This window comes from Cyanistes caeruleus, chromosome 20, assembly GCF_971803275.1.
Source record: "Cyanistes caeruleus chromosome 20, bCyaCae1.hap1.1, whole genome shotgun sequence".
Taxonomy (NCBI): domain Eukaryota; kingdom Metazoa; phylum Chordata; class Aves; order Passeriformes; family Paridae; genus Cyanistes; species Cyanistes caeruleus.
Genome location: NC_141720.1, coordinates 10,860,552 through 10,921,499, shown reverse-complemented (window position 1 = coordinate 10,921,499; position 60,948 = coordinate 10,860,552). Strand labels below are relative to the sequence as shown.

Sequence of the window (60,948 nt, the reverse complement as noted above, 5' to 3'; positions counted from 1 at the left end):
ACCTTTTATCTATCATATAATTTGCCACACACTCTCCCTTCTTCTGCTGATAGTATTTGTATTTCTAAGCTGTCACATGAGGTTTCTACCTGCAGTTACGTTTTAGATCTGTTCTGTTAGATCTGGAGCAGAACCTTTTACAAAGGGTTTGAGTTTCGTGTTGGTGTTGCTACTTCCACTGATAGTCATCTAAAACGTGTGTCCTGCTTGTGAAATTGTTTTGGGGGCAGCTTAAAAATAAGGCGTCCAAAAAGCCTTCTCTTTCCCCACTGTTTCATAGCCTTCAGAATCTTTTTGGTAATTATGGAAGAAACACCTTGCTTAGCTACTATTAGTGAACTGAACACGCGTTTGATTCTATTTGCCGTGATATCTGAAACAATTATAAGGGGGTCTAACAATCTAAACCTAAAGTCTAGTCACAAACACTTTCTCCCACATATTTACTTCTTGCTCTATTTAGACAATAAATGCTTTTTTCAGAAGAATGAAGCCACCATGGATTTCCGTCTTCATCTCAAAAATCTTGTTTATTATGGACCTAACTCACTGTTTAGCTTTGACTGGGCTGGCCACTTATGGCCAGTTTTCAGATCTTTCTGGCCTTCCACAGACTTAACAATTTATAAGGTTAAAGGTTTTTGCTACTTCATCTCTTAAGGTTAAAAAAATTGCTTTTCTACTTTTGGCTTCAATATCAACTGGCTGACAATATAAAGCTAAGATTATTAAGGCAAACATTTTAATGGTGAAATTTAATTTCCTAACTTAATTTTTACTTTCATGTTGTCTTCTGCACTACCTGTAGCGAGTGAAGGCACAGAAAGATCCTAACATAAAGAAAACAATGGCAGCAAGGATTGGCTGGAGATTTGGGAGAAGTGATGCCCACACAAACTATTTCAGCAGCCAGTTGGTGGGAGGCACACGGGGCTTCCCCTGATGTTGATGGCCTGGCTACTGCTCTAGTCCACTTTTGTGGAGCATCAGTGGCGGCCTCCTGTGCTTCTCCTCTAGCTGAGGTGTCTGAATTTCTGGGGCCTAAGAGACCTTGACTCGAGTGTGATGGGTCTGCCCGTGTTCAGCTCTCCTGACGGCTGTTTCTGTCCTCAGCAACACTTGCACAGGTCTGCGCTGCTTTGCTGCTGCTGGTGCTTCTTTCTACTCCTTCACTAGGATTCAATCTCCTGGCTGGATGTTGTGAACAGCAAAGTCTAAAGGCAGGGTCTGTGCTAGCTGAGCTTCTTGTCAAAGAGATTTCACAAGAGATAGTATCCGGGCTACAAACAGTTTCCAATATATATCACTTATCTCTACCTGCCCACAAGGCTGAGAATTACAAGGATAAGGAATTCTAAACATCAATTCAAAGGGGGATAATTGAGTATCCTCCCTGGGTCTGGCCCTTATTTTTGCTAAAGCCAGTGGCAAGAGCTGGACTGACGGCATCTTAGTTTTTATTACTAGCTTCAGAAGGTGTTTCTTTATTTCTCCATTTATCCTTTCAATCTGGCCTGAACTCTGGGGGTGCCAGGGGGTATGGAGGTTCCATTGGACCCTTAAAGCTGTCATAACTCCTTTGAGAATGTTTTCTGTAAAATAAGTTCCCCTGTCTGAGTCTATTGCTTCCATAATCCCATATCTTGGAATTATTAGTTCCAAAAATACTTTAATATCTGACTCTGCAGTTGCTGAAAGGGATGGAAATGCTTCTGGCCACCCTGTCAACTGATATACTATTGTTAGTGTTCAGGAACACACCTAATCATGGATTGATTATATGAAGGTGCTTTATTAAGAGCTCTGGGGGTCAGGAGTACACATATCCAAATCTGACTCAACTTGGTTTTGAGCTGAACATGTTTTTATACTCTATTGTTATATAACTTACATATTAATTATTAAACTTACATTGTTCTATTGTATGTACTGTTTTTACTCAAGCATGGATTTCTCATGATCCCCTCTCAACCCCCTAACATTGTTTCTCATGTTCTCTAACAATAATTCTATCTAATCACATCTAACAATTGTATCATTTATCATATACTGGTTACACAGGTGCAGTTTCACATGATCTTTAGCAAGCACAAGGCCTAACATTTCCCAGGGCCTACTTTTCCCAGGGTTTGCCAAGCCTAACTTTCTTTCTATATCCCTGAATTGCTATGATTTTAAAATCTTTTACTATCACTATCAGCAGAGAAATTTAAATCTTGCCACTTGAGGCATTTCACTAAAATCTACCTGGCATCTCTGCAAGGGACATACAGCCCAAGGCCTCCCTCCCCTGGCAAGTTTCTTTGTAACTCTGTTATTGGTTCTAGCACAAATCAAACAACCCTCAATAGCTCGCTTTGCCAGAGTAAAAAAAGACCCAGAGCAGCATATATTTTTAGGAAGGTTCTTCCCAGTCCCTGGGAGCCTCAATGACTTCTTTCATCAAGTTGTTTTAGCAACTGTAAGGACAGAGCTTTACGTATCCACTGTTTACCATCTCTTGTAAACCATTTTCCCCACTTTTAAATTCTGCATCCTCTTGCTCCATTAAGCAAAATTCATACTGTAATAACCTAGCACTGGTCATCCACTCAGAGGCTCTCTCAGTTAACAAAGCTTTAATCTGATGTGAAACTTCCAACAATCAGTTACCTTCCCCTTGTCAGCTTTCGGGCCTCAGCCACCATCAGAGCTGTGGCTGCACAGTTCTGCAGACAATGGGGCCAGCCTCTGGCCACTGGCTCTAACATTTTAGAAAAACAGGCAGCAGGCCTCCGTGTTCCCCCATGCTCTTGCACCAAAATTCCTTTAGCATGACCCTGTTGAACATCCACATAGAGTTTAAATTCCTTTTCTGAGACTGGAAGAGCTAAGACTAGGGCATTAACCATTTTCTCTTTTAATTTTTTAAAGCTTTGCTTTCCTTCTGGTGTCTATACCATGACATTAGGATTGTCTTGGCTTAAAACATCATATAAAGGTCTGGCCACAACAGAAAAATCTTCAATCCATAGTCTGCAGTACCTTACCAATCCTAAAAAGTGCCATAACTCTTTTTTGTCTGGGGTAATGGTACTTATAAAATCCCCTGTATTCTTTCTGAATAAATTAATTTTATAAATTAATAATAATTTTATAAATTAATAATATAAATGTATTATTTCTGAATCAATACACCATAACTCTCCTGTTAGAATGTGAGCTCAAGATTTGACCTTTTTCTTTTTCTACGAACTGGCCTTCTTTTCAGACACTCTAAGTTGTTTTTTAGCAAGAAAATTAAGTAGCTTTACAGTAGCCTCTTCAACCACCTTCTCCTGTTCCCCTGACAAAGCAAATCATCCACATCCTGCAACAACCTAACTCCTGAGGCTGGAGTAAATAGGGCTCCCAATATTTTCTGCAAAGCTTGCCCAAACAAAACCAGGGACTCTGTATATCCCTGTGGGAGGACTGTCCATGCCAATTGTTGTTGTACCATTTTCCCTCCTTTTGCTCCAGTCATCTTCCCTTCAAACATGATCCAGTTCAGTAGCAAGCAATGCCACTGCCTAAAGCCAATCACATTTTTTTTTCTAGTAACCAATTACTCCCTGTCCCAGTTTTTCACATCAAGTCCGTCTTAGGTGTAGGGAGGTGACGAACAAATTAACAAAGGAAAGATAATCAAATACTTTCCCCTAAAGTTTTCCTGTAGCCTCCAAAGAGAAAGCTGCATGAGAAATACCTAGGCCTGCACAGGGACAACACCAGCCCCACAAGGCAGCAGCAGCTGCAGAATCAGCCTCAGGATTAGAACCTGCCAGTTCCAGCTCTCCACAACAGACCACAGACTGCTGGGGGGTTCCCCACAAGGTAGGAGCTGCAGAATTGGCTTCAGGACTGAAACCACAAAGTTCTGGCTTCTTACAACAAAACACACAAAAAGCAGAGGGGCGTGGTCAGACACAAACTTTGAAGAATTTAAGATTTTAAAGAAGCTGAGGCCTTATTGAAAAAGAAGCCTTGCTAAATCTAATTAAAATAAATAGATGGGCTTTGCTAAAATTAAAGGTAGAGAGAGAGGCTCTGCTTAAATTAGAGCTTAATCATTGGCTAATAACTAATTTTTTGTAAGCTTTATGCTTGTTCACCTGGGCTTCTAATGAGAAACAGTATCTGGTAAAGAACTTCAAGAGCAGAAGACAGTTGCACATCAGAAACTCATTGAAGATACGAATCTAGGAGCCCAGCCAAGGGTCCATTCGTCACTTTGCATTGAAAAGGTTGAAAGGTCAGAAGAAGGAAGAGCCATATCCCTTCTTCCCTTCTGTGACCCCTCCCCATAAAAAGACCAGTGACCCATTTCAAAGATCAAATTATGCATGCTTAATTGCTTTTTTCCTAAGTGGCATAGGAAGCAAAAAGTGGGTGGTAACTGGGTTATGAATATGTATTTGTATTCAGTACTTCTGTAAATAAAAAGCCTGTATTCACCTGTAATTGGGGTCATGTGTATTAAGGGGTGACCCGACACATCGACCCAGCACTGCTAATAAACATACACTTTTTAACCTTAAACCAGTTAAAGAGTCTTTGTCTGTCTCAGTTGGATATTGATACTAGATCATATCCATATGTTAGAAAATCAATCTTAAAATGCATCCAAAAATTGCATGTGGAAAAAGGAAAAGAACTTGTGGGTTTGAGAAGATGAGGATGGATTTTGTTAATGGCACATTGGAAACAGCACCAACAGAAGGAACAAGTGTTTTTGGAATGCTCCCACATGAAGATCCAGAAGAAGGTTTTAGTCTTGAGCTCAGGTTTGTTTCTGCAAGTGAAATAACAACAACAACAATAATAATGATGAATATATAACACAATAATATATATAAGGATCCATAATTAAAAATTAATAATGTGAAATAATGCTGACAATACCAATTTCTTAGCTTTGGCTGCTCACTCTAACACTAAAAATACTACAAAAAAGGACTGGCCAAGACCCAAATGTCAGTGGTAAACTTTGTGAATTGTATACATGGAATAAAGGAGGAAGTGATGAAATTTCCTGTTTTTATAGGGGTTGGTGATGCTGTGATGTGAAATGCTTTGTTCCTGTGAAAAACACAGTGATTAAGACTGCTTGGTTTTTCATGTACCAGACTATCCACAAGCTGCAGGATTGGTTGAACATGTGAAGGGGCTGTTAAAAAAGAAGTTGAAAAAATGAGGAGAGATAGGAACTTGTCCTGGTGGAGAACCCATCTCCCAGATGTGCTCCATGCCCTTAACAATGGGCCCACTGGGAAATGGAAACCCCTGGGTGTGCATGGCTGCACCCAATTTGCAAACACAGCCGTGGGCAGTGAGACTTGGACTGCCTGGGAAATTGTTCTGGCTCTGATGGCCCCTGCCAGGGCCACCCCAGAGGCTGCAGGGCTGGACCTTCATGCACTGGAATTCATTAGGAGAAATCAGAAGCAAATGAGAGTTAACAATACTGAAACAGGAATTCACATTCCTCCTGGACACTTTGGTTTGGTAACTGCTCACTGGAGCTTGGCCTTGCAAATTGATCATGCCATGGGAGGAGGAATTGATGCAGATTATCAAGGAGAAATTAAAATAATTCTGTAAAAATAATGAACAAGATTGGATTATTCAACCCCATGACAGGGTAGCACAAATACTGGTATTGCAGTTTTAAAAACAACTGTAAAAAATGGACATCCACCTCCAGTCAGCACTGACTGTAGAGATAAAAGGTTTGGATGCACCAGTCCTAATAATTGGGCCAGAATGTGTGTCCAGAGGTCCAAATGGCCCTCCTGAGCCAGCTGAAGGAACAGCTCTGGGCAAAGACAACACCATTTGCAAGCCTTGTTAGCCACAGACAGCGCTGTAAAGCTGAACAGCAAAGGACCTTGGGGGCATTATTCTGGAATTAAAAAGTTGTCATCTCCATGGACAACAGAATTATTGTTCCTAATGTGAATGAGAGTGAGGAAAAAGAATGAGTAACCTTGTCACTAAAGCACTACTGATGTCTGTAAGTTGTATCTTGAGAGTCAGCCAGAATCTTTGTTTGCCAGAAACACCTCTGGAGTTTTATCAAGGCATTAGTCATCAAAACTATTTTGAAAATTTAAAGATCCAAGTAGCCAAAATACTCAATGTAACTAATTGCTGGGTATGTGTCAACCAATGTTGGGAGGAATGGGGTTCCCTTGGAGGGCCCACCCTGTGGGGTGGCCAGAACTCTGTCAATGGGCTCTGACTCGTAACGGAGCCGGTGCAGGGACACTTAGAGAAAACTGTGCTGTGGAACACAGGAATGCAATTATCACTTTTACAGGATTCACTGAGATCTCCCTTCAGGACAAACCAAACCCTGTTCTAGTTGGAGGACACAATGTGTAAGGATTTCTGTGCTTTACCATCACAAGCTTACTCATTCCTTTTCCTCACTCTCATTCACGTTAGGAACAATAATTCTGTTGTCCATGGAGATGACACCTTTTTAATTCCAGAATAATGCCCCCAAGGTCCTTTGCTATTCAGCTTTACAGCACTGTCTGTGGCTAACAAGGCTTGCTGGGGTCCTTTTCCCTTTGGCTGGAGAGGAGCCAGGTCCCAGTCCCTGAGGGGCACCCAGGCTCCTGGCTGGAATTGGTGTGGAAGTCCCTCAGTGTCACATCAGCCTTCACATGGAGCCCCGTGGATCAGAGCATTTTCCCAAGGGGCTGTTGAGGCAAACAGGGAGATTTGGTCTGGCAGCATCTGTAAAACAATATCCCATCCCATGGACTCGTTCTGGCAGAGAACACTTGGCTGCAGGGACATATCCCCATTGTTCCTGCCCAGGTCTCAGGATTCAAACAGTGTTGTCTTTGCCCAGAGCTGTTCCTTCAGCTGGCTCAGGAGGGCCATTTGGACCTCTGGACACACATTCTGGCCCAATTATTAGGACTGGTGCATCCAAACCTTTTATCTCTACAGTCAGTGCTGACTGGAGGTGGATGACCTTTCTCCACAATCATTTTTATACTGTAATATCAATATTTGTGCTACCCTGTCATGGGGTTGAATAATCCAATCTTGTTCATTATTTTTAACAGAATTATTTTAATTTCTCCTTGATAATCTGCATTAATTCCTCCTCCCATGGCATGAACAATTTGCAAGGCCAAGCTCCCGTGAGCAGTTACCAAACCAAAGTGTCCAGGAGGAATGTGAATTCCTGTTTCAGTATTGTTAACTCTCATTTGCTTCTGATTTCTCCTAATGAATTCCAGTGCATGAAGGTCCAGCCCTGCAGCCTCTGGGGTGGCCCTGGCAGGGGCCATCAGAGCCAGAACAATTTCCCAGGCAGTCCAAGTCTCACTGCCCACGGCTGTGTTTGCAAATTGGGTGCAGCCATGCACACCCAGGGGTTTCCATTTCCCAGTGGGCCCATTGTTAAGGGCATGGAGCACATCTGGGAGATGGGTTCTCCACCAGGACAAGTTCCTATCTCTCCTCATTTTTTCAACTTCTTTTTTAACAGCCCCTTCACATGTTCAACCAATCCTGCAGCTTGTGGATAGTCTGGTACATGAAAAACCCAGCAGTCTTAATCAGTGTGTTTTTCACAGGAACAAAGCATTTCACATCACAGCATCAGCAAACCCTATAAGAACATCCAATTTCATCCCTTCCGCCTTTATTCCTTCTATACAATTTGCAAAGCATATTGTACTGACATTTGGGTCTTGGCCAGCCTTTTTTTGTAGGATATTTAGTGTTACAGTGAGCAGCCAAAGCTAACAAGTTAGTATGTTCAGCATTATTTCACACTATCGATTTTTAAATATATATATATATATAAATACATATTTTTGTGTTATATTATAGCATTATGTTAATTACTGTATTATATTTATTATTATTATTATTATTATTATTATTATTATTATTACTATTACTATTACTACTATTATTACTATTATTACTATTATTATTATTATTATTTCACTTGCAGAAACAAACCTGAGCTCAAGACTAAAACTTTCTTCTGGACCTTCATGTGGGAGCATTCCAAAAACACTTGTTCCTTCTTCCAATGTGCCATTAACAAAACCCATCCTCATCTTCTCAAACCCACAAGCCCTTTTCCATATGCAATTTTTGGATGCATTTTAAGACATCCGGCGCTTCAGCCGCTTTTAACCCACTGCCCCACTGTTCACACGGTGCTCTGACCTCAGCCCACTCCAGAGCCAGCAAACTCTAGGGAAGGGCTTCCCATCTGAGAATTACAGACGGGACTGATTCCTTACATTCACATTTAAAAAGTGACATTTTGTTGTGCTCTGGTCAGGCTTCACCAATTTTGTTCTACCAGTGGGCAGCAGGGTCAGCCCCAGAAACACAAACACCACCTGAAGGAATCAGTGTCATTTACTGCAGCTCCAAGCAGCAAAGGATCACAAAAGGAGCAGCTCAGCAATGCACCCAATCATCACTGCCAAAGATTGCCTGCAGTGATTAACAAAGATCCAGCACCTGTTCCCCTCAGACTTTGCCATCCCCACATCCACACATCAGCTGGAGAAGCTGTCACAGCCAAGGACTGGAGAGCCACTCCAGACACTGGGAATTCCTGCAGGGGCCTCCAGCCACAGCTGAGCCTCCAAACCTGCTGTGAGAGGGCCCAGCCCTGACAGTGCTGAATAAACAAACTGACAGCACTTCTGGCGTGGGAACATCTGGTTTCATCCTCCTCTTGGGTCCCTGCCAAAGCCTGGCCAGGCCTCAAGGAGGAACCAAGGCAGTTGACTCTGACCATACACCCCAAACAAGGCCAGATGTTGGATTTCATGGCCTTGTCTGACTTCTAAACATAGAAACCTCAATCAACGCTTCACTAATGAGTGGATACATCTATCCCACTGCTAATGACCATGCATAGTTCAGTAATGAGCAGATACACAGATAACCTTTGGCTGGAAGGTTCATCCACAGGTCACCTTTGGCTCAGGGCCTGTTGTTCAGGCCTCACTCAGGGCCTGCTGTTCAGACCTTGGCACTTCAGGGATGAGCTTTAGTGCTGGGCTTGACACTGCTGGGTGACTGGCTGGACTGGATGAGCTCAGAGGTCTTTCCCAGCAGAAAGGATTCTAAAATTCCAGGACTCCATATGCTGCATTCACCTAGGTCCATTACTTAGCAGCATTACTTAGGTCCAAAAGCCCCCTCTTGCTCAGCTCTTGTGGCCTGAGGCTTCAGATCCTTCAGCTCCTGCTGCTCAGCTGCTCACACTGAAGGAGACCACTCGGAGAGAAGAATACACTTCATCCAATTCCTTCTGGAACACGGAGAGGGGACGTGTCAAACAGGAGCATTGTTTGGTGTGGCCCCTTCTCTGCCCTCCACACCTTTCAGCACTTTGAACCACACAAGAGCTTTCTCCAAGAGTGCAATGAAGCAGCTGCTCCTGCTCCCAGCTCTGGCTCTTCCCAGTCTCTGACCTTGCCTGGTTTTGGCCCTCTTGCTGTGCCCTCTGTTCCCCCAGGGCTCGGTGGCTGCTGCCCAGGACTGTGGCACTGGCACAGATCAAGAGGTCGAGCCCCTCCTTTCTGTGCCCTTGGAGCTGCCTGGTCACAGCAGCCTTTTCCATCTGCAAGCTCCACATGGAGAGGGAGTCCCCAGCTCTATTCTTGGCACAACCTGCAGGAGCCCAGGGCTGCCATCTCAAGTCCCTGCTGGCACTGAGGGCTCCCAGGTGCCTCAGGCTGCTGTGACACCGCTGCACAGGGAGGGAAGAGTGCCAGGGGCTGTGCTGAAAGTCGGTTCCATCTGCTGCTGCTGCTGGGGTGGGGGGGGCATTTGTCCAGCCCTGCCCCAGACTGAGGGATCAGATCCAGGCACTGCTGCTGCTCCCTCGGGACCAGCCCCAGTTTGGTTGTTGCTGGCAGTGCCAGCAGAAGCCGTGGCTGGAGCAGCAGGTGCTGACAGTGGCCCAAGGCCTGGGGCTGGAGGGGTCCCTGGGCTGGGGCTGGGAGGGAGCTGCCCCTTGTTCTCCCTCTGCCTCACACAGAGTTGGGCCGGGTACAAGTTGGGCAGCAGAGCCAACAGGGAGCCTGCGAGTCTCTTCCAGCCGTGCCTGCTCAGAGTTTGGCCTTGGAGCTTCAGGTGGACAAAGGCAGCTGCTCTGGTCCCTCTGCGTGTCCCCGTGTTCAGCACTGCTGCTCCATCAGTCTGTGCCCAGCAACGGGGAAAAGCCTCAGTCCTGCAGGGCGGGGAGCTGCCGGGCTCTGCCTGAGCAGCTCAGCCAGCGCGAAGGGAGCTGCTCCACACGGAAACCCGGAGCAAAGGGCATGCCTTTTTTACAGCATGTTTTCTGCTTTAAGGGGAGAAAAGAGAAAATAGAAAAAAAAAAACCTGCTGTAAAATGTGAAAGATAAAAACAGAACCTAAGTGTGCAGTGAAAAATCTTCTATAACTTTGAATTAAGTGGTAATTGGTTTTTGAAACATAGAACTCAGTTATTTACTTTGTAAATGTGCTGATGGTACGATGCAGCTTACTGGCCTCAGTAACCTTTTTTAAAAAGATTTTGGGGTTTGATTCCATTATTGTTATTTTAAATTGTGGTGGAATTGGTGTGAAGCGAGAAGAAATTGCTTTGCACCCTGCCAGCTCCAAGCAGCACTGGGAATCTAAACTCTGTCAAACCCCAAATCCTTTAGAAGATGCCCTTCCTTCTCACCCTGTGAATGAGCTGCACATTCCCTTTCAAACATTCAGGGCTTTCTTAAAGATGCAAAGTCCCACTTACAGCTTTTGGCTCTGGCTTGGAAGTGCAGAAGGGCAATTCTTCTTCATCCATAAGCTCCAGACTGCACCGCCTCAGGATCACAGCAGTGGCACTTCTAGAGGAGGAAGAAAGTGCAATTGCACAATTCCAGCCAAAAAGAAAGGAAGAGTGCGACACAGAAAACATCCTGTGCAGATCCAGGCATTCAGCTGGGACTGTGGAGAGACTGGGTTCTTGCCAATTGGATGCGTGCCCCTAACTGCAATCGCTTGGCCTGCAGGAGAGTCTCACTCACCTGTAAAAGCAGAAAGCTCAGGCGGTGTGCTGGGAACGGGCTCGTCTGGTGGAAAGCTGTCAGAGCAATGGGAGGGCAGAGCAAGCCCAGCCATGCTTGGGGCTGAGCCCAGCAGAGCCCTGGCAGAGCCCAGAGCAGCCTCAGCATCTGCAAAGCCCGGCTGCAAGGAGAGAAACCAGAAACCGCCCGTCAGCTCAAGGCTCCTGTCCCCTTGTCCCAGCCACCCACGGTGCCCAGGCCATGCTGGCCGTGCTCAGAGCTGGGCCCAAAGCTGCCCATCACTGCTGCCTTTGGGAGCAGAGCAGGAGGGCAGGACATGTGCCCAGCCTGCAGCCAGCCACGGCAGATCCAGCCCCTCAGCAGCTGCCCAGAGACAAAAAGCAGACTGGCAGCCGACTGAAGAATTGGTTGCATCCACCCCAGCCAAGGGGTGAATCTTTGGTGCCGGCCAGGCTGTGCCATGCCCAGATCTGGGAGCATCCCCCTGGCTGTGGACTCACCTGCAAATTGGGTGTGGAGTGTGTCTTTGAAGAAGGTGCCAGAATCAAAGTTGATCATCTTCAGCTGGCCACATGGAGGAATACATTGTCATCCTTGAGGTTGTCCGTGGTGTCTCCCGCAGCAGCCCCACCTGGTACAGCTTCTCCAGGGGCTCTTTCTCCTTCCCTAGGGGCCAGACCAGGCTGTCAGTGCTCTGCCCAGGGACCCAGCCATCAGTCAAGCAGACAAGCAAAACCAGGGAGGATGTGGCCACCAGTGCTTGCCACACCAGGTCGCCAGCTCAGCTCCAGCGCAAGAGCTGTGTGTTCCCTTCTGATGACCCCTGCTGGGAGCTACAGGCAGGACAAAAACAGTCTGCTTTGCTTTACCACTGATTGCCAAGAGATGGGTGGAGTTGTTACCTGCCAGGCCCCTGGATCCAACTGTGCACATGGATCTCTCCCATCTTCTAGGGCAGATGAACACCCTGAATCCAAGGGTCTTGGAAGAGATCTTCTAAGGATGGCCTGTCCAAGGGTTGCATGGACAAACATCTCTTAATTACATCTTGGCACTCTGAAGAGAGAAACCAGGAATCACCGGTCACTTGGAGAAGTTGACCCCTGTTCCTGTGCCCAGGCCATGCAGGGTGTGCCCAGAGCTGGGCCTAAATTTCCCCATGGATTCCCTGTCTGCAGGAGAGCAGGACATGTGCCACCTCCTCAGCAGTTGCCAGAGCAGGATGCTCATGACCCCACTGCTGTCTCCCAACACTGGTGTTCCCCCCATGCCCAGAGATGAGGATTCACCTTGGGAGAGCCGTCGTGGGAAGATGATCCTCCCCCAGACAATCTGCTGGCCCTTCCTGAATGGGTGCTTCCCTGTCACCAGCTGGTACAGCAGGAGCCCCAGGGACCAGATGGTTGCTGCCTGGCCGTGGTAACGTCGCTGGAAGAACCACTCTGGTGGGCTGTAGGACAGGGTTCCTGTGGAACACAGACAGAGCTCATGAGGGGGATGCTGCTGCTCCCAGAGCCTCGCCCCAGCATCCCTGGGCATGTGGGGGCTGCCCCAGAGGCACACGGGGTGACCTGCTGCCCTCTCGCCAGCACCTGGGACTTGTGTACAACCTCGGGCTTGCAAATGAAGCCACTGCTTCTGGAAGAGGGCAGCAGAAGCACTGGGGAGGCCCAACCATGACCCACAAAAGGAAAATCCAGCCGGTGGTAGAGAAAACCCACTCTCCTCCCTGCCTGCATGGCCTCCAAAAAACTGTTAATAAGCCAAGGCAAATGTGGGGAGCAGAGGAGTTCAAGCCCTTCCTCGCTGGCACACCAAACAGGGTCAGACACTCCCATCTCTGCTACCCTCATGAGGGATTTTGTCAGGCTGCCTGCCCCAGCCCCAGCCCAGGGCATAGTGGCTGCTGAAGGCTGTCAGCAGGGCTGGGAGCTGGCCCCCCTCACATCCCTTCCCAAATCAACTTGGCTCAAGTATTAATCCCATCTTGGCAGCAACAGGGGGAAGCCCCGGTCCCACACCCAGGCTGGGCCAAGAGATGCCCAGGAACATCCCCTGCAAGGGCTCACCTGCAAATCGGGTGTAGGCTGTGTCCTGGAGGAAGGTGCCACAGCCAAAGTCAATGAGTTTCAACTGCCCTGTGGCGAGGTCCAGCAGGATGTTTTCGGGCTTGATATCCCTGTGCAGGACCCCGCAGCTGGTGCAGTGCCGCACGGCCTCCAGCACCTGGCAGAACAGCCCCCGCGCCTCCTCCTCCGGCAGGAACCTCCGCTCTGCCAGCAAACGCGAGAGGTCCTGGCACTGCTGCGGACGCTCCAGCACCAACAGGAAGCTGTTGGGCAGCTCAGTCCACTCCAGGAGCTGAATCACTGCAGCACACCCAGAGGACACCCTGTCCATTAGCACGATTTCCAGGGGCGCACGTGTACCGTCGGGCTGCGGGAGGAGCACGGTGCCGTCAGTGGGGCTGAGCCCGTGCCAGGACTCGGGGTACCCTCAGCCAGCCCGGGATGCTCTGTGCCCTCCGCTGGCCCCACGCCCGCTCTCCCTCCAGGTGTCCTGGTGGCTCCCACCCTGCCGGGCCCCGGCTCATCCCCGCCCGGCACGCCCCGGCTTCTGCCGCTGGTCCCGCTCACTCACCAGCTCGCCCCAGCGCCGGACGCGATCCCGCGGCACGCATTTGATGGCCACCTGCGAGCAAGGGGCAGCAGAAGGTTGAGCTCGATGCCCACCCCGCAGCGCCCCCGCCTTCTCCTCCGCACCATCCAACTCCTTCTCCTCCTTCTCCCCCTCCTGCTCCGCCCGCCGCCGGCCCCGCTGCTCACCGGGGCACCGTCCGAGAGCCTCGTGGCTGCGAAGACGCTGCCGAATCCGCCACGGCCGAGCAACGAACCCACTTGGTACCGCTCCTTCGGGCCCTTGTGCGCATTCCCTGGGGGCGAGACGCGGCCGTCAGCGCTCGGCCCGGGGCCAGGAACGGCCCCCGAGCGCTCCCCGACCTCCCCGGGCCGAGCATCCGCAGGCGTCCGCTCCTTGGAACGCGGCAGCGGCGGCTCGGGGCCAGCGGCCGCGCTGCCGAGCGGCGGAGCTCGGGCCGGGGAAGCCGCAGCGGAGGCGGCGGCAACGGCTGCACCGCCTGTGTCCTCCGCGGGCCCCGGGAGGAGCCGGGGCAAGGGCCGGGACCAGGGCCAGGGCCGGGGCAGGGCTCGGAGCAGGCGGAGCCAAAGGGCGGCGATACCGCCCCAGCCCCAGGCACTGAGGCCCGCCCAGAAGCGCCAGCGCCAGCTCGGCCAGAGCCGGGCGGAGGCGAGAGCGAGGCGGGACGCCCGGGGCCGGCGCCGGGGCCGGGGCCGGGGCCAGGGGCGGGCCGGGGGCATGTCCCGGGCGGGCAAGGGGAGAGGGAAACTGGGAGAGGAGGGGGACACAGAGAAAGGGAGATCGGGAATGGGTGAGGGACCGCGGGAGAGAGGGTGGAACAGCGGGAGAAGGAGAGGAGAATATAAAGAGGGGCAATAATTCCGCTTCTTTCGCTCTGCTTTCTCTTTGCGCTGCTGCTGCCGCTGCTGCTGCTGCTGCTGCCGCTGCTGCTGCTGCCGCTGCAACTGAAGCACCGGGGCCGTTTGTCCCCGGGGCCGTTTGTCCGTTGCCCGCTCGGCCCCGCGCCGAGCCCCGCGCTCCCCGGGCAGCCCCTGAGCCTGGCCAAACACGGGAACTTTGCCGTGTTGAGCCAAGAGCCAGAGTCTTGATTCCTGCACAGGGGCACAGCAATGCCCTTGGCTGCTGCTGTGCCTTGTCCCTGCTGAGTGTCAGACACTGTCTGAGCACATTCCCTGAATGCAGAATTTGTACCTGACCCAAGCACTGCACTTGTGTCTCCAGCATTGCTTTCCAAGAAAAACAGGGGAAGGAAAACTGGGTATCACTCATGGTATTTTACAATGTCTAAAACTTGCCAAGTCTCAGATCTTAGAGGTGAGATCCATTTGGAATGAATGGGATGGAGAAACAGTGCAAGATGGAAAAGGGAAACATAAAAATAAATAGAGAAAAATAGAGAAAAACATACTGGTCGTTTCTTTTGGTTTTATTTTCATTTCTTAAAAAAGCTGTTTCAATTTTCCCAAAATCTTCTCCACAGTCCTGTCTGTTCTTTCCAAAAACGTGTCCTGGAGAACGAGGTGCAGCTCCTGTCTCAAGATGTGCCCCCAGCTGCAGCTTCTCTTGGCTTCCCACACTGTGCGTGCAGCACAACTCTTGCAGCAAAGCAGGACAAATTATCTGAAGAACTTGACAACTTGTTCTTGCTTTTCCTTGTGGACAGGGGAGTTGTGCCATTGCTAAGGTTTTCATTGTTACTCTTCTACCCGAAGAAAACATGACGAGCTGCCAGGAATTGTTAGGGAATACAAGCCTGGCTGAATGTGGAGAAAGAATCTCCAGAGCCTGCAGCCAGCAGTGGAGAGCTCATCATTCCAATAGCACCATGGACACCTTGAAAGTGATCTGGAACATGAAAATGGGCTGACAGAGGGAGTTTGTTTGTGTGTTCAGTGTAGATGATTCTACATCTCTTGCACTGGTACAAATCAAGAGCACAATCAGTGGATGACAAGCAGCAGAACATGATAAGCTGGACCTCTCAGTAGATGAGAGAAAGAATGTGAAAAGGACAAATGCAGGGAATGACTTGGTGAACTTTGTCTGTAAGAAGGCTGATTTTTTTCCTAATAATTCCCAGTTCATTGCCTTTGCTTTTGTCCTTTTTGGCAAGGCTATTTGCATGGCAGATTGCCCAGGAAATGAGAACCTGGAGCTTGTGGAAGTGCCTGAAAGGTGCCCTGTTCTTCTGCAGGGACACTCAGGCTGAAACAGGAGCCTGAGGCCTCTCTTGGGAAGCCTCCTCGGAGCTAGAATTTGTGCCATGCCAGGAGAGGAGGAGGGGGAGGACGATGGGAGCTGTGTGTGAGGAGCAGGAGGTTTGGGCCGCAGGACATTCCGTCTGTGCCGCTGCCCCGCAATGGGCGGCCGTGCCCGGGGCTCTGGGCCTGCCCCGCGTGCGCTGAGCTCCCGACACTGCGGGAGCTGCCCCGGCTGGGCTCAGGTTCCCACTGGGACTGGGCAGCAGGCTGGGCTCCAGCTGGGATCAGCAGCAGCTGGAAATACCTCTGGGCATCTCCACTTTCTGATGCTGCTCGGAAGAAGCAATGAAGCGACAAGTTCTGTTTTTCCTTTCTCCTGGTGGATTTTTTCATTTTATTTGCCACTGCAGAGGCAATTTCTGTGATGGCCTCTGTCACTTGATTCTATTTCAGCAGCAGCAGCAACAGGGCTGTGTTTGAGCACTGCAAATGTCAGCTGTGTGGCTTTCATTCCCCTCGACTTAGTGCTCAGGGACTTGAGAGCATTTCAAGATCTGCTACTCATGATGTCTGAGACAAAAAATCCTGAGTTACTGATCACTAAAGCACAGTGGGTAGCACTGATTGAAAGAGGCAATTGCAGTTTTGCAGATAAAATTCAGGTGGCAAGCAGAAGAGGGACAAAAGCAGACGAGATCTACAATGTCCAAGGCAAAGGCACCAACAGCCTCCTGCTGTCACCTCAGGGTGAGTAAAACAGAGCTGAAAACAGCGCTGGAACCCGATCCTTTCTTCCTCTGAGGGCTGGCTCAGGGCAGCAGAGGCGGGCCCTGAGGAAGCCTGAGGGCTGTTTGTGGGGGATTGTTGCTGTAGTCTAGAATTGCCCTGGCAAAAGCCCTGGGGAGCCGAGGCAGGAGCAGGTGGGAAGGGCCGGCGCTGCTGCTGCTCGTGGCCGGGAGCCCCGGCCGGGCCGGGCCGGCGCCCGCTGCGCTGCGGCTGCTGCTGCTGCCAGAGCCGGGCGGGACTCGGGGACAGGGAATGGACACGGGGGGACAGCAAAGGCCTTGGGGGCTGCAGGGATGTTGGTGCTCGGGCCAGCGCCAGCACAGAGCTTCAGCCCGCAATGAAGCCCGAGGGAAACGCTGGCGAAAGGCTCCATTCAGCCTTTCTTTACTCGGCGCTGTGAAGGGACCGAGATAAAAGGAGAACAAGCAGGGCCCGACCCCTTCTCCTTTGGGAGGAGCCCCGCGCCTGGGGCTGTGAGGGGCCGTGAGGGGCTGTGAGGGGAAATGAAGGGCTGTGAGGGGCTATGAGAGGGTCTACAGGGCCATGAGAAGTTCCATGGAGCCGTGAGGAGCCTCAGCCCTGGCAGGAGGGGGTGCCACCATGTCCCCAGGGCAGGGCAGCCGTGAGGGGCTGTGAGTGCAGACGTGGCAGCAGAGCGGGCTTGGGGCAGCTCTGGGAGGGGATGAGACCCTTCCCCAGCTCCAAACCACACCAGACCCACCATTAACAGGATTTTCTGTCTTTAGAATGCACTGGCAACTTGGAGTTGAGTGTACAGTTTAATTGTGGTGGGAAAAGCAAGAGAATTTTCCCAGTGTGTGATATCCAGCCATTCTTATTAATGTTGAAGATTTAAAAGTCTAAAAATGAAAGGGTATACTATTAAATAATAATAAGAACAAGAAATAAAGCCCCAAATCCCAGCACCCAGCTCAGTAACATGATTTTGTTTGTAGTAAGAGATTTGTAATAAATAAATAAATAAAAGAGATTTCATTTGTAATTCAGACTTATTTCAATTTTTTCCAAGGTTCTTGTCCCCTTCCACCAGGGTCATTTCCTTTACTCACCCACTTTTTAATGGTTAGAAGGGAGATAAGTGTGCCAGAAAGCCAATAGCTCCTGTTTCAAAGGGAAGCAGCCACCACTCCAGGGAACCTGAATTGCCCCCAGGCACGTGTGTGCACTTGAAGGGTGAGCAGGTGTTGGGGACAGAGATCTCAAACTCCTTCTAAGGCTGTGAGAAACCCACAAGTGGCAAATTATCATTGTGGGTCAAGTCCAGCTGAAATTCCATTCTCCCACACCCTCCAAATGGGCAGGCAGGGCTGGGCTCTGGCACGGTTCAGTTTTGAGTGCCTTGTGTTGCCTGGCATGTAAATGATCCTATCAACTCTGGTACTGATGGATTGTGGTATGGCTGCTGAAGGAGGAGAGGGAATCTCAGCAGACAGGAAAGTCTCTTCTCCTTTCTCCCTGCAGAACCCCGTCCCCAAAGAGAAATGCCTGTGCTGGGTTTCCATGGGACCCCTTCCCTCAGCCCAGTGTCTGACCCACTGTGTGCTCTGCAGGAGCCAAAGCCAGAGCAGTCCCAATATCAGTCACCCCACAGTCCCCACACAGCAGGAGAAAGCACTGCTTGCAGTGGGGCTGCTGATCTGTGACCCATCCTGATTCCATCCACCCCACTCCTCTCAACCACAGACACCAGAAGGATCCCAGGAAAGCCACAGTGCTCTACCAGATGCCAGGAGCACTCCCTGCTGTGGCCTCAGGGATGCTGGGTGACCTGGTTGATGAGCATCTCTGGCTGGTGATGGAATGTGTGGATGGAGGCCCTTGACAGGAGGTTGTTTGAGATACGTGTGGGGCTGAAGGAGAGATGGCAGCTGTCAGTCGAGAGGGCAGGGACCCCACTTGTGAGTCCATTGCCTTGGACACCCTCAGCCACAGGATGTCCAAGAAGTCACACAAGGCTTTGGCACTCGCAGCCTTCTTTTCCCCAAGTTCCTGCTTTCTGTACATTTACAGCAGAGAACCTTGTTTGTTTTTAGAACTAGAACAAAGATCCCAGAGGGAGCAAGCCTTGCTGGTTTTAATCAGAAGCATCAGTGAACAGAAGTTGTGTTTCCTTTTCTTTGGTCACATCTTTGTTCCTTCTGAGTGTCCAGGCTGGGCTGGGGGGGTGTCCTCATTTGCTGCATTTTCTGAGTTCCTCTTGGATCCTTTAGAGGGCAATAGGTTGTGCCCTCTGAGGATCCTTTGTGCTCCTTGGTGACCCAGGAGAACCTTCCAGGAGGTTTTTGGGTGAGCTGCTGTTGTGATGTCACAGGAACCTTGCCGTGTCCTTGTGGTGTTCCCGTTGCTGTGGGGCACAGAGGCCTCAGTGTCAGAGCGGCTCTGGGTGCCTGCTCATTGCCTGAGGATCCTCCTGCCTGAGGCATTCTCAGCAGCCAGCCCAGCCCCTGACGGGTGTCCTTGCAGGGGGACAGACAGTCTGCAGACGTGAGCAGCTGTACTAGTTTGAAAACAAACCAGTGAGAGATCGCAAGTCAGAATTATAATTTAATAGGAAAATGATAAAAAGAATAAATGCAATAATATCAAAAACACTGACAGAGTCAGAATACAGCCTGGAACCCTGTTAGGGTGATGGTAGTCGTCCAGATGAGGTGGTCTTGTTGAAGCGTGATCCTCTGGAAGAAAGGGGGTCTGGTCTTCAGCTGAAAGTCCAGCAGTAGCTCCTGTCTTCTGGAAGTCCTGTAGGTAAGGGCTGCTGTGGTGTTCGAATTCTCAGCTTATATCCAGTATGGAATGCTTGGCTCCTCCCTCGGGGAGGAGCATCTCACAATGGGATGGTGAGTCATGAGATAAGGCCTTGATGAGCCATTAACAGAAAACAGTCCAGGAGGAAGTTATCTCTGAGTCATGCAGCAAGGCAGTGGTGGGCCTATTAACAGGGGACAATACAGGGGGAAGTTATCTATGAGTCATGGGGCAGGGCATTGATGGGCCTATTAACAGAAGGTAGCCCGGGGGGGGGGGGGAGGCAGGGAGCACTGCCTCACCTGGTTTCAACAGTACATGAGGATGGTGATAGAATATACTGCAACCCAGGACATAATCTACCCCTTATTCTATTACCATCTACATAATTCTAAATCAGTACCTTCCTTAAACTACACACACACATATATATATATATATATACAATGGAACCTTACACACAGTTCTCACTTAAAATGAGGTCTCCTTGTGGCACACATCGGGTTTCTCCATCTTTCCGCATTACTTACCAAGTGCAACCAGGTCCTTGAGCGAAGACAATCCCACGGATAGGTTTGCTCTTGCCTGAGGTGGGATTAATCTAAACAGTCTTTCTTAACATACCTCTCATGTGTACCACAGGGACTTTATCTCTATCTACCGTGTGCAAGGGTTCAGACTGGGCAGGACCAGCTCGATTGATGGATCCTCTGGTGTTAACTATCCAGGTGGCCTTTGCTAAGTTCACTTCCCAATTTTTGAAGGTTCCTCCACTAAGTGCTTTTAGGGTAGTCTTGAGTAGTCTATTGCACCGTTCAACTTTCCCAGCAGCTGGTGCATGATAAGGGATATGATAGATCCATTCAATTCCATGTTCTCTGGCCCAAGTACTTACGAGGCTGTTCTTGAAATGCGTCCTGTTGTCTGACTCGATTCTCTCAGGGGTGCTATGTCTCTAAAGGACTTGCTTTTCCAGGCTCAAGATGGTGTTTCGGGCAGTAGCATGAGGCACAGGGTATGTTTCCAGCCATCTAGTGGTTGCTTCCACCATGGTCAACACGTAGCGCTTGCCTTGGCGGGTTTGGGGAAGGGTGATGTAGTCAATTTGCCAGGCTTCCCCATACCTGTACTTGGACCATCTTCTACCGTACCACAGAGGCTTCACCCGCTTGGCCTGTTTGATTGCAGCGCAGGTCTCGCAGTTGTGGATAACCTGTGAGATGCTGTCTATAGTAAGGTCCACCCCTCGCTCACGAGCCCATCGGTACGTTGCATCTCGTCTCTGATGACCAGAGGCATCATGGGCTCAACGAGCTAAAAATAATTCTCCTTTGTGCTGCCAGTCCAGATCCACCTGTGATATTTTCACCTTGGCAGCTCGATCCACCTGCTCATTGTTACGGTGCTCTTCATTAGCCTGACTTTTGGGTACATGAGCATCTACGTGTCGAACCTTCACGATCAGCTTCTCCACCCGAGCGGCGATGTCCTGCTAAATCTCAGCGGCTTAGATGGGTTTCCTTCTGCGCTGCCAGTTGGCTTTTCTCCAGCGATCCAGCCATCTCTACAGAGCATTAGCTACCATCCAGGAGTCAGTGTAGAGATAGAGCTTCGGCCACTTCTCTCTTTCAGCAATATCTAAAGCCAGCTGGACAGCTTTAAGTTCTGCGACCTGACTCGATCCACTCTCTCTTTCGGTAGCTTGTGCAACTCGTCGTGTGGGGCTCTATACAGCAGCTTTCTATTTCCGGTTAGTGCTTACAATTCGGCAGGAACTATCGGTGAAGAGGGCATATCGTCTTTCACTCTCCGGTAGCTCATTATATGGTGGGGCTTCCTCAGCACGTGTCACTTGCTCCTCTTCTTCAGAAGATAATCTAAAAGTCTCACCTTCAGGCCAGTTTGTTATAATTTCCAGAATCTCAGGGCGGTTCAGGTTTCCAATACGGGCACGCTGTGTAATGAGGGCAATCCATTTGCTCTAAGTAGCATCGGTGGCATGATGCGTGGAAGGAATCTTTCCCTTGAACATCCACTCCAGCACCGGCAGTCGGGGTGCCAGAAGCAGCTGCGCTTCAGTACCAATGACTTCTGAGGCAGCTTGGACTCTTTCATAGGCGGCCAAAATTTCTTTCTCTGTTGGGGTGTAGTTGGCCTCGGATCTTCTGTAGCTTCGGCTCCAGAATCCCAGTGGTCGACCCCGAGTCTCACCAGGCACCTTCTGCCAAAGGCTCCAGGACAGACCATTGTTCCCGGCTGCAGAGTAGAGCACGTTTTTCACTTCTGGCCTCGTTCTGACTGGACCAAGGGCTACCGCATGAGCGATTTCTTGCTTGATCTGGGCGAAAGCTTGTTGCTGTTCAGGGCCCCAATGGAAATTGTTCTTCTTGCGGGTAACCAGGTAGAGAGGGCTCACAATCTGGCTATATTCAGGAATGTGCATTCTCTAAAAGCCTATGGCACCTAGGAAAGCTTGTGTTTCCTTCTTGTTGGTCGGTGGAGACATCGCAGTGATCTTATTGATGACTTCAGTGGGAATCTGACGCCGTCCATCTTGCCACTTTACTCTCAGGAACTGGATCTCCCGGGCAGGTCCCTTGACTTTGCTCCTCTTGATGGCAAAACCAGCCTTCAGGAGAATCTGGATGATCTTCTGTCCCTTCTCAAATACTTCTGCTGCCGTGTTCTCTCACACAATGATGTCATCAATGTACTGCAGGTGTTCTGGAGCCTCACCTTTTTCCAGCACAGTCTGGATCAGTCCATGGCAGATAGTAGGACTGTGCTTCCACCCCTGGGGCAATCGGTTCCAGGTATACTGCACACCCCTCCAGGTGAAGGCAAACTGAGGCCTGCACTCTGCTGCCAGAGGAATGGAGAAAAACGCATTTGCAATATCAATGGTCGCGTACCACTTTGCTGCCTTGGATTCCAGCTCATACTGAAGCTCCAGCATGTCTGGTACGGCTGCACTCAGTGGTGGCGTGACTTCATTCAGTCCACGGTAATCCACCGTCAGTCTCCATTCTCCACTGGACTTACGCACTGGCCATATGGGGCTGTTAAAGGGTGAACGAGCCTTGCTGACCACTCCTTGGCTCTCCAGCTCACGAATCATCGTATGGATGGGGACCACAGAGTCTCTGTCGGTGCGGTATTGCCGACGGTGCACTGTTGCTCTGGCAATTGGTACCTGTTGTTCTTCAACTCTCAGTAGTCTCACAGCAGAAGGGTTGTCTGAGAGACCAGGCAAGGTACTCAGTTGTCTGATGCTTTCTGTCTCTAGAGCAGCTATCCCAAAAGCCCAGCGATAACCTTTTGGGTCTTTGAAGTACCCGTTCCTGAGGTAATCTATGCCGAGGATGCATGGGGCCTCTGGACCAGTCACGATGGGGTGTTTCTGCCACTCATTCCCAGTTAAACTCACTTCAGCTTCCAGTACCGTGAGCTCCTGGGATCCCCCTGTCACCCCAGAAATAGAAATGGGTTCCGCTCCCACATACCTTGATGGCATTAGAGTGCATTGAGCGCCGGTATCAACTAAAGCCGTATATCTTTGTGGGTCAGATGTGCCAGGCCATCGGATCCACACTGTCCAATAGATCCGGTTGTCCCTCTCCTCTACCTGGCTAGAGGCAGGGACCCTCTAATCTTGGTCATGGTGCACGTTGCTCTCCTCCGGTGAATATGCTCTTGATGTCCCTTCAAGAGGATCACTCATATCATCATTTCTATACCTTCTGATGTTCTGGCCACGAGAGACCGGAGCGGCGCTGGCTCTAGATGAGCTCCTTGTGGTAGTTGTCCTTCTTTTTAGTTCACGTACCCGGGCTGCTAAGGAGGAGGTGGGTTTTCCATCCCACTTCCTCATGTCTTCTCCATGCTCCTGGAGAAAAAACCAGAGGTTACCTCGTGGAGTGTATCCTTTCTCCCTGGCTGGGGAATGCCTACTCCTAATAGCAGAGACTCTTGTTGGTTCTGGGGAGACGTGGTAAATTTCTTCTTTAAGTTCCTTTTTTAGTTTCTGATGGCCCTCTTCAATCAAGCTCCGGACTTGCTCAGCCAGCCTTGTTTCCACAGATGAGACATGGGTGCGAAACGGGGCAGTGACAGTGTCCTCGTAGATTCTTAGTTTATTGGCCAGGACACTCACCCTGTCCTCACCTTCCCTCCATTGCAGTGTTGCCAGGTAACGGGAGTACATCTCTGGTCCAAGCCGTGCAAATCTCAGCCACATCTGTGACGTGCACTGGACACCATCTGGGTTCTTAGGAAATCTCTCATCTTCTGCAAAAATGATCTCCAGCACAGCCAACTCTCTCAGGCATCGGATACCCTGTTCTATTGTGCTCCATTTTCCCTGGTGCACCTGGAGGTCTTTTTTGCAGAGGTATCTGTCCCTTACACTTGTCAGCAGTCGCCTCCAGAGGCTGAGAGTTTCTTGGGTTCTCCTAATCCCCTGGTCAATGACCACATCCCGGGACAGCGATCTCAGTTGCCTGGCCTCACTTCCATCCAGGATGGTGTCGTTTGCTGCAGCGTCCCAGATGCGGAGCAGCCAGGTTAGGATGGACTCGTTCGTCTGGCGGGTGAATTCCCTCCGCAGGTCACGCAGCTCACCTAGGGATAGAGAGCGAGTGATAATCTCTGGTTCTGTCTCCTCCGCTGCGTGTGAAGGTCCTGCCTCACCCTCATCAGTCACTATGCGGACTGATTTGCTTTTTGATTTCTTTTTCTGAATGGGGGCAACTTCTACCGGTTTAGGCTGCTCTGGTTCGGTGACTGTTTGTGTGGAGGTGCTCATGGCCCTTTTGGTTCCTTTCTCCTCTGTGGTAGTCTGCGTAGACATGGACGCTGTTGTTTTGCTCTTGGTTCCTTTCTCCTCTGTGGCAGTCTGAGTGGACACGGATGCTGTTGCTTTGCTCTTGGTTTCTTTCTCCTCTGTGGCAGTCTGCGTAGACACGGACGCTGTGGCTTTGCTCTTGGTTCCTTTCTCTTCTGTGGCAGTCTGTGTGGTCATGGATGCTGTTGCTCTGCTCTTGGTTCTTTTCTCTTCCTCCTCAAGAAGACGCTGTACCACACCAAACAGTGCTTTGTTTCTAAGCATGGTGTACATGGTGCAGGCCATGCAGAGAAAACAAAACAGCAAGACTAGGCTGTTCTTGGCATCCAGAGAGAACTCAATATTTTTAAAAACTGCTGTGCCTGACCTGAAAGGCTGGAAGAAACCACTCTCCACTCTTCCCACCAAGGGCAGGGTGCGATTGTTGAGAAGGTCCCAGATGTAGCAGCCCAGACTAGGACAAGCAAACAAAATTGAGTATATATTCCGAATGGTATTCATTGCCTCACAGGTTATCATGCCATAAGCATAATAAACCAATAAAGCAATTCTCATACCATTCCCTGGTCTCAACAGGAGCAATACAACAGGCAAGTAGTTCCCCATGTGAGGGAAAATATAGAGAGCAAGATACAGTACTCATATAGACAAGCTAACCACCATGGTGAATAGGTTTCTGTTAATATGAAATTGTAATTCTGACTTTCTCTCAGGTTAATGCCCCACGTTGGGCGCCAAAATATGTACTAGTTTGAAAACAAACCAGTGAGAGATCGCAAGTCAGAATTATAATTTAATAGGAAAATGATAAAAAGAATAAATGCAATAATATCAAAAACACTGACAGAGTCAGAATACAGCCTGGAACCCTGTTAGGGTGATGGTAGTCGTCCAGATGAGGTGGTCTTGTTGAAGCGTGATCCTCTGGAAGAAAGGGGGTCTGGTCTTCAGCTGAAAGTCCAGCAGTAGCTCCTGTCTTCTGGAAGTCCTGTAGGTAAGGGCTGCTGTGGTGTTCGAATTCTCAGCTTATATCCAGTATGGAATGCTTGGCTCCTCCCTCGGGGAGGAGCATCTCACAATGGGATGGTGAGTCATGAGATAAGGCCTTGATGAGCCATTAACAGAAAACAGTCCAGGAGGAAGTTATCTCTGAGTCATGCAGCAAGGCAGTGGTGGGCCTATTAACAGGGGACAATACAGGGGGAAGTTATCTATGAGTCATGGGGCAGGGCATTGATGGGCCCATTAACAGAAGGTAGCCCGGGGGGGGGGGGGGAGGCAGGGAGCACTGCCTCACCTGGTTTCAACAGTACATGAGGATGGTGATAGAATATACTGCAACCCAGGACAGCAGCACAGCCAAGATGATCCAGCAAGTGATTGCTGCAGTTTGCACTCTGGACACTGGGGCATCTTATGGGTATTTTTTAACCCACTCGACCCCTAAGTCGAGGATTTCCCCAGGTGCACCATATTTGCCTTTGGGATTGCTGTGGGCTTTCCCTTCTTCCTTTGGAATGCATGTGATTTTGAAAGGAAATTGCCATTAAATGCCATATGTTTGGGAGAGCTCCTGCCAAAAGTTTCTTAAAAAAAGGGTTTGTTTCTAAGCCAGCAGGGTGTGCACAGCATTTGGAATGGAGCCTGGGGAGGTTCTGTTCCCCAAGAGGAGAGTCTGTGGCAGTGGACCCTGGCACTCCCTCCGTTTGCAGATCCAGCCAAAAAACTGGACACAGCCAAGTATTTTGTGCTGTTCTCTTGCCTGCTGTGTGATCCAAAAGGACTGTGGCTCCAGGAGGGAAGTTGTGAAAGGAAAATGCTCTCTATAGGCATTGACTTGTTGTGTGGGAGTTTCCAGCACAGGCAGCTTTTTCTCCTAACAGCATCTGGTTCAGGTGAAGGTCACTTCACACATGGATACTGCAAAGCTCCTTTTTCAAAGAGTGGGAAAGGAACCTGTGGTATTCAGAGATCCCAGATGCTCCCTTTCAACACCAATATGAGCCCAGTAAGCTCCAGGATGATCCTTGTCACATGCCAGCACTCCCAGGATGGTCCCAATTGCCTCTGGCTAGATCAACCCAGTCAGTCCCAGTATGATGCCATTTGCCCCCAGCGTGCTCCCAGTTGCTCCCAGTCACCCCCAGTATGGGGGATGATGTGCAAGGTATGTTGCCAGTCACTCTCAGATACTCCCAGTATGAGTCCAGACACTCCCAGTATAATCCAAAGATGGATGGATGGGAGGCCTGATGGAATCCTGGAGACCATTGTGACACTCTTGGGCCCCACGGAACCGTGGTGACACCGAGTTGGCTGGGAGTGTTGATGTGCTGCAGGGTAGGAGGGCTCTGCACAGGGACCTGGACAGGCTGGATCCAGGGGCCAAACCCAACAAGGTGAGGATTAACAAGTTCAAGTGCCGGGTCCTGCACTTTGGCCACAACAACCCCTGCAGTGCTCCAGGCTGGGGACAGAGAGGCTGGACAGCAGGCAGGGAGAAAGGGACCTTGGGCACTGATGGACAGCAGGCTGGGCATGAGCCATCAGTGAGCCCAGGTGGCCAAGGAGGCCAATGGCACCTGGCCTGGATCAGGAACAATGTGGCCAGCTGGACCAGGCCAGGGATTCTTCCCCTATGCTTGGCACTGGTTGAGCTTCATCTCGAGTGCTGTGTCCAGTACTGGGCCCCCAATTTTGGAAAGACATGGAGGGGGCTGGAGCATGTCCAGAAAAGGGCAACAAGGCTGCTGGAGCATACATCTTGTGAGGAGCGGCTGAGGGAGCTGGGGTTGTTTATCCTGGAGAAGAGGAGGCTCAGGGGAGACCTCATCACTCTCTACAACACCCTGACAGGAGGGTGCAGCCAGGTGGAGGTCAGGCTCTTTACCCAGGGAACAGTCCCAGGACAAGTGGACACAGCCTTAAGCTGCACCAGGGGATGTTTAGGCTGGACATTAGGAAATATTCTCCACAGAAAGGATGATTTGGCATTGGAATGAGCTGTCCAGGGAGCTGGGTGAGTGACTGTCCCTGGAAGTGTTTAAGGACAGTCTGGATGTGGCACTGAGTGCCATGGTCTGGGTGACAAGGTGGTGTTGGGTCACAGGTTGGACTTGATGCTCTCCAAGGCCTTTTCCAGCCTGGTTGATTCTCTGATGATTGTGACCCTGCAGGGCCCTGGGGAAGCAAGGGGCCACTGTGACACTGCAGGGCCTGTTGGAACTCAGAGGACCACAGTGACACTGTGTCCCACATGGCACCAAAGAGCCAAAGGGCCATTGGATCACTGTGGGGCTACATGGAAACAAGGAGTCCATGGTGACAGTCGGGGTCCTCGTGGAACCACAGAGGCCACTGTGACACTGCTGGGCCTTGTGGAACCAAGGGGCCACTGTGGAACCAAGGAGACCCTGGTGAGACCCTGGGCCCCAGTGGGGGGCCCATTGTTCCATTGCAGGGACTCCTGGAACTAAGGGAACACCTGTGACATTGTAGTGCCCCATGGAACCAAGGGTGACACTGCATGACCTTGTGTAACCTGGGCTCCACTGTGGCACTGCACCGCCAAGGGATTCCTTGTGGCACTCGGAGGCCTCATGGAACCAAGAGGCCCCTGTGACACTGCAGGGCCTTGTGGAAGCATGCAGAGCATTGTGACAGAGCAGGACGTCATGTCATGGTGGGACCACTTGGATACTGCAGGGCCCCATGGAACCAAAGGGATTTTGTGACTCTGGGAGGCCTCATGGAATCCTGGAGACCATTGTGACACTCTAGGGCCTCATGGAACCGTGGTGACACCAAGTTGTCTGGGAGTGTTGATGTGCTGCAGGGTAGGAGGGCTCTGCACAGGGACCTGGACAGGCTGGATCCAGGGGCCAAACCCAACAAGGTGAGGATTAACAAGTTCAAGTGCCGGGTCCTGCACTTTGGCCACAACAACCCCTGCAGCGCTCCAGGCTGGGGACAGAGAGGGTGGCCAGCAGGCAGGCAGAAAGGGACCTGGGGCACTGATGGACAGCAGGCTGGGCATGAGCCATCAGTGTGCCCAGGTGGCCAAGGAGGCCAATGGCACCTGGCCTGGATCAGGAACAGTGTGGTCATCAGGACCAGGCCAGGGATTCTTCCCATATGCTTGGCACTGGTTGAGCTTAACCTCGAGTGCTGTGTCCAGTTCTGGGCCCATAATTTTGGAAAGACATGGAAGGGTTGGAGAGTGTCCAGAGAAGGGCGACAAGGCTGGTGACAGGTCTGGAGCACACATTCTGTGAGGGGAAGCTGAGGGTGATGGGGTTGTTAATCCAGGAGAAGAGGAGGTTCAGGGAAGACAAGGTGATGTCATGGCACAAGTTGGACTTGATGATCTCCAAGGTCTTTTCCAACTTTGCTAACTCTGTGATTCTCTGAAACCACCCTTGGAGCAGGTGCAGGATGAGCCCTGGGCCTTCTCTTCGCAACTTCCAGCAGCCCAGGTCCCTCAGCTTCTCCACACAGCCCCCAAAACCCATCCTGTCAGTCCTGCAAAGCCTTTCCAGCTCCTCGTCATTGCCCAGAACAGGGAGCCCCACAGCCAGACACAGCAGCCCAGATGTGCCCCCCTGGCCTGTGCTGCCTCTGGCAAGGGAGCAGCATGAGGCACTGCAGAACCCTGCAGACAATTCCTGAAGCACCTGTAGGATGATCCTGCTCCCCGAGGGACCTTCTCATGGTGCCAGCTCAGGAACTGAAATGGGGAGTGGGGCCTGAGAGGAAAGGGCAAACAGGGATGGGCTGTTTGCAGGGGAGGGAATAGGGGTGGGAAATAGGAAGAAATCTGGAGCAGGAAGAGTAAAGAAAGCAAAGGTAAAGTAAAGGAAATGCTCAAGGCAGTCTGGGGGTGACTTCCAGGCAGCCCTGGCTCTGAGCAACAACATCTGCAGTGGCACAGGAAACTCACAGCTCATGAGTACAAACTTTCTGTGTGACTTCAGAGGCCACGACAAACCTGAGTGTTTTCCCTCGCATCCCCCAGTCCTTCCTGGCCCCTGGGGCTGATGGCATTTGTGCTCCCTCAGGTTCATCTCCCCACAGCAGCACCATGGGGGTGCTGACACCTGCTCTGGGCAGTGCAAACAGGGGCTCCTGAGCCAGTGCTGCTGTGTCTGTGCCTGCAAGGATGCAGCACCTCTCTGAGCTGGGGGAGAGGCCAGGGCTGCACAGGGGGGATGTTGTTGGCAGCTCCGTGAGGATTCTCTGGGACGCTGTGCTGGGGTGTCCAGAGCAGTGGGGATGGATCAGCCCCTGCTCTGCTGCTCCTTCCTGTCTCCCCCAGGGACCTTGCAGAGCCCCAGCCATGCTGTTTGCCCCCAGCCTGCCCACGGCCACCCTGGGGCTGCTCACGGGGGTTTTCTGTGCTGAGCATTGGCCTGGGTGTGTTCTTGAGAGAGCCTGGACAAGGAGCCTGGAGCCCCCAGGCCCTGCCCTGAGGCGTCAGCGCTGCCCCAGCAGTGCCCATGGCCTGTCCCTGCTGCAGCCCCGGCACTGCCACCCCCAGGGCTGTGCCCGGCCCTGAGAGCACTCAGGCCCTGCAGCAACACCAGGGCAGGAGGGCAGCGGGGCAGTGGCACGGGAGCAGCACTGGCAACACCAAGTGCTGATGCTCCTGGGCACAGCTGCTGTGCCAGCACTGATCTGCCCCAGCTCTGCACACAGACACTGCTGCTGCAGCTCCAGAGAGGGGAACAAAAAGGAGATCTCAGGAGAAAACTTTTCTGGGAGATCCTTTAGTTCCTTTAAAGCTACCAAGAGCGCAGCCACTCATTGGCACAGTCTGTGGCCAAAGGGAAGATGAAGAGAGAAACAAAATGAGAAATGGCACAAACAATGATATTTTATTGTGGACAAGATCTAAAAATGAAAACAAAGAAAACATCCATAATGAAACCAACAAGAAGAATCAAAGATGACTTTTATTACAAGTGATTTGCAGAAACTGGCCAGCAGTTTAATGTTTCTGAAACCATCCAGTCATCAGTGTCCACACTGCAGCCTTGAGCTCCTGGTTCCTCAGGCTGTAGATGAGGGGGTTCAGGGCTGGAGGCAGCACCGAGTACAGAACTGACAGGGCCAGATCCAGGGATGGGGAGGAGATGGAGGGGGGCTTCAGGTAGGCAAATGCTGCAGTGCTGAGGAACAGAGAGACCACAGCCAGGTGAGGGAGGCAGGTGGAAAAGGCTTTGTGCCATCCCTGCTCAGAGGGGATCCTCAGCACAGCCCTGAAGATCTGCACATAGGAGAAAACAATGAACACAAAACAACTAAAAGTTAAACACACACCAACAGCAAGAAGCCAAATTTCCCTGAGATAGGATTTGGAGCAGATGAGCTTGAGAATCTGGGGCACCTCACAGAAGAACTGGCCCAGGACATTGCCATGGCACAGGGGCAGGGAAAATGTATTGGCTGTGTGCATGAGAGCACTGGCCCAGGCAGCTGCTGCCATGTGGGCACAAGCTCTGCTGCCCAGGAGGGTCCCGTAGTGCAGGGGTTTGCAGATGGACACGTAGCGGTCATAGCACATGATGGTCAGCAGGGAATACTCTGCTGAGATGAAAAAGACAAGAATAAATAACTGTGCAGCACATCCTGCATAGGAGATGGTCCTGGTGTCCCAGAGGGAATTGTGCATGGCTTTGGGCACAGTGGTGCAGATGGAGCCCAGGTCAGTCAGGGCCAGGTTGAGCAGGAAGAAGAACATGGGGCTGTGCAGGTGGTGGCTGCAGGCTACGGTGCTGATGATGAGGCCGTTGCCCAGGAGGGCAGCCACGGAGATGCCCAGGAAGTGGCAGAAGTGCAGGAGCTGCAGCTGCTGCGTGTCTGCCAATGCCAGCAGGAGGTCAAGTGACTGATGGAGCTGCTGTTGGACATTTGCTGTGGCTGGACATGGGTGTCGTTCTGATTGGGAACGGCTAGGAAGAACGACACAAACTCTCAAGGGAGTTTCAACACGAGAATTCTCTGGTTTATTCCTTCAGTCCTGTCTTATAGACAGATACGTGGAAAGTACAGAAATGAAACTCTTATTGGTTAGCAAAGTGCTACATCACCATCATTGGTCAGGGGCACACAACCCCCCTGACCCTCTCTTGCAAGAGCAAACAAGAGGACAGATAAACAGCACCTGGCAGTTGTTTTCTGTCTCTGAGGATTGTTTTGAAATCCTCCTTTGAAATTCCCAGGCTAGCTTCTCAGGCAGGACTGAGGCCATGGGCCTGCAGTTTCTGCAACTCCCTGCAGCCTGTTCCAATGCTAGCATCCATAACTCACCCTTTCTGTTAGAAAAAATAAAAAGCAGTGTTTGTCATGTCCTGCTGAGCCCTTGCAGGAGAGAGAACAAACACGGCACAAGAGGTTTCTTTGCTAGAACTTTGAATGGATGCTGATCTAGAATTTTGGTTTACGTTTTGGTATTTAAGAATTGTTCTCTTTCAAGGACTTGATGGTTGAGTCTAATGTCTCTAATTCAGTGAATTGGTACACACACCATATACAACATTGTTAGTCTGTTCGAATTGACAGTCTAACTTGTCAATAGAGTAGTTTGAAAGAACACCAAAGTGATAAAAACAATGCACAATGCAGTTTATACTGCTTTGATCCCCTCTTCTTATCCCGCTTTTTTTTTTGTTTGGTTGGTTTTTTTTGGTTTTTTTTTCTAATATAATTGAGGGGTTTTTGAGGAATTTATAAAGTTTACATGGCTGCTGTTGTTGTTTGTCGGTTTTGAACTAAGGATGGATAGGATGCAGACTCGTTTAGGATGATTCTTTGTTGTTAGAACAGTAGTTCGTGAATTCTGGGAGGTTCAGGGAACTCGAAGTTACCATCTCCTCGCGGTTGGTTGTCAGCTCTGTAAACACAAGACTTAAAAGGTACAAGGTGAGTAAGTTTGGGTCCCGCAGGGACTGCAGGACTCTGGTGCGGCTCAGGCCGCTGGAGCTGACGGACTCGTGGATGTATTTTTTCAGGTTGGTGCGGAAGGTCCTGGCGGAGGGGCCTGCCGCTGTCTTTCCCTCCCCCTGCCACCTTTATGGGTGCGGGGGGGGGTGCTGCTAGAGCTCAGATCGGGAGCGCAGCACGGCAAGCGCGGAGGGAGCGAGGTTCGCCCCCCTCCTCTCCCCGCACCTCCCCGCTGGAGCGCGGGGGGAGCGCGAGGGTGAGCGCGTCCCGCGCACGCGCGGAGCGAGTGAGGTTCGCCCCCCCTCTTCTCCCCGCACCTTTCCGCTGGAGCGCGGGGGGAGTGCAAGGGTGCTGTTTCTTCTCCCCCCACCGCTCCTCTGCCGGGGGCAGCCGCGCGCCCCGCCGTGTTGGTACAGGGGGGATTGGTTCGCCCGGGCCCCCTGGCGGCGGCGGCTCACAGTGTTTTGGAGTCGCACTCGGACTCCTCGGCGGCGGCGGCTCGCGGCATTCTGGAGCCGCGCTCGGACTTCTCGGCGGTGGCGGCTCACAGCATTCCGGAGCCGCGCTCGGACCCCTCGGCGGCGGCGCCCCGCGCGCCGGGCGCGGGGGGGGCTGAAGAGAGGCCCCTCCGCTGGCAAAGCCCGCGCGCCGAGCTCCGCGGATGGCTGGCACTCAAACCTCCCTGGAGAGGGAGATCTCCAGGCCGCAGATTGCTCCCGCTCGCCGCCAAAGTCCTCCGAGGGTCCGGGCAGAGCCGAAAGAGTACTACGCAGCTCACTCACAGTTTCATCTCCCAGTTTCCCATCTTGTACAGAAGAGGAACTTTCGGCATCAAAGTTTCTCATCCCGGTTTCACTGTCCTCAGACTGGCTCCGTTCCAGCGCCTTAAAAAGCACTCCCCAGGTGGCTGCCAGGCTACACACGCTGATATCTCCGTTAATGAATTCTGACCATAAATGGTCCTCTATCGACAGCTAAAGTTCGAGATCAAAGGCATTGTCCATAGTTATATCAAAACCTTGCTCTTTTACCCACTGAAATAAAGCACGCACGGCATCTTCAGAAACACTGAGTCCCATGCAAGGCAGGGCATCCTGCCATGCAAGGTAGGCAAGCTGTTCATCAGCTGAAGTACAGTTCCCCATTATGAGGACTTTATCTTGGCGGCTCCACGAATGCAATTATGCACACGCTATCGGCTCAGACCCGGGATTTTGAGCTGTGCTTCACCAACATAGGCAGTTCCAAGCCCACTCACAGGCAGGCTGCACTATCCCGTTGGTTTCCAGAACCAGCTTCCTCTAGGAAAGCCCGGGAGAATTCCACTTACCCCTCTAGGGGGAAGAGCTGGCTTTTTCCCGCTCGCTGCTTACCCTCAGGGGATTAGCAGGTATCGTCACATCGGTTGCTTTCTGACCTCGGGGGTTGGCTGCACTTTACGTCATGTTACCGGACCTCGGGGGTTGGTTCAACGTCACGTCGGCAGTCACCAGATGTCGTTCCGATTGGGAATGGCTAGGAAGAACGACACAAACTCTCAAGGGACTTTCAACACGAGAATTCTCTGGTTTATTACTTCAGGCCTGTCTTATAGACAGATACGTGGAAAGTACAGAAATGAAACTCTTATTGGTTAGCAAAGTGCTACATCACCATCATTGGTCAGGGGCACACAACCCCCCTGACTCTCTCCTGCAAGGAGAACAAGAGGACAGACAAACAGCACCTGGCAGTTGTTTTCTGTCTCTGAGGATTGTTTTGAAATCCACCTTTGAAATTCCCAGGCTAGCTTCTCAGGCAGGACTGAGAGGCCATGGGCCTGCAGTTTCTGCAGCTCCCTGCAGCCTGTTCCAAAGCTAGCATCCATACTCTGACTACCTCCATTTCACTCTCTCGCTGAAACCACAGCAGTGACAGCCGCACTCTTCCCCTCTCTGTGAAATCACAGTAATGACTGCCCCAAATTGCCTCCTCTCTGTCACACCACAGCAATGTCAGGCCCAGAGTTCCACTGTCTAGGACACCATAGAAGTGTGAGCTCCAATTTAATCCTCTCTGGGACACCACAACAATGACAGCTCCAGTGTTACGCCCTCACTGATACAACAGCAGTGAGAGACCAAATTTCCCCCTCTCTGTGACACCAGAGCAGGGAGAGGCCTAATTTCCTCCTCTCTGTGACACCACAGCAATATCAGAGCCAGTGTTACCCTATCTGTGACATCATAGCAGTGTGAGCTCCAAAGCGCTCCTCTCCGTGACACCACAGCAATGACAGGCCCAAATTTCCTCTTCTCCGTCACACCACAACAGCAGTGACAGCACCTATTTCTTCATCTCATCCACCACAGAAGTGAGAGCCCCAAAGTTCCACTCGCTGTGACCGCAGTGCAGTCACACACCAAATTTCCTCCTTTCTCTGACTCCACGGCAGTGACAGCCCCACTCTTCCATTCCCTGTGACACCAGGGCAGTGACATGCCCAGTTCCCTCCTCTCCGCGACTCCAGAGCAGGGCGAGCTCCAGTGTTCCTCTCTCTGTGACAACACAGCAGTCACAGCTCCAATGTTCCCGTCTCTGGGACACCAGAGCAGTGTGAGCCCCAAAGTAACACTCTCTGGGACAGCAGTGCAGTCACAACCCAAAATTGCTCCTGTCTGTGAAACGACAGCAATTTTAGGCCCAGGATTACCCTGTTGGAGACACCATAGCAGTTAGAGCCCAACTTTAGACCCTCTCTGTGACACCAGAGCAGTGAGGGCCCAAATTTCCTCTTCTCTGGGACACCACAGCAATGTCAGAGCCACTGTTACCCTACCTGTGACATCATAGCAGTGTGAGCTCCAACGTGCTCCTCTGCATGACAGCACAGCAATGACAGGCCCAGTGTTTCCCTCTCTGAGACACCACAGCAGTGACAGCTCCAATATTCCCGTCTCTGTGACACCAGAGCAGGGACAGCCAAAAAGTTGCCCTCTCTGTGAAACCAGAGAGGTGACAGCCAAAATTGCCTCCTCTCTGTCAAACCACACCAATGTCAGGCCCAGTGTTCCACTCTGACACCACAGCAGTGACAACACCGCTGTTTCTCTCTCTGTGACACCACAGCAGTGAGAGCCCCAAAGTTCCGCTCTCGGTGACAGCAGTGCACTCCGAGTCCCAGTATTCCCCTGTCTGTAACATCACAGCTCTAACTACCTCCATTTCACTCTCTCGCTGAAACCACAGCAGTGACCGCCCGACTCTTCCCCTCTCTGTGAAATCACAGTAATGACAGCCCCAAATTGCCTCCTCTCTGTTACACCACAGCAATGTCAGGCCCAGCGTTCCACTGTCTAGGACCCCATAGAAGTGTGAGCTCCAATTTAATCCTCTCTGGGACACCACAACAATGACAGCTCCAGTGTTACGCCCTCACTGATACAACAGCAGTGAGAACCCAAATTTCCCCCTCTCTGTGACACCAAAGCAGGAAGAGGCCTAATTTCCTCCTCTCTGTGACACCACAGCAATGTCAGAGCCAGTGTTACCCTATCTGTGACATCATAGCAGTGTGAGCTCCAAAGCGCTCCTCTCCGTGACACCACAGCAATGGCAGGCCGAAATTTCCTCTTCTTCGTCACACCACAACAGCAGTGACAGCACCTATTTCTTCATCTCTTCTACCACAGAAATGAGAGCCCCAGAGTTCCACTCGCTGTGGGAGCAGTGCAGCCACAACCCAAAATTGCTTCTGTCTGTGAAACGACAGCAATTTTAGGCCCAGGATTACCCTGTTGGAGACACCATAGCAGTTAGAGCCCAACTTTACCCGTCTCTGTGACACCAGAGCAGTGAGGGCCCAAATTTCCTCTTCTCTGGGACACCACAGCAATGTCAGAGCCACTGTTACCCTACCTGTGACATCATAGCAGTGTGAGCTCCAACGTGCTCCTCTGCATGACAGCACAGCAATGACAGGCCCAGTGTTTCCCTCTCTGAGACACCACAGCAGTGACAGCTCCAATATTCCCGTCTCCGTGACACCACAGCAGGGACAGCCAAAAAGTTGCCCTCTCTGTGAAACCAGAGAGGTGACAGCCAAAATTGCCTCCTCTCTGTCAAACCACACCAATGTCAGGCCCAGTGTTCCACTCTGACACCACAGCAGTGACAACACCGCTGTTTCTCTCTCTGTGACACCACAGCAGTGAGAGCCCCAAAATTCCACTCTCGGTGACAGCTGTGCACTCCGAGTCCCAGTATTCCCCTGTCTGTAACATCACAGCTCTAACTACCTCCATTTCACTCTCTCGCTGAAACCACAGCAGTGACCGCCCGACTCTTCCCCTATCTGTGAAATCACAGTAATGACAGCCCCAAATTGCCTCCTCTCTGTTACACCACAGCAATGTCAGGCCCAGCGTTCCACTGTCTAGGACCCCATAGAAGTGTGAGCTCCAATTTAATCCTCTCTGGGACACCACAACAATGACAGCTCCAGTGTTACGCCCTCACTGATACAACAGCAGTGAGAGCCCAAATTTCCCCCTCTCTGTGGCACCAGAGCAGGGTTAGGCCTAATTCCCTCCTCTCTGTGACACCACAGCAGTGTGAGAGCCAGTGTTACCCTATCTGTGACATCATAGCAGTGTGAGCTCCAAAGTGCTCCTCTCCATGACAGCACAGCAATGACAGGCCCAGTGTTTCCCTCTTTGAGACACCACAGCATTTAAAGTCTCAGTGTTCTCCACTCTGTGACCCCATAGCTTTCGAAGTCCAAAATTTCCTCCTCTCTGATACCACAGGAATGTCAGGCCCTGTGTCCCCCCATTGGAGACACCATAGCAGTGTGAGCTCCAATTTCCTCCTCTCTTTGTCACCACAGAAGTGAGAACCATAAAGTTCCACTCTCTGTGACAGCAGTGCCATGATAGTCCAGTGTCCCCTGTCTGTAACATCACAGCTGTAACAGCCTAAATTTCATCCTCTCGGTGATACCACAGCAGTGATAGCCCCACTGTTTTTCTCGCTGTCAAACCGGAGTAGTGACATCCAAAATTGCCTCCTCTCTGTCACACCACAGCAATGTCAGGCCCAGTGTTCCACTGTCCTGGACACCATAGATGTGTGAGCTCCAATTTAATCCTCTCTGTGATACCACAGAAGTGTGAGCCCAAATTTCCTACACTCTGTGACAACAATGACAGCCCTAGTGTTCCCCTATCCATGAAACCACAGCAATGACAGGCCCAGTGTTTCCCTCTCTGTGACCCCTCAGCAGTCACAGCCCCTATTACCTTGTTGCAGAATGGCTTGCTTCTCCAGGGCACAGCTCCTTGCAAGGCCTGCACAACTCTGACTGAGCTAGTCTAAGTCCTTGGCTGAATATTGTATCAAAGAAATGAAGAAGACTAATTTTTAATAAGACAATGAAGAGTTAGAATTTAGGATGAGAAATCTGCTAAATGTATCTTAATAAGTTTTACTAAAACTATCTTATAGAGCTTGAGTGTTATGAGCTGGGCCAATAGAAGTGTAGAAATTAACACGTGAAAAATAGCAATTATCCAATCATAGTAAAATACAGATCGCATGTTACCTTTTCAAAATACTATAAAAATATAGCTAAGATTGTAATAAATTGGGAAGAAGCAGCTAACTCACATTGGGTCGTCTCTTGATTCCCAATCCCGTCTCCTACAAGGCAGCAAAGGCACCTTGGCAGCAGCAGCTGCTTCCAGGCTATGGCCAGAAGGCTCCCTTGGCACCCCGGCCTGGTGGCCAGCACTGCAGAGCTGCTGCTTCAGGGCTCATTTTCGGCTGGGCTCTGAAAAGCCACTTCTGCTCCAGGAGCCTGACTGGGAAGCAATTGGTCCCAGCACCCTGGGGACAAGATAATAATGAACAAACTCTTCATGCCAGCAGAGACAAGGCAGGGGCAGAGGAAAGGGGAGAGCCTGGCCCAGGGGACATGGCTGAAATGGTGATGGCTCTGAGGTCACTGCCACTGCAGCAGCCTGGCTGGACCTCAGCAGACATTCTGGCCAGGAGGGTTGTGAGGGCACCCAGCACATCAGAGAACCCACACAACAGCAATTCCATCCTTGGGGACAGGTGGGCTCTTTCACTATGTCAGGTGACACAGATCTACTGCTCTGGGAGCAATCCTGGGATGGGGCATCCACTTCTCTGGAAAAACAATTGCAGTTTTGTGCCATGCTCATTGTAAAATATTTCCTACTTCTAACAAATCTAAATCCACTCTTGTTCACTATAAAGATATTGATCCTTGTTCTGTCACTGCAAGATTTGGTAGAATATAATTTTGACCAGTGTTCCCATTTCCACAGACCATGGAGAGGACCCCAAAATCTCCCAGGATGGGGTCTGGAGGCCTCATCTCATAAGCAGCAGGCAGAGGCTGAGGGCTCTGGGCTGTGCAGCTGCAAGGCCCTGCCAGAGGCAACTTGTGCAGCCCTTTGGCCATGGCTGCTGGCCCTGGGCCTGAGGCCAGCAGGGGACAAGTGACCCTGGCAGCCCTGGGGCCTCATTGCCTCCTTGTCCCTGCTCAGCAGCCTGGCAGGGGCCGCCCCATGGTGCTGCCTTTGGCATTGCACATCCCCACATGGCAGTGGCCCGGGAAGAGCCCTGAGCAATGAGGGAGGGACAGCATCTGCCTTGCCAGGGGCTGGGGCTCAGCCCTTGGCCCTTGGCATTCCTGAAACACATCCAGCTTTGCTCAGCACCACAGACACCTTTCCCTTGCTTGTCCCCAGCTGCCATCAGGGCCTCCAGTCTTCTGCTCTGCCTGGAACCTGGGGACGCTTTCTCACTCGTGTCTCTCATTTCAACTACAAGAAACTTCAGTGTTTCCATCTGACTTGGAGTTCTTGAGAAGTTTTTGGAGCCCATTCTGAGGGACTGAGTGTGATGCAAAGAGCCCCAAAGGCTCAAGAGGGTTTTGTAAGTCCTGGTGCTGTGTCTGTGCTGCTGAGCTGGGCCAGGCTCCTGGCCCAGAGGCAGCTCCTGGCAAGGGCAGCGCTGCAGAGAGACAGCTCTGGCCAGAAGCAGCTCCTGAGCACAGCCCAGCAGGGCTGGGGCCCTGCCAGGGCATCTCAGGGACACGAGCAGGCCCAGACAGAGCTCCCAGGGGCTCATCACTGGCAGGGGCTGTGGATGTCCCAGAGGGGGCTGTGTCACAGCGGCACCTCTGGGGCTGTGTCCTGGAGCCCCAGAGCAGCTGGGATGTCAGAAAGGGGCTGTGTGACAGCTCCGAGTGGGTTGTGTGAGGTCACAGATGGGGCTGTGACATCACAGAGTTTGTTGTGTGAGGTCACTGAACAGCTACAGCATCATAGAGGGGATTCTGTGGCATCAGAAATCAGGGTGTGACATCAGAGTGTGGCTGTATGACATCCCAGTGTGGGCTGGGTGATATTACTTAGTAGGTTGTGACATCACAGACATTACTATGACATGAAAGGTTGAATGTATGTCATCATAGAGAGTGTTCTGACATCACAGATCAGGTTGTGACATCACAGAGTTGCTGGATGACATCGCAAAGCCACTACAGGTTGGACTGTGAAATCACTGGTTGGTTGTGAGACATCACAGAACAGGCTGTGAGGCCACATGGCAGTGATGTGACATCATACAGCGGACTGTGACATCAAAGAGTAGCAGTGTGACATCACAGTGTTCCCTGTGACATCACAGAGAAGAGTGTGTGATGTCAGAGAGAAGGCTGTGACATCAGAGTGGGTTCTGCCACCTCAGAGGGGCTGGGGCATCACAGAATGGCTGTGGGACATTGTAAGGGCAGTGGGGTCTGGCACAGGGGGACAGGGACCTCCCCGGCAGCATCCCCGTGTCCCCCAGGGCCAGAGCCTGGGCCAGGGCTCCTTCACCCTGTCACCAACAAGGGCTTGAGAGCACTTAAAAAATCCCCAGCAAGGGAGCAGCAAAAACCAGATTTAATATTAAGCACCAGCAGCACAAAGTTCCTTGGCAAGAGTCACTCTGCTCCTGACTGGACACTTCAGGCACAGCAAGGAAACAAAGCAACAACAAAACCAAACAAAATCCAGGCAACTAAACAAGAAACGCACCCAGAACTGTCCCTGTGTTTGTTTGTGTGTGTGGGTGTGTGTGTATGTGTGTGTGTGGGTGTGTGTGTGACAAGAGGACAGTGAGGGCAAGGATAAAAGGAATACAGCCTAAAAGCTCTACAGAGCTCAAACTTAACAGGACTTCACTTAGACCTCAACCTTAACTGATAGCATAAATGTCACAATTTAACAAAAGAGCTGTATTTACTATATTTAACCTAACTTATAACCTATGACTTTTTGATTTAACAGGGGGATAACCCTTAACAATATTCAACTTAGCTTATAACTTCTATTAAACTTAACTCAGCAAAGAGCAACACTAGGCAGCATTTAACTTAGTTTATACCTCGTGACTTACCCTCACTCACAGGCCTGACTGACTCAGATCTCCAAGGCACCCCAGCCCCTCCGAGAGCAGCATTTCTGCCACATTTGCCAGGGCACAGCGCTGGTGTGTTCACACAGACACAAAGAGGCAGTGCAAGGCAACTGTGAGAAATTCCCCTGCAGGGCAGGGAAATGCTCCCTGTGGATGCTTTGACATCTCCCCAGCGGGCGAAGGGCTGAGCCTGGAGGAGTGGGAGGATTGGCCCAGGCTCCGTCGTTGTTCGGGGATGCCCCAAGTGCAGCAAACGGGAGAGTTCCCGGCTCACAGAGGCCCCACTCCGAGGGAGGTGGCTGGCCCAGGAGAGCTGCAAGGGGCTCCTTTTGGAGCGCTGTTTGTAGGGCCCCAAGAGAGGGACTTCAGGCACAGCAATGTTTCATCCTGGCTGCACTCGGCATCAACAGCTTTCTTTGCAAGGCTGAGAACAGGGATGCTGTGCCACAGAGGGAACAGAAACAGTTCCCAGGGCTGCTCCTGAAGCAAGCAGGAGCTGGTTGGCAGCAGCAGTGCCTGGGAGCAGACAGTGTTTCTGATGAGCTGCACAGGAGCTGAGCCCAGGGGCTGTTGGCCAAGGCCCAGGCCCAAGGAGCATTTCTCAGCTGGCACGGCGGCCTGAGAAGGGCAGGGGGGAATGCACCAGCACAGGGCCCCATAGAACCAAGGGACATCTGTGATATTGTGGGGCACCATGGAATAAACAAAGCATTGTGACACTGTGGGGCCTCATGGAACAGTGAGACCATTGTGGTCCCCACAGAACCAAGAGGACCATTGGGATACTGTGGGGCCTCGTGAAACCAAGTGGCCTTTGTGACACTGCAGGGCTACACGGAACCAAAGGTCCATTGTGACATTGAGGGGCCTCCTGTAATCAGTGGTCCATGGTGACACTGTGGAGCCAAAGGAGACCTTTGTGACACTGCAAATCCCCAAGGTCCATTGTGACATTTCAGGCCTCATGGAACAGAGGAGTCATGTGACATTGAGGGGCCTGTGGGACCACAGAGACCATTGTGACACTGCAAGGCCACATGGAATCGCTGGGACCATTGTGACACTGCAGGGCCTGATGGATCCTGAGGCCATTGTGACAACTCCATGGAATCAAGAGTCCACTGTGACACTGCAGGTCTTCTTATAATCAGTGCTCCACTATGACACTGCTGGATCCCATGGAATCACAGCACCATTATGACACTGCAGGGCCCCATTGAAGTAAGGGTCCGTTGTGACTCTGTGGGGCCCCATAAAATCAAGGGAACACAGAACAGGTCTGGCTGCTTTGGCCTCCCAGGGGCCACCTGACTGGTCCAACTGACCTTGACATGTTGAGGGTCTCTTCTCATCTGCTACTGAAACACTGGGAAGGCACTGTGAGTTCCTTCTTGTGGGAAAGAACTGTCCTGCTTCTCAAGGCATCCATGGCCAAAATTTGGATTCCACCTCCAACATTCCCTTGATCCAAAGACTGCTCCCAGACATATTCTGCCATTACTGACAAGTTGGGCTGGCCTTGGCCTCCTGATGTCCAGCTCTCACCTGCTTTCTGAAGCCTGGGCCTCTGTGCTTTCCTTCCTATAGAAAAGAATTGTCCTTCTCAGCCAGGTGCCCATGACCAAAATTGGGATTCCACTTCCAACGTTGCCTGTTTTGAGAGACTGGAGGAGATTTTGGCTGGAAACATTTTGTGTGGGGGCAGGAAGGGGCAGGTCCAGCCTTGCCCAGCCCTGTAACCCCAGCACTGCACTGCCCTGGAACCCCAATCCCCCCAGAGCCTCTATCCCAGCCCAGCACTGTCTGCCAGGCCCTGGCATACCAAAGGCAATGCTCCACACTCACCTCTGGAGCCACCAACCCAGCTCCTGAGTAACCAAATTATTGGAAATCCCACCTGGGGAAGGGCTCAGGAAGACCAAGGGGTATTTAAGGCTGACCACAAGGAAAACACACATCTTGACCCTACCTCCTCTTGGGATTTCTCTCTGAACACTGCTGGAATCCAGGAGTTGGTAGATCTGTGTGTGTTTGTCTTTCTCTCTTTTTGTGTCTTTTTCGGTACTCTTGCAAATTTGGATTAACCTAAAATTAAATGGGTTTATAGTTTGTGAAGTTGAATGGACCAAATTAATGCTTTGAGAAATGTTTATTGTTGATTGAATGCCGTATTAAACCATTTGTCAAACTTCCTCTGATTTACCAATAAAGACTGTTTTCTGGTTTTGTCCTCTTATCAGAAGATCTCTTATCAGTATTTCTCCAGTGCATCCAACTCAGAGGACACAAACAAATGTAATTCCTTTTAAAGGTCTCCTTGAGCGAGTTGTTTGGGGGATGGGGCTCAGGCCTTGGCTCTCCTGCTTGGCACAGCCCAGACAGGGCTTTCACAGCCCCATTCCACACTCCATTTCCCACCTGGAGCCGCTGGTGCCTCTGAGTTCTGCTTCCCCAGCCCCAGGGACGCTCTCCTTGTCTGCCCATTCCCCCACAGTCTCTGGGCAGGGACGGCCTCAGTGGGGGCTGCTGACATCCTCAGCAACTTGGAGGCTGCTGCTGCTGCTGGCTTTTCCTTCTCCAGAGGCTTGTTCAGCCTTCAGCTCTTCAGGTCAGGAATTCAGTGCCCCAGGGCTCACTCACATTCTGAACACCTTAACAAGCCAAACCTCTGGAAACAACTTGATTCATGTTTCCAGATTGGATGGGGATTGCCATGGCACCCAAACCCAGCAGTGGGGTCAGTGCAGTGTCCATGGCAACAGCCCCTTGCAATGGCCCAGGGCAGGTTGGGATGATAATCCACCCTCACAGCTAGCCCAGGGCAGCTCTGCAGTGCCCTTCCCCACAGCCTGTCTGCACAGAAACACTCCCACGGCTCTCTGCATTTCCCTTCCCTCACTCTTGGCTCACTCACACACCTCCCAACAACCCACTTGGTGCTTTCAGCTGCAAGGAGTTCAAAGCTTGTCTGGCCTTCAGCAGCTGCTCTAATTCTGCCTTCAGCCAACTCTGGCTTTGTGTTCATTGTAGAACTTCCTGTGTGTCTGAAACATTCCTTGCATGGTTCTGCCTTGGGGAAGGGGAAGCTCCCTGGTGGCACCTTGGGCTTGGCACACACTTGAGGAGGGTGTCTGTTTTCCATGGGGAAACTCAGGAGTTTTAGAATGCTAAAATCAAAGAAGGAAAACCCCTCTTTGCCTGAGTGCAGCCAGTTGTGTGAGCAAAGCAGGTCCCAGGGCAGTGAGGAGAGACAGGATGGGGCTGGGGAATGTGGAGCAAGGTTGTCCACACTGGGTCAGACCTCAAGACACAGCTTCTCTGACCTGGCCAGACCTTCTTAGGAGACACCCTGGACCAATATCCATCACTGAATGCTGCAATCACCTCTGCTCCAAAGAGAACAGGTATAAAAGACACCCTTTAAAATAGGAAAACATATTTCCTAGAAGCTCATAGAACTATTTCTCCATAACTATTGTAGGAAACTTTCCTAAAGACTGCACCAGACCAGAGGGATATCAAGGCACAGCCATAGTTTGTTAGGACATGCTTCATTCTAATGAGCCCCATGGTGCATTTGGAGCTCAGCCCTTTAACTTCAGGGCCTGAGAGGAGATTGCACAAACCTTTCCAGGAGTCCAAGTCAGAGGAAACACCCAAAGTTTCTTGAGGCATTAATGGGTGCCACTGAGGTCCATCCCCAACACAGGCTCCTCATGGATTCCTTGAAGGACAGAACTGGAGGCCAGGATTGCATAAAAACCTCTCAGAGACTCAGTGGGGAAAGGAAAATCCAAAGTCGCTGAAAAAACCCTGAGTATCTCAAAGTATTGATGAGCCCCACTGAGTGTCAATGCAAAGCTCCCAGGGGACTCGTTAAAGCAGATAATTGGGGCCATGATTGCACAAACTTCTCAGAGACCCAGTGTGGGAAGGGAAAAGGAAAGTGCCTTAAGAACCTGAAGTACCTTGAAACATTAATGAGCCCCACAATGAGTGTTATTACTGACAAAGCCTCTCAAGGGACTAATTACAGCAGATAATTGGAGATCATGATTGCACAAACCTCTCAGAGACTCCTAGGCAAAAGCTAAAGTCCTTTTGACTAGCTGCAGTTGCTGGGAGCATGAAGGAGCCCCCAGGGCCATTCCTGAGCAAGGCTCCCCAGGGACTCCTTCCAGCAGATCCCTGAGGCGACTGGCATGTGGGCTAGGGGGGATGCTGAGGGCAGGCCAAGGGGGTGACAGTGGCCAGCCTTGCTGGGGCTGTGCCAGGAGGCCCCAGGGCCTCAGGACAAGGTGTCTCCTCACAGCCCTTGCTGGCACAGAGGCTGCTGTGGCCCAGGGCACCAACACTTGGCTTCTCTTTGTCCCCACCTGTCATCAGTGCCTCCTGTTCTCTGCCCTGCCTGGGGCCTGGGGACACTTTCTCAGTCACATCCCTCACTGGGACCCATTAAAAGGAAAAGAAACTTTGGAGTTGGATTCTGACTTGGACTTCTTGAGAAGTTTCTTCCCCTCCCTCTCAGGGACTGATGTTCAGGGCCTCAGCACAAAGCCCCAAGAGGCTCATTAAAGTCCTGCTGCTATGTCTGTGCCAGGCTCTTGGCACAGAGGCAGTTACTGGAAACCAGGAGGAGCTTCAAAAGCACATTTCTCTTGCTGAGCAGCTCTTCTCCCAGCTCTGAGTATTTCTGCTGGAGGGGAACTTGAATGCTCATGAAGCTCTGACATGCTGAGGGCTTCTGATCAGTCATAGAATATTTCCAAGACAAGGATTTTGATAAAAATGAGGACATTTCCTAAGACTTTGTATTCAAATTCCTAATATTGCAGAACGGCAGGGAGGAGGGGGGGGGATAAATATTAAAGATATTATGAATTTTGACAAGTTCTTGAGACATGCAGACTGTTACTTTTAGTGATCAGTAGCTTCACAGGAGATAGCTAATGTGCATTCAGCCACTCTGCCCATGGACAGCACCAGCATCACCTTTGCTGGACCCATCAGCCTTAATCTGAGCTGTCCTTTCTCCAAGCTGCAAACAGAACCTGCCCCCAGCCAGAGCCCTGCAAAAAGGCAGCGTTCTGTCAGGCCAAGGAGAGTGCACAGAGATTTGGGATCTGTAGGTGCTGGCAGGGAGAGATCAGACACAGGGAAACACCTGCAGGAGGAAAATCTCCAGGAAGCAGAGAGAAGATCAGGGAATGAGAGTAAACAAAAGCCCAGAAATCCTGTGACAGAGAGTTTAGAGATGTCCATAGGAGCCCCTGCAGTGCAGCCCCTCCCTCTGAACAAGCCCCCTCCCTTCTGTCCCCCCAGCCCAGCCTCTGCCCTCAGGGCTGGGCTCCCAGGTGTGAAGCCCCTCCTGTGCAGGCAGAGCTGCAGCAGAGCCGTGGGGCAGCTCTGCAGCCCCGGGCCCAGTTTCCTCTGCAGAGCACAGGGCTGGGAGCAGCTGCCCAGCACTGGGGGCTCTGGCGGGGGGCACAGCTGGCTCAGGGGGACGCTGTCCCCAGTGCCCGGCTGTGGGCAATGCTGGCAGTGCAGCCAGGGAAGGAGCTGGATCTCCCTTCATCCAAAGCCATCATATGGACACTTGGAAGTCTCCCTGAGATTTCAGTCCCAGCTGGGAGCTTCAATGCAGAATGCAAACCTGTCCTAGAGCATGTTTGTGTTATCTGAAAGACCCACGGGGGAAGGTAGAGGTGTTCTGACAGTGACAATGCTGTTGGGTTGGTGAGATGAGCAATGTGAGTCCTTGGATACAAAGGTGGAGCTGGGCTGTGGTGGATCCATCTGCTCTCAGCAATACCTGATGATCTTTAAGGAAAACATGGGAGAGTAAACATCCTTCATTTGAGGAAAGTGAAAGCCCAGAGAAACTCCAAATGAATGAAGTGACAGATCATCTCCCCTCAGTCTCCAGTCATCAGCTTGCATCAGGGAACTCACTCTGTTCTACCAGAGGGCAGCAGAAATGCTGAGAGTTTCTGATATCCAAAAATACCAGGAGAGACATGGGGGGGGGCTTAAAAAGAAAAACTCTGTGTTGCAGAGGAAGGTGCATGAGAAATGGTTTTGATTTCTCCTGTAACTCTTCACTGTCTTTTTCCTCATGAACAGGTCCCCATGCCCAGCCACAGCAAATGTCCAACAGCAGCTCCATCAGCCACTTCCTCCTGCTGGCATTGGAAGACACGCAGCAGCTGCAGCTCCTGCACTTCTGCCTCTTCCTGGGCATCTCCGTGGCTGCCCTCCTGGGCAACGGCCTCATCATCAGCGCCGTAGCCTGCAGCCACCACCTGCACAGCCCCATGTTCTTCTTCCTGCTCAACCTGGCCCTGACTGACCTGGGCTCCATCTGCACCACTGTGCCCAAAGCCATGCACAATTCCCTCTGGGACACCAGGACCATCTCCTATGCAGGATGTGCTGCACAGTTATTTATTCTTGTCTTTTTCATCTCAGCAGAGTATTTCCTGCTGACCATCATATGCTATGACCGCTACGTGTCCATCTGCAAACCCCTGCACTACGGGACCCTCCTGGGCAGCAGAGCTTGTGCCCACATGGCAGCAGCTGCCTGGGCCAGTGGCTTTCTCAGTGCTCTCATGCACACAGCCAATACATTTTCCCTGCCCCTGTGCCATGGCAATGTCCTGGGCCAGTTCTTCTGTGAGGTGCCCCAGATTCTCAAGCTCACCTGCTCCAAATCCTATCTCAGGGAAATTTGGCTTCTTGCTGTTGGTGTGTGTTTAACTTTTAGTTGTTTTGTGTTCATTGTTTTCTCCTATGTGCAGATCTTCAGGGCTGTGCTGAGGATCCCCTCTGAGCAGGGATGGCACAAAGCCTTTTCCACCTGCCTCCCTCACCTGGCTGTGGTCTCTCTGTTCCTCAGCACTGCAGCATTTGCCTACCTGAAGCCCCCCTCCATCTCCTCCCCATCCCTGGATCTGGCCCTGTCAGTTCTGTACTCGGTGCTGCCTCCAGCCCTGAACCCCCTCATCTACAGCCTGAGGAACCAGGAGCTCAAGGCTGCAGTGTGGACACTGATGACTGGATGGTTTCAGAAACATTAAACTGCAGGCCAATTTCTGCAAATCACTTGTAATAAAAGTCATCTTTGATTCTTCTTGTTGGTTTCATTATGGATGTTTTCTTTGTTTTCATTTTTAGATCTTGTCCACAATAAAATATCATTGTTTGTGCCATTTCTCATTTTGTTTCTCTCTTCATCTTCCCTTTGGCCACAGACTGTGCCAATGAGTGGCTGCGCTCTTGGTAGCTTTAAAGGAACTAAAGGATCTCCTAGAAAAGTTTTCTCCTGAGATCTCCTTTTTGTTCCCCTCTCTGGAGCTGCAGCAGCAGTGTCTGTGTGCAGAGCTGGGGCAGATCAGTGCTGGCACAGCAGCTGTGCCCAGGAGCAGCAGCACTTGGTGTTGCCAGTGCTGCTCCCGTGCCACTGCCCTGCTGCCCTCCTGCCCTGGTGTTGCTGCAGGGCCTGAGTGCTCTCAGGGCCGGGCACAGCCCTGGGGGTGGCAGTGCCGGGGCTGCAGCAGGGACAGGCCATGGGCACTGCTGGGGCAGCGCTGACGCCTCAGGGCAGGGCCTGGGGGCTCCAGGCTCCTTGTCCAGGCTCTCTCAAGAACACACCCAGGCCAATGCTCAGCACAGAAAACCCCCGTGAGCAGCCCCAGGGTGGCTGAGGGCAGGCTGGGGGCAAACAGCATGGCTGGGGCTCTGCAAGGTCCCTGGGGGAGACAGGAAGGAGCAGCAGAGCAGGGGCTGATCCATCCCCACTGCTCTGGACACCCCAGCACAGCGTCCCAGAGAATCCTCACGGAGCTGCCAACAACATCCCCCCTGTGCAGCCCTGGCCTCTCCCCCAGCTCAGAGAGGTGCTGCATCCTTGCAGGCACAGACACAGCAGCACTGGCTCAGGAGCCCCTGTTTGCACTGCCCAGAGCAGGTGTCAGCACCCCCATGGTGCTGCTGTGGGGAGATGAACCTGAGGGAGCACAAATGCCATCAGCCCCTGGGGCCAGGAAGGACTGGGGGATGCGAGGGAAAACACTCAGGTTTGTCGTGGCATCTGAAGTCACACAGAAAGTTTGTACTCATGAGCTGTGAGTTTCCTGTGCCACTGCAGATGTTGTTGCTCAGAGCCAGGGCTGCCTGGCAGTCACCCCCAGACTGCCTTGAGCATTTCCTTTACTTTACCTTTGCTTTCTTTACTCTTCCTGCTCCAGATTTCTTCCTATTTCCCACCCCTATTCCCTCCCCTGCAAACAGCCCATCCCTGTTTGCCCTTTCCTCTCAGGCCCCACTCCCCATTTCAGTTCCTGAGCTGGCACCATGAGAAGGTCCCTCGGGGAGCAGGATCATCCTACAGGTGCTTCAGGAATTGTCTGCAGGGTTCTGCAGTGCCTCATGCTGCTCCCTTGCCAGAGGCAGCACAGGCCAGGGGGGCACATCTGGGCTACTGTGTCTGGCTGTGGGGCTCCCTGTTCTGGGCAATGACGAGGAGCTGGAAAGGCTTTGCAGGACTGACAGGATGGGTTTTGGGGGCTGTGTGGAGAAGCTGAGGGACCTGGGCTGCTGGAAGTTGCGAAGAGAAGGCCCAGGGCTCATCCTGCACCTGCTCCAAGGGTGGTTTCAGAGAATCACAGAGTTAGCAAAGTTGGAAAAGACCTTGGAGATCATCAAGTCCAACTTGTGCCATGACACCACCTTGTCTTCCCTGAACCTCCTCTTCTCCTGGATTAACAACCCCATCTCCCTCAGCTTCCCCTCACAGAATGTGTGCTCCAGACCTGTCACCAGCCTTGTTGCCCTTCTCTGGACACTCTCCAACCCTTCCATGTCTTTCCAAAATTATGGGCCCAGAACTGGACACAGCACTCGAGGTGCAGCTCAACCAGTGCCAAGCATAGGGGAAGAATCCCTGGCCTGGTCCTGATGACCACACTGTTCCTGATCCAGGCCAGGTGCCATTGGCCTCCTTGGCCACCTGGGCACACTGATGGCTCATGCCCAGCCTGCTGTCCATCAGTGCCCAAGGTCCCTTTCTGCCTGCCTGCTGGCCAGCCTCTCTGTCCCCAGCCTGGAGCGCTGCAGAGGTTGTTGTGGCCAAAGTGCAGGACCCGGCACTTGGACTTGTTAATCCTCACCTTGTTGGGTTTGGCCCCTGGATCCAGCCTGTCCAAGTCCCTGTGCAGAACCCTCCTACCCTACAGCACATCAACACTCCCAGCCAACTTGGTGTCACCACGGTTCCATGAGGCCCTAGAGTGTCACAATGGTCTCCAGGATTCCATCAGGCCGCCCAGAGTCACAAAGTCCCTTTGGTTCCCTGGGGCCCTGCAGTATCCCAATGGCCCCATCATGACATGACGTCCTGCTCTGTCACAATGCTCTGCATGCTTCCACAAGGCCCTGCAGTGTCATAGGGGCCTCTTGGTTCCATGAGGCCTCAGAGTGCCACAAGGAATCCCTTGGTGGTGCAGTGCCACAGTGGAGCCCAGGTTACACAAGATCCTGCAGTGTCACCCTTGGTTCCATGGGGCACTACAATGTCACAGGTGTTCCCTTAGTTCCCTTAGAGTCCCTGCAATGGAACAATGGCCCCTTGATCCCACTGGGGCCCAGGGTCTCACCAGGGTCTCCTTGGTTCCACAGTGGCCCCTTGGTTCCACAAGGCCCAGCAGTGTCACAGTGGCCTCTGTGATTCCACGAGGACCCCGACTGTCACCATCGACTCCTTGTTTCCATGTAGCCCCACAGTGTCCCAATGGCTCTTTGGCTCCTTGGTGCCATGTGGGACACAGTGTCACTGTGGTCCTCTGAGTTCCACCAGGCCCCGCAGTGTCACAGTGGCCCCTTGCTTCCCCAGGGCCCTGCAGGGTCACAATCATCAGAGAATCAACCAGGCTGGAAAAGGCCTTGGAGAGCATCAAGTCCAACCTGTGACCCAACACCACCTTGTCACCCAGACCATGGCACTCAGTGCCACATCCAGACTGTCCTTAAACACTTCCAGGGACGGTCACTCACCCAGCTCCCTGGACAGCTCATTCCAATGCCCAATCATCCTTCCTGTGGAGAATATTTCCTAATGTCCAGCCTAAACGTCCCCTGGTGCAGCTTCAGGCTGTGTCCACTTGTCCTGGGACTGTTCCCTGGGTAAAGAGCCTGACCTCCACCTGGCTGCACCCTCCTCTCAAGTTGTTGCAGAGAGTGATGAGGTCTCCCCTGAGCCTCCTCTTCTCCAGGATAAACAACCCCAGCTCCCTCAGCCGCTCCTCACAAGATGTGTGCTCCAGCAGCCTTGTTGCCCTTTTCTGGACATGCTCCAGCCCCCTCCATGTCTTTCCAAAATTGGGGGCCCAGTACTGGACACAGCACTCGAGATGAAGCTCAACCAGTGCCAAGCATAGGGGAAGAATCCCTGGCCTGCTCCTGATGACCACACTGTTCCTGAGCCAGGCCAGGTGCCGTTGGCCTCCTTGGCCACCTGGGCACACTGATGGCTCATGCCCAGCCTGCTGTCCATCAGTGCCCAAGGTCCCTTTCTCCCTGCCTGCTGTCCAGCCTCTCTGTCCCCAGCCTGGAGCACTGCAGGGGTTGTTGTGGCCAAAGTGCAGGACCCGGCACTTGAACTTGTTAATCCTCACCTTGTTGGGTTTGGCCCCTGGATCCAGCCTGTCCAGGTCCCTGTGCAGAGCCCTCCTACCCTGCAGCACATCAACACTCCCAGCCAACTCGGTGTCACCACGGTTCCATGGAGCCCTAGAGTGTCACAATGGTCTCCAGGATTCCATCAGGCCTCCCATCCATCCATCTTTGGATTATACTGGGAGTGTCTGGACTCATACTGGGAGTATCTGAGAGAGACTGGCAACATACCTTGTACATCATCCCTCATACTGGGGGTGACTGGGAGCAACTAGGAGCACGCTGGGGGCAAATGGCATCATACTGGGACTGACTGGGTTGATCTAGCCAGAGGCAACTGGGACCATTCTGGGAGTGCTGGCATGTGACAAGGATCATCCTTGAGCTTACAGGGCTCATATTGGTGTTGAAAGGGAGCATCTGGGATCTCTGAATACCACAGGTTCCTTTCCCACTCTCTGAAAAAGGAGCTTCACAGTATCCATGTGTGAGGTGACCTTCACCTGAACCAGACGCTGTTAGGAGAAAAAGCTGCCTGTGATGGGAACTCCCACACAACAAGTCAATGCCTATAGAGAGCATTTTCCTTTCACAACTTCCCTCCTGGAGCCACAGTCCTTTTGGATCACACAACAGGCAAGAGAACAACACAAAATACTTGGCTGTGTCCAGTTTTTTGGCTGGACCTGCAAATGGAGGGAGTGCCAGGGTCCACTGCCACAGACTCTCCTCTTGGGGAACAGAACCCCCTCAGGCTCCATTCCAAATGCTGTGCACACCCTGCTGGCTTAGAAACAAACCCTTTTTTTAAGAAACTTTTGGCAGGAGCTCTCCCAAACATATGGCATTTAATGGCAATTTCCTTTCAAAATCACATCCATTCCAAAGGAAGAACAGAAAGCCCACAGCAATCCCAAAGGCACATATGGTACACCTGGGGAAATGCTCGACTTAGGGGCCAAGTGGGTTAAAAAATACCCATAAGAAGGCCCAGAGTCCAGCGTGCAAACTGCAGCAACCACTTACTGGATCATTTTGGCTGTGCTGCTCACGTCTGCAGACTGTCTGTCCCCCTGCCAGGACAGAAGGACACCCGTCAGGGGCTGGGCTGGCTGCTGAGAATGCCTCAGGCAGGAGGATCCTCAGGCAATGAGCAGGCACCCAGAGCCGCTCTGACACTGAGGCCTCTGTGCCCCACAGCAACGGGAACGCCACAAGGACATGGCAACATTCCTGTGACATCACAGCAGCAGCTCACCCAAAAACCTCCTGGAAGGTTCTCCTGGGTCACCAAGGAGCACAAAGGATCCTCAGAGGGCACAACCTATTGCCCTCCAAAGGATCCAAGAGGAACTCAGAAAATGCAGCAAACGAGGACACCCCCCCAGCCCAGCCTGGACACTCAGAAGGAACAAAGATGTGACCAAAGAAAAGGAAACACAACTTCTGTTCACTGATGCTTCTGATTAAAACCAGCAAGGCTTGTTCCCTCTGGGATCTTTGTTCTAGTTCTAAAAACAAACAAGATTCTCTGCTGTAAATGTACAGAAAGCAGGAACTTGGGGGAAAAGAAGGATGAGGGTGCCAAAGCCTTGTGTGACTTCTTGGACATCCTGTGGCTGAGGGTGTCCAAGGCAATGGACTCACAAGCGGGGTCCCTGCCCTCTCGACTGACAGCTGCCATCTCTCCTTCAGCCCCACACGTATCTCAAACAACCTCCTGTCAAGGGCCTCCATCCACACATTCCATCACCAACCAGAGATGCTCATCAACCAGGTCACCCAGCATCCCTGAGGCCACAGCAGGGAGTGCTCCTGGCATCTGGTAGAGCACCGTGGCTTTCCTGGGATCCTTCTGGTGTCTGTGGTTGAGAGGAGTGGGGTGGATGGAATCAGGATGGGTCACTGATCAGCAGTCCCACTGCAAGCAGTGCTTTCTCCTGCTGTGTGGGGACCATGTGGTGACTGATATTGGGCCTCCTCTGGCTTTGGCTCCTGCAGAGCACACAGTGGGTCAGACACTAAGCTGAGGGAAGGGGTCCCATGGAAACCCAGCACAGGCATTTCTCTTTGGGGACGGGGTTCTGCAGGGAGAAAGGAGAAGAGACTTTCCTGTCTGCTGAGATTCCCTCTCCTCCTTCAGCAGCCATACCACAATCCATCAGTACCAGAGTTGATAGGATCATTTACATGCCAGGCAACACAAGGCACTCAAAACTGAACCGTGCCAGAGCCCAGCCCTGCCTGCCCATTTGGAGGGTGTGGGAGAATGGAATTTCAGCTGGACTTGACCCACAATGATACTTTGCCACTTGTGGGTTTCTCACAGCCTTAGAAGGAGTTTGAGATCTCTCCCAACACCTGCTCACCCTTCAAGTGCACACACGTGCCTGGGGACAATTCAGGTTCACTGGAGTGGTGGTTGCTTCCCTTTGAAACAGGAGCTGTTGCCTTTTCTGGTGTGCTTAACTCCTTTCTAACTATTAGAAAGTGGGAGAGTAAAGGAAATGACCCTGGTGGTAGGGGACCAGAACCTTGGAAAAAGATGAATCGTCTTTTGTCTGAATTACAAATTAAAACTCTTTCATTTATTCCTTTAGTACTAATCTTTTACTACAAACAAAAGCATGTTTCTGAGCTGATTGTTGGGATTCAGGGCTTCATTTCTTGTTCTTGTTGTTATTATTATTTATTAGTATTACTTTTCATTGTTAAGACTTTTAAATCTTAAACACTAATAACAATGGCTGGATGTCACACTGAAATATGAGTGAAACACACATTGAAAAACAATGACTGAAAGTCTCTTGCTTTTCCCACTGGGATAAAACTGTACAGTCAAGTCCAAGTTGCAAGTGCATTCTCAAGATGGAAAATCCTGTTAATGGTGGGTCTGGTGTGGTTTGGAGCTGGGGAAGGGTCTCATCCCCTCCCAGAGCTGCCCCAAGCCCGCTCTGCTGCCACGTCTGCACTCACAGCCCCTCATGGCTGCCCTGCCCTGGGGACATGGTGGCACCCCCTCCTGCCAGGGCTGAGGCTCCTCATGGCCCCTCACAGCCCCTCATGGCTCCATGGAACTTCTCATGGCCTTGCAGAACCTCTCATAGCCCCTCACAGCCCTTCATTTCCCCTCACAGCCCCTCACAGCCCCAGGCGCGGGGCTCCTCCCAAAGGAGAAGGGGTCGGGCCCTGCTTGTTCTCCTTTTATTTCGGTCCCTTCACAGCGCCGAGTAAAGAAAGGCTGAATGGAGCCTTTCGCCAGCGTTTCCCTCGAGGTTCATTGCGGGCTGAAGCTCTGTGCTGGCGCTGGCCCGAGCACCAACATCCCTGCAGCCCCCAAGGCCTTTGCTGTCCCCCCGTGTCCATTCCCTGTCCCCGAGTCCCGCCCGGCTCTGGCAGCAGCAGCAGCCGCAGCGCAGCGGGCACAGGCCCGGCCCGGCCGGGGCTCCCGGCCACGAGCAGCAGCAGCGCCGGCCCTTCCCACCTGCTCCTGCCTCGGCTCCCCAGGGCTTTTGCCAGGGCAATTCTAGACTACAGCAACAATCCCCCACAAACAGCCCTCAGGCTTCCTCAGGGCCCGCCTCTGCTGCCCTGAGCCAGCCCTCAGAGGAAGAAAGGATCGGGTTCCAGCGCTGTTTTCAGCTCTGTTTTACTCACCCTGAGGTGACAGCAGGAGGCTGTTGGTGCCTTGGCCTTGCACATTGTAGATCTCGTCTGCTTTTGTCCCACTTCTGCTTGCCACCTGAATTTTATCTGCAAAACTACAATTGCCTCTTTAATCAGTGCTACCCACTGTGCTTTAGTGATCAGTAACTCAGGATTTTTTGTCTCAGACATCATGAGTAGCAGATCTTGAAATGCCCTCAAGTCCCTGAGCACTAAGTCGAGGGGAATGAAAGCCACACAGCTGACATTTGCAGTGCTCAAACACAGCCCTGTTGCTGCTGCTGCTGAAATAGAATCAAGTGACAGAGGCCATCACAGAAATTGCCTCTGCAGTGGCAAATAAAATGAAAAAATCCACCAGGAGAAAGAAAAAACAGAACTTGTCACTTAATTATTTTTTCCGAGCAGCATCAGAAAGTGGAGATGCCCAGAGGTATTTCCAGCTGCTGCTGATCCCAGCTGGAGCCCAGCCTGCTGCCCAGTCCCAGTGGGAACCTGAGCCCAGCCCGGGCAGCTCCCGCAGTGTCGGGAGCTCAGCGCACGCGGGGCAGGCCCAGAGCCCCGGGCACGGCCGCCCATTGCGGGGCAGCGGCACAGACGGAATGTCCTGCAGCCCAAACCTCCTGCTCCTCACACACAGCTCCCATCGTCCTCCCCCTCCTCCTCTCCTGGCATGGCACAAATTCCAGCTCCGAGGAGGCTTCCCAAGAGAGGCCTCAGGCTCCTGTTTCAGCCTGAGTGTCCCTGCAGAAGAACAGGGCACCTTTCAGGCACTTCCACAAGCTCCAGGTTCTCATTTCCTGGGCAATCTGCCATGCAAATAGCCTTGCCAAAAAGGACAAAAGCAAAGGCAATGAACTGGGAATTATTAGGAAAAAAATCAGCCTTCTTACAGACAAAGTTCACCAAGTCATTCCCTGCATTTGTCCTTTTCACATTCTTTCTCTCATCTACTGAGAGGTCCAGCTTATCATGTTCTGCTGCTTGTCATCCACTGATTGTGCTCTCGATTTGTACCAGTGCAAGAGATGTAGAATCATCTACACTGAACACACAAACAAACTCCCTCTGTCAGCCCATTTTCAAGTTCCAGATCACTTTCAAGGTGTCCATGGGGCTATTGGAATGATGAACTCTCCACTGCTGGCTGCAGGCTCTGGAGATTCTTTCTCCACATTCAGCCAGGCTTGTATTCCCCAACAATTCCTGGCAGCTCATCATGTTTTCTTCGGGTAGAAGAGTAACAATGCAAACCGTACCAATGGCACAACTCCCCTGTCCACAAGGAAAAGCAAGAACAAGTTGTCAAGTTCTTCAGATAATTTGTCCTGCTTTGCTGCAAGAGTTGTGCTGCACGCACAGTGTGGGAAGCCAAGAGAAGCTGCAGCTGGGGGCACATCTTGAGACAGGAGCTGCACCTCGTTCTCCAGGACACGTTTTTGGAAAGAACAGACAGGACTGTGGAGAAGATTTTGGGAAAATTGAAACAGCTTTTTTAAGAAATGAAAATAAAACCAAAAGAAACGACCAGTATGTTTTTCTCTATTTTTCTCTATTTATTTTTATGTTTCCCTTTTCCATCTTGCACTGTTTCTCCATCCCATTCATTCCAAATGGATCTCACCTCTAAGATCTGAGATTTGGCAAGTTTTAGACATTGTAAAATACCATGAGCAACACCCAGTTTTCCTTCCCCTGTTTTTCTTGGAAAGCAATGCTGGAGACACAAGTGCAGTGCTTGGGTCAGGTATAAATTCTGCATTCAGGGAATGTGCTCAGACAGTGTCTGACACTCAGCAGGGACAAGGCACAGCAGCAGCCAAGGGCATTGCTGTGCCCCTGTGCAGGAATCAAGACTCTGGCTCTTGGCTCAACACGGCAAAGTTCCCGTGTTTGGCCAGGCTCAGGGGCTGCCCGGGGAGCGCGGGGCTCGGCGCGGGGCCGAGCGGGCAACGGACAAACGGCCCCGGGGACAAACGGCCCCGGTGCTTCAGTTGCAGCGGCAGCAGCGGCAGCAGCAGCAGCAGCAGCGGCAGCAGCAGCGCAAAGAGAAAGCAGAGCGAAAGAAGCGGAATTATTGCCCCTCTTTATATTCTCCTCTCCTTCTCCCGCTGTTCCACCTTCTCTCCCGCAGTCCCTCACCCATTCCCGATCTCCCTTTCTCTGTGTTCCCCTCCTCTCCCAGTTCCCCTCTCCCCTTGCCCGCCCGGGACATGCCCCCGGCCCGCCCCTGGCCCCGGCCCCGGCCCCGGCCCCGGCCCCGGCGCCGGCCCCGGGCGTCCCGCCTCGCTCTCGCCTCCGCCCGGCTCTGGCCGAGCTGGCGCTGGCGCTTCTGGGCGGGCCTCAGTGCCTGGGGCTGGGGCGGTATCGCCGCCCTTTGGCTCCGCCTGCTCCGAGCCCTGCCCCGGCCCTGGCCCTGGTCCCGGCCCTTGCGCCGTCGGAGGACACAGGCGGTGCAGCCGTTGCCGCCGCCTCCGCTGCGGCTTCCCCGGCCCGAGCTCCGCCGCTCGGCAGCGCGGCCGCTGGCCCCGAGCCGCCGCTGTCGCGTTCCAAGGAGCGGACGCCTGCGGATGCTCGGCCCGGGGAGGTCGGGGAGCGCTCGGGGGCCGTTCCTGGCCCCGGGCCGAGCGCTGACGGCCGCGTCTCTTCCCCAGGGAAGGCGCACGAGGCCCTGCAGCAGCGCTACAGGATCGGCTCGCTGCTGGGGCGCGGCGGCTTCGGCAGGGTTTTCTCGGCCACTCGGCTCTCGGATGGAGCCCCGGTGAGCAGAGGGGCCAGCGGCGGGCGGAGGAGGAGGAGAGGGCGGAGGAGGAGAAGGGGTCGGCGGAGGAGGATGGGGCTGGACACGGTAGGCGGCGAGCTGAATCCGCTGCTCCCTTTGGCTTGCAGGTGGCCATCAAAAAGGTGCCACGGAACCGCGTCCGGCGCTGGGGCGAGCAGGTGAGTGAGCGGGGCCAGCGGCAGAAGCCGGGGCGTGCCGGGCGGGGATGAGCCGGGGCCCGGCAGGGTGGGAGCCACCAGGACACCTGGAGGGAGAGCGGGCGTGGGGCCAGCGGAGGGCACAGAGCATCCCGGGCTGGCTGAGGGCTCCCCGAGCCCTGGCACGGGCTCAGCCCCACTGACGGCACCGTGCTCCTCCCGCAGCCCGACGGCACCAGCGCACCACTGGAGATAGTGCTGCTGGACAAGGTGTCCACAGGCTTCCCCGGTGTGGTGCAGCTGCTGGAATGGTTTGAGCTCCCCAACACCATCGTGATGGTGCTGGAGCGCCCAGAGCGGTGTCAGGACCTGCGGCATTTCATTCGGGCACGGAGGTTCCTGTCGGAGGAAGAGGCGCGGGAGCTGTTCCAGCAGGTGCTGGAGGCCTTGCGGCACTGCACCAGCTGCGGGGTCCTGCACAGAGACATAAAACCGGAGAACGTCTTGGTTGACCTGGACACCGGGCAGGCAAAATTGATTGACTTCGGCTGTGGCACCTACCTGCAGGACACAGCCTACACTCAGTTTGCAGGTGAGCCCACCCAGGGGTAGGCTCCCGGTCCCGGCATCTCCTGGCCCAACATCTCCTGGCCCAACATCTCAGGGCCCAACCAGGGTGTGGCAGCAGGGATTCTCCCAGGACTGGGGCTGGGGCTGGGGCAGCCAGCCTGACAAAATCCCCCGTGGGTGGGGGTAGCAGAGAGGGGGAGCCAGGACCTGTGCACCAGCTGGTTTGGTGTGCAGGTGAGAATGGGCTTGGACTGCTGTGCTTCCCTGCTTTGCCTTGGTACATAATATTTTTTGGGCAATGCCAGCAGGGAGGATGTGGGTATGGTTTTTCCCCAGCACTGTGAGCAGGTTTTTCCTTTGTTTGTCATGGTCGGGCCTTGCCAGGGTTTCTGCTGCCATCTTCCAGCACCAGTGCCTTCTTTTCCAACCCTGGGTTTGTACACAAGTGCCAGGTGCTGGCGAGAGGGCAGCAGGTCACCCCGTGTGCCACTGGGGCAGCCCCACATGCCCAGGGATGCTGGGGTCAGGCTCTGGGAGCAGCAGCATCCCCCTGATGAGCTCCATCCATATTCCATAGGAACACGATCATACAGACCCCCGGAATGGACCAACTTCAGATGGTATTATGGCGAGGCAGCAACCGTCTGGACCCTGGGCATCCTGCTGCATGAGATGGTCTGCGGGAAGCACCCTTTCAGGAGGGGCTGGAACATCAGCTGGGCCCAGCTCCCGCTGCCACAACGGCTCTCCCAAGGTGGATCCTCATCTCTGGGCACGGGGGGAACACCAGTGTTGGGAGACAGCAGCGGGCTCGTGAGCATCCTGCTCTGGCAGCTGCTGAGGAGGTGGCACATGTCCTGCTCTCCTGCTCTCCTCCAAAACAGAGAATTGATGGGAAAGTTTAGGCCCATCTGTGAGCACATCCAGCGTGGCCTGGGCACGGGTATAGTGGGGCAAAGCAGACAGGAGCCTTCTCCAATTGACCAGTGGTTTGTGGTTTCTCTCCCCAGATTGCCAAGTTCTGATCAGGCGGTGTTTATCCCTGCACTACTTGGACAGGCCCTCATTAGAAGACCTGTTCTGTGATCCCTGGATGCAGGATATTCATCAGCCATAGAAGAAGGGAGAGAGCCACGGGCACAGTGATGCAGGTAAGTTGGTAAGTTACAGCTTCACACATACCCTGGGCAATCAGAAGCAAAGAAACCCAGACTTCTTTGTCCTGCCTGTGTCACTGCACAGGGCTCATCGAGTGGGAACACGCAGCCCTTGTGCTGGAGCTCAGCTGCTCTGCCCAGCACTGGTGGCCGCCATCTGAGCTGGTTTGCTTGTCCTGGTTCAGTGACAGCCGGGCCCTGGGCAGAACCCTGACAGCCTGGTGTCACCCCAGGGAAGAAGGAGCCCCTGGAGAAGCTGCACCAGGTGGGGCTGCTGCTGCTGCTGCTGGGGACATGGAGGACAACAGCAAGGATGACAACCTCTTCCTCGACCTGGCCAGCGGCAGCTGGCGATGATGGACTTTGATTCTGGCACCTTCTTGAAAGCCAGGCTCCACAGAGAATTTTCAGGTAAGTCCAGACCCAGGGGGATGCTCCCAGATTTGTGCATTGTCTGGGAACCAAAGGTTTCCCCTTTGCTGGGGTGGATGTAACTGATTCTTCAGTGGCTGCCCAGCTGGTTTTTGGCAGGGCTGGGGGTGTGGGCTGGGGTGGTTACGAAATGGGAGTGGGCTCCTGGTCCTGCCAACAGCCCCCAGCACCCACCATGCCCCAGGCTGGGGCTGGGGCAGCCAGCCCAACACAAACAAACCCCCATGGCAGGAGCACAGCTGGGACTCCAGAACCTGAGCACGGCTGCTTTGCTGTGCAGGCAAGGAAGGGCTTGGGCTGCTCCACTCCCTTGCTTTGCTTTGGGATCACCATGATTTTGGGGGACAGTGCAGGGGGGAAGGGAGAAAGCATGGGCTTCCCTCACCCGTGGGTGGGTTTTTCCCTAGAATGGAGGGGTTGTGCCTTCCTCAAACTCTTGACAGACATAAGATTTTTTACCATTTTTCTTCTTTCCCCTATTTGTCTGTAACCTATTTTCATTAATTTATTGTTTGTTTTTCTAAAGGAAGAATTCTAGGTGGGGTCCAGTCTGGATCGGGAAGTGCTTGGGACCAGCCGTGGTGTGGATGGGCCGTGCCCTTGGAGAAGGCTGAGGACATCGTTTGGGACCAGCTTTTCTTCTGGCAGCAGATGGTGTGAGGTGGGTCCTCATCTCCTTGGCATGGGTGGGACAAGAGCTTTTGGGAGATGGCAGCGGGCACAGGAGCATCCCGCTCTGGGCAGCTGCTGAGGGGCTGGATCTGCCGTGGCTGGCTGCAGGC

General features: G+C 52.4%; 3 protein-coding genes and 2 long non-coding RNA genes across 9 annotated transcripts in view; 2 read left to right on the top strand and 3 right to left on the bottom strand.

Moving 5' to 3' along the window:
• Nucleotides 1–7,951: 7,951 nt before the first annotated feature.
• Nucleotides 7,952–14,710, bottom strand: LOC111922402 (serine/threonine-protein kinase pim-1-like). Of its 3 annotated transcripts, none has more exons than XM_086858543.1 (9): nucleotides 13,904–14,710; nucleotides 13,719–13,769; nucleotides 13,148–13,514; nucleotides 12,368–12,544; nucleotides 11,981–12,134; nucleotides 11,579–11,744; nucleotides 11,079–11,238; nucleotides 10,801–10,898; nucleotides 7,952–10,366 (listed from the first exon to the last, which is right to left on the bottom strand). In XM_086858543.1, the coding sequence occupies exons 1-5, from the start codon at nucleotides 14,453–14,455 to the stop codon at nucleotides 12,028–12,030; spliced, it is 1,254 nt and encodes a 417-aa protein (XP_086714669.1). In that variant the 5' UTR covers nucleotides 14,456–14,710; the 3' UTR covers nucleotides 7,952–10,366; nucleotides 10,801–10,898; nucleotides 11,079–11,238; nucleotides 11,579–11,744; nucleotides 11,981–12,027. The 3 variants fall into 3 exon arrangements, with proteins under 3 accessions (XP_086714669.1, XP_086714670.1, XP_086714671.1); XM_086858544.1 differs by having other exon boundaries at nucleotides 10,805–10,898; nucleotides 13,904–14,694; XM_086858545.1 differs by having other exon boundaries at nucleotides 7,952–10,369; nucleotides 10,805–10,898; nucleotides 13,904–14,676.
• Nucleotides 14,711–19,277: 4,567 nt separating this feature from the next.
• Nucleotides 19,278–27,949, bottom strand: LOC147649753 (uncharacterized). Of its 3 annotated transcripts, none has more exons than XR_015278186.1 (7): nucleotides 25,630–27,949; nucleotides 25,178–25,510; nucleotides 24,687–24,786; nucleotides 24,246–24,430; nucleotides 23,643–24,109; nucleotides 20,385–23,375; nucleotides 19,278–19,673 (listed from the first exon to the last, which is right to left on the bottom strand). It is a non-coding gene; the product is annotated as an uncharacterized LOC147649753 (long non-coding RNA). The 3 variants fall into 3 exon arrangements; XR_015278188.1 differs by having other exon boundaries at nucleotides 23,654–24,109; nucleotides 24,246–24,400; nucleotides 24,516–24,786; nucleotides 25,630–27,777; XR_015278187.1 differs by having other exon boundaries at nucleotides 23,654–24,109; nucleotides 25,630–27,777.
• A 2,369-nt stretch (nucleotides 27,950–30,318) lies between these two features.
• LOC147649752 (olfactory receptor 14C36-like) lies at nucleotides 30,319–31,109 on the bottom strand. Its single transcript, XM_086858752.1, has one exon. It carries the CDS (start codon nucleotides 31,069–31,071, stop codon nucleotides 30,319–30,321), a length of 753 nt encoding a protein of 250 aa, XP_086714878.1. The 5' UTR covers nucleotides 31,072–31,109.
• A 15,750-nt stretch (nucleotides 31,110–46,859) lies between these two features.
• On the top strand, nucleotides 46,860–47,959 carry LOC147649751 (olfactory receptor 14A16-like). The gene has a single exon (XM_086858237.1). The coding sequence runs from the start codon at nucleotides 46,895–46,897 to the stop codon at nucleotides 47,825–47,827; it is 933 nt and encodes a 310-aa protein (XP_086714363.1). The 5' UTR covers nucleotides 46,860–46,894; the 3' UTR covers nucleotides 47,828–47,959.
• Nucleotides 47,960–59,919: 11,960 nt separating this feature from the next.
• LOC147649750 (uncharacterized) overlaps nucleotides 59,920–60,948 on the top strand; it is a 3,501-nt gene continuing 2,472 nt past the window's right edge. Inside the window, exons 1-2 of the long non-coding RNA XR_015278215.1 lie at nucleotides 59,920–60,145; nucleotides 60,693–60,827. This is a non-coding gene — a long non-coding RNA (uncharacterized LOC147649750). The remainder of the gene's footprint in view (nucleotides 60,146–60,692; nucleotides 60,828–60,948) is intronic.

Bases quoted from the DNA above. Each gene is read 5' to 3' on its own strand.
- LOC111922402 (XM_086858543.1), bottom strand. From the start codon at position 14,455: ATGCCCCCGGCCCGCCCCTGGCCCCGGCCCCGGCCCCGGCGCCGGCCC. The intron at 13,515-13,718 runs GTGAGTGAGCGG...CTCCTCCCGCAG, and splicing joins TCCGGCGCTGGGGCGAGCTG to CCCGACGGTACACGTGCGCC. The intron at 12,545-13,147 runs GTGAGCCCTTGC...TGTGTTCCACAG, and splicing joins AGCCTACACCCGATTTGCAG to GAACCCTGTCCTACAGCCCA.
- LOC147649752 (XM_086858752.1), bottom strand. From the start codon at position 31,071: ATGTTCTTCTTCCTGCTCAACCTGGCCCTGACTGACCTGGGCTCCATC.
- LOC147649751 (XM_086858237.1), top strand. From the start codon at position 46,895: ATGTCCAACAGCAGCTCCATCAGCCACTTCCTCCTGCTGGCATTGGAA.